This window comes from Artemia franciscana, chromosome 14, assembly GCF_032884065.1.
Source record: "Artemia franciscana chromosome 14, ASM3288406v1, whole genome shotgun sequence".
NCBI lineage: Eukaryota > Metazoa > Arthropoda > Branchiopoda > Anostraca > Artemiidae > Artemia > Artemia franciscana.
This window is the reverse complement of record NC_088876.1, coordinates 33,839,673-33,911,761: the sequence shown is the minus strand read 5'-3', so window position 1 is coordinate 33,911,761 and position 72,089 is coordinate 33,839,673. Positions and strand designations below refer to the sequence as shown.

The window sequence follows — 72,089 nt, the reverse complement described above, 5'->3', positions numbered from 1 at the left end:
GCCGCACGCATCCCTTAATATGTGCTTTACACTGTACCTCTGTCTCCCTCTTTCAATCAATCAATTAAAATTGATTGATTTCCCAAGACACCATAATCGCTGGCAGTTCAAGTTGATCGGTTTATCCAGGCACCATAATCTGCATTCATGAAGAAATTCATGTTTACCCTAGAGGCATAATTATTTATCTTTTCTTAGGAAGACAGCTATTCCAAATTTTTAATCAGATATATTTGGAAGGAGGACAGCTAAAAAGAGAATGGAAGGGGGACTGGTTTCCCTCTGATCACTTTTGAAAATATTTCAAACTAGACTCTAAACTTTAAACTTAGTGCCCCCAGGCATTCTCGAGATTCGCCTTTTTGTTAAACTGGATGCACATCGTATATTTTGATTTTGTTTAACATATCCCTCAACATTCCCCGAAGTTTCACCTTAGTACGCTCAGTCTTTCCCATCACACGCAGAATCAGTTATACCTTCCTTCCTAGATGATTTTAAGTTCTAAAATTTAAAATTGTTGCCTTGGGGTATAGGGGGTATTAGAGCCCCAGAGAATTGTCACCAGACCTTTTGACTGTTTTAAACAAAATTGATTTTTTTTTAATTTTGCTCACATGGAACTGAACAGGCAGCTCTTTCCTTACCTTAATTCGTACTTGTAGATAGGAGTTTGAAACTTCTACAGAGTAGTGTTTTCTGATAGGCTGAATCTGATGGTGTCATTTTCGTTGAGATTCTATGACTTTTAAGGTGTGTTTCTCCCTATTTTCTAAAATAAGGCAAATTTTTTCAGGTTCGTAACTTATGATGGGTAAGACTAAACTCGATGAAACTTATATATTTAAAACCAGCATAAAAATCAAATTCTTTTGAGGTATCTATTTGATTTATTCATTAGTATTTGGATCAAAATTTCATTTTGAGAGTTCCGGTTACTATTTAGCCGAGTCGCTCTTTACGAGTTCGTTACCACGAACTGTTTGATTTGATTTTACTGTAAATCACTTAGAATACAAGTTTGGAATTGTTTTTTCTTTTAGAATGAGATATTTTCTTTATTCTCCACCTTTTCTGTTTTTGCCATTATGTGGATTAAGTTCTTTTAGTTCTTGGACAATAATTTATGCTTGTTTGGTGTTATTTTTGCTTTTGTCTTACTGTGTTATTTGTTTTGTTGTTTTACTATTTGTTTTTGGACATATGAAGCAAATTCGGCTCTATCAGAGCTTTTCATAGCCTTTTGGAAATAAATCTTATCATCTCTTATCAAAATTGTGGAATACCCATCTCGTTTAAAATAGTCCAAAGAACATATAACAACCCAAAAATAAATTCAGCAGATATAAATTCCTTTATAATTAAAACTTGCAACGACCAGAAATCATAGGTAGACCCACAAGATGGATCTCATAAGGCTTTCCTAACTGTTGCAGGTTTAAATATTCTATTACTTCCAGCTCAAGCGCAAACGGAGAAAAAAGGCGCAGCAAATATAAAACTTGGCAATGCTATTGCTGATAAAATTATCAGTAATCAGCATCTTGCCTATTTTATAGGTAGGATTTACCAGTTTCTATTACTGGTCGGCGTAGACGAAAAAAAAATTAGCTAAGTTTACAGTAAATACCACTTCCCTGGCATGGTGCGGGATTGAACCTGAATACCGACAAATTCATCGGGCAACTTCATCCACTACACCACTACCAGGGTAAATGATATCATTATTTTAAGAGGTTGTGTTAATTCAAAGAATATTGCTTTGTTTATGAATTAGTTCATTTTTTCTTGTAGGTTTAAAGCTTTACATGGCTGCAAGCAGGGCGACCAAGCTCCTTTCCTTGGAAATTCATAAAAATAAATTTTTTGTCCATATTTGGTTTTTGTCCGCATATGTGTGTTAGTTTGTCCGACTAAGACGTCTGAAAAATAAAACTAAAAAAATAAAAAAAAGGAATAAAAGTAAGTTTTTTGTCCATATTTTGTATTTGTCTGCAAATGTATGTTTGTTTGTCCAAATATGACGTCTGAAAAATAAAGAAGAAAAAGAAATATAAAAATAAGTTGTTTGTCCATGTTTTGTGTTTGTCCGCATATGTGTGTTTGTTTCTCCGAATATGACATATGCAGAGTTCCCCTTTCAGGGAGTGAGAAGGTTGTTATACGAATATTTTCCAGGCGCCACTATGCTGCCACGCAGGCAGAGTTACCCTTTCAGGGAGTGAGATGTTTATTATTCAAATCTTTTCCAAGCATCAAAAGGCTGCCACAAAAACTGAATTCCCTTTTCAGGGATAGAGACGTTTTTTATTCGAATCTATTCCAGGCGCCACTGTGCTACCACAAAGGCAGAGTTCCCCTTTCAGGGATAAATATTTTTGTTAGTCGAATCTATTCGACTACCGATTTTCCCTTTCAGGGATAGAGAAGTTTTTATACGAATCTTTTCCAGGCGCCACTATGCTGCCACACTGGCAGAGTTACTCTTTCAGGGAGTGATACGTTTATTATTCAAATCTTTTCCAGGCACCACTATGCCGCCACAAAGACAGGGTTCTCTTTTCAGGAATAGAGACGTTTTTTATTCGAATCTATTCCAGGCGCCACTATGCTACCACAAAGGCAGAGTTCCCCTTTCAGGGATAAATATTTTTGTTAGTCGAATCTATTCGACTAACGAATCTATTCGACTACCGATTTTCCCTTTCAGGGATAGAGAAGTTTTTATACGAATCTTTTCCAGGCGCCACTATGCTGCCACACTGGCAGAGTTACTCTTTCAGGGAGTGATACGTTTATTATTCAAATCTTTTCCAAATATTTTAGTAAATATCAAATTATATATATCAAATTATTATCAAATATATATATCAATATATATATATCATATTATATATATCATATATATATATATATATACATATATATATATATATATATATATATATATATATATATATATATATATATATATATACATATATATATATATCATTATATATATCATATTATATATATATATATATATATTATCAATATATATATATCAATATATATCATATATATATATATATATATATATATATATATATATATATCAAATATCAAATTATTTAGTAAATATTTAGTAAATATCCAAATCTTTTCAAATATTATTCAAATTATTCGAAAAATAAACCTCCTTGGGGAGATAGTTTCCTTCCTTTGTAACAAAAATCCCATTGATTTTGTCTAATATTTTAAATATTAAATCTTCTATTTTGAAATATTAGTCTTTTACGTGTTACTTCTTTTCCACTGCTTGACTTTAAAAGTATAGTTTCTTGTTTTATATTCGATTCTTTTATCTATTCAGGCCTTTTTCGTTGCATTAAAAATCATTTTCACATCTCAAAACGCAAAAAAATGGGACACTCCGCATACAAAAGATTTCTCTCTGAGATTTTAGACTCACGACTACAAGTGGTGTCTTAAAGGTGGCGTCCATGAGGTCGGTCTATAGTGAAATAAATGTAGTGTCTGCAGTCGGATTGCGTGATTTTTATACTTTGATTTTATTTATAAGTATCGTAATGAGGGCCTTCTAGATTGTTTTGCAGGCATATTTTGTGAGAGGTCATATGTTCACCAACATGATACTTGGACGCGAGGAAATATTGAGGTTCCTCGACTTTCTTTAAGTAGGTCTTCTTTTTTTCTTGTTTATAGAGCTTCCAAGCCTTGGACATAACTTAGTAAAGATATCCAGGATAATGGTAATTTCAACCAGTTTAAATCTGGTTTACGTGTGGAGTTGCTCGGTAGGTATACTTTTGAAACAGATTAGTTATATTTTCAGTTTTTTTTTTTTTGACTAGGTTATTTTCTGAGAGTATGCGTAATGGCTTTCCTGTGTCTGTCGTCCGATGCGCTCTTCTTCTCTTTTGGTACATAACTTTTGTTTATTTAAAAGTAAGTAATTAATTAACATCCATAACTTTGCTTGCAATGTTTATTCATAGACTTTTTAACTTGGTCGTACAGTTACCTCAAATATTTAGTATCGCCCTAATTTTTCACAGTACAAAATTATCCCACTATTTTCTTTGAATAATTTAAATGAGTTTCTGTATCATTAAAAATTGCTTTTGTTTTATTTCAGTTTTGTTTTTAACTACGTAAAACTTGCGAATGTACAACATTCTTCGATGTCCCATTGTCTGTGCATATAAATAGATTGTCAGGTTCACCGACTCTTGAACATGCGACATAAAATTGTCCATGGGAAAAACAATCCGTATTCAGAACTATACCTGATTATTCTAATGATTGGCCTCTGAGCTTTGTTAATGGTGATTGCTAATCGAACATTCCCTGTGTCCCCGTCGTCATTTATATATCCCCCTGTGCCCCCGGCATCCCCCTTGTAGTTGTGTCCCAGTCTGTAATTTCTCTTTGAGCGTCACGGTCGTCATTTATATTCTCGGTGTCCCGGTCGTCATTTTGTGTCCCGATGCCCCGGTTTGTAATTTATCTTTGAGTGTCCCGGTCGTCATTTATATCTCCCGGTCGTTATTTGTGTCCCAGTGTCCCAGTCTGTAATTTCTCTTTGAGTGTCCCGGTCGTCATTTATATTACCTGTGTCCGCGTTTTTAGTTTCTTTTTATCCTTTATTTTTCAGTTTTTTTTCTTTTTTTTAGTTTTTTTTCTTTTTCAGTTTTTAGTTTTTTTAGTTTTTTTTATTCGTTTTTATTTATTTATTATTTTTTTTTAGTTTTTATCTTTTTTTTAGTTATTTTTCTTTTTTAGTTTTTAGTTTATTACCTTTTTTTATGTTTTTTAGTTTTTTAGCTTTTTTAGTTCTTATAGTATTTTCTTTTTAGTTTTTTTTGTAGTTTTGACCTTTTTTAGTTTTTTTTTCTTTTGTATTAATGCTAAAGCCAAGGTTCGAACTTGGAACCTCTCGGACCTGGAACCTGGAACATAACGCTTTACCAACTCAGCTACTTCGCCTTGAATACATTCGTTTCTGAATTGGTATACGATGAAATAATTCAGACGTCATATAATGACGTCACTCGACAGACAGACAGACAATCTATACTGACAGACAATCTTTTACAATCTATAGTTCTAGTCTGTAAAGTAACTTATCCCCTAAACAAGTAGGCTAAATACTGTAGATAAGATAGGCACAGTTGGATACATATGATCGATATGATGAGGGGGTTTACAATGTACAGTGTAGAGAGGATTTTCCAGTACTATGCTTTGTCTGTTTGACTTCCAACTAGCATGAGAGTATAGAAAGTTTGGTTTTCGGTCATAATTTTATAATTATTACGGTTCGTAATTACAAAGGCTAAAGTCTCACTCTGGTAATATAAAATAACGGAGACCTTAAATAGGGCCATTTGAAGAAAAATTTGAACTGCCACATCCCTTAATATGTGCTTTACACTGTACTTCTGTCTCCCTCTTTAAATCAATCAATTAAGATTGATTGATTTCCCAAGACACCATAATCGCTGGCAGTTCAAGTTGATCGGTTTATCCAGGCACCATAATCTGCATTCATGAAGAAATTCTCGGAGAATCTATATGTTATGAAATATATGAGAATTTATTTTTGGTTTCCGTGGATAGCCAACTTTACTAATAAAAAACTCTAAGTATTTCTATTAACTAACTCTTTCATCTGTAGTTCATATTTTTTTTTTTAATCGTTTTTTACAAATTTGAAAATTTTCTGTAATTTCGTCAGTATGTCTACACTTGCTATGTAGACAGAATGGAATTTTGGAAATAACTGTTGGTAGAATAAAAAGTCAGATCTAATTTGCTAATAGGCTGAGAGCTTCAGTTCCTTCCGTTTAGTATAGCTCTCAAGTGAATTTTTGCTGTTTAATCAATGCTGTAAGAATAATATGAAAAAACCTTCGTTTTCTTAAAGAGTTAAAGAGGCTGCGTCCCAAAGTCGAACCTTAAAACGTACAGGAATTAGAAAAGGCAGTTGGGGGGCTGCCGCCCCCCAAACCCCCCGCTTTTAAAGACTCTTTTGTACAGGTTTTTTGTTTTTTTGCTAACCCCCCGCTCTTGGCTTCGGAAAGGCCCTCTTTTAATTAAAAAATAATTGAAATGAATGAATAATGGAATAACTTCGAAAAATGTTAAACACAAGAGGACAGGAGAACCATTGCGCCGAAACTAGTAATTAGTAACAATGAAGTCCCCCCACAAAAAAAACCTGTCCAAAAGAGTCTTTAAAAGCGGGGGGTTTGGGGGGCGGCAGCCCCCCAACTGCCTTTTCTAATTCCTGTACGTTTTAAGGTTCGACTTTGGGACGCAGCCTCTTTAACTCTTTAAGAAAACGAAGTTTTTTTCATATTATTTCTGTACGTTTTTCTACAATCCATGGTGGATGTAATTTAATAATTCCTGTACTCCTCGTGGAGGAATTAGGAGAGGAAGTTGGGTGGCTGCCGCCCCCCAACCCCCCCCCCCGCTTTTAAATCATTGTATAAAATAGAAAAAAAATAGATAGAATGACCGAAATGTTTCTTTTGCTCATAAGAAGCTAATATTCTGTTATCTCTCAAATGATAAGCTGTCCAGGTGTTATCAAAATTTTTTTGATGTTGTGAAAAAAAAACCGCCCGTAAGGGACTTGAACCCTTGACCCGAGGATTAAAAGTCTCACGCTCTACCAACTGAGCTAATAACTTGCATGTGTGTAAATATAACTTCTCAATAGCTTTTAAAAATTTCAAATTAACATGGGCTCTTATGGAGAGAAATCCGTTAATTAAATAGCTAATGGGTGGTTTCTGGAAAACAGGGAAGGAGTTATCGGATCGAGCTGAAATTTCGCGGATAAGCTCCTGGGCCGTAGGGGACCTTAACTTGGGAATTTGGCCCGATCAGACAACGTTAAAAGGGGTGGGGGGGGGGGGGGTTGGAGGGTCGAAACTTTCGGGGGGTTAAGATTTTCCTACGAAACTTTCATGGGCACTTACTCGGAGAATTCCGCATCGAATGAGTCTTCGTACACCCAGATCCGATGTCGGATGTGACCTGTAGGCGTCTAGGAAAAAAAAATTAAATGAATTTTAAGTGGCTATGCGTGGTTTCTGGAAAACAGGGAAGGAGTTATCGGATCAAGCTGAAATTTCGCGGATAAGCTCCTGGGCCCTAGGGGACCTTAACTTGTGAATTTCAGCCCGATCGGACAACGTTAAAGGGGGGCTTGGGTTGACAGGTCGAAACTTTCGGCCAGATTTTCCCCATGAAGAAAAAGTTGGAGGGGGATGAAATTTTGCAGGTTTCTTAGTTGGAGCTCGGGCTACGAAATGCATCCCTCCCCATCCGTTTGCGACCACTGGAACCGAAGATCGCTTAACATTGTCGTGTGTCGCCTCTTTATAGAGGCACGAGTGTGCCTCCTTGATGTTAAATAAAGTTACTGTTTCTACATCACTTCATCTATCATTTATGATTCCTGGTCCATAGTTCCTCTGCTTTTGGATATCCTCCTTGTTTTATTTTTGCATTTTTTCTTGTTTTTTTTTCTCTTTTTGTTATGGATAATTGTTTATGGAAAACTCTTCCGAATGGGCATCAGTCTCTTAATTATTAGTAAAGTCGCTTTTCGAAAATTATCAAAAGTATTTTGCTAAAGATTACTTTGCTGTTGATTGGAGAGAATATGTAGAGTCCATGAATAGATGCTTTTAAAATATTTTCTAATACAGTATTCCATCTTTCTCAAGGAATTGATCAGAGAGCACTATCGTCGATTTGACTTGTCTATTTAATTAATACCAAAACCCTATTTTGAGCCATGGGCCTCAATACTAGGGGCTTGGCTATTGTGCCATGGGCCTGATTTTACTCGTATTGGATAGGATGGATTTTCCAGATTGCAAAATCAGGGGTTTAAGCTGAACTTTAAGTGGGGATAAATTCAGTTTCGCGAGGGCTTGATCATACGGTATGTCACGGCTTCAGAGTATAATCCTTGTTGCTCTTTTCTTGACGGACTCTACGTCACGCAATTGGTACGCCGTGCGGATAGCAATTGGGCCTCACACCGGGTACACGTACTCGAGCAACGGGCGAACATAACACCTGTAGGTATTGAGAAGACTGTCAGTATCACACCAAAAACGCCTCAACTTGTAAGTGTCTGAAGGCATGCATTAGCCTTGTGGACGGTAGAATTAATATGGGCACTGAAATTATACTCACCATTTAAAGTTACTCCTAAGATTTTCATTTCGTTCACAATTGAGAAAGGGAATAGAGGCATTCCGCTCTTATATTCCGCTTATGAGGTTGAAACGAATTATCTTCGACATGGCTACGTTGATGGTAAGGTCATGACTTGAGCATTCGGTCTTTATTTGATCAAATAACTGGTCTGAAAAGTGCTTTGTTATGATAATGTTTTTGACTAGATAATGCCCGTTTATTTTGACATCAGAACACAATGCCCCCTCCCTTCAACAGGAAAACTGAAAAGATCAAAAATTGCCTGAAAATAAGCTTTTCATATTTTATCGTGCTTCCCGGGAAAAATCCTCAGACAGGTTCAGTTTTTGAAGGTACAATTCTAGCTGCCTAACTACATGTTTACAATATGCTTTGCAGTCAGGCCTTTGTCGGGGAGGTGGTGTGTTTCCCGTCTTCGAATCTGCAAGTTTTTAGGATTTTTCTGTAATCTCGTAATTTGTCTCTAACATGGCTATTTTTAGCGTTTTTTTAAGGTTTGCCGGTCGCCCCTCAGAATCAAAATTTTGCGAACATTTGTAATTATAGTACATGATATCCATTTAAATGGTACTTCGTTGGTACCAGCTAGTCATAGTGTTACAACGAATATCGAGGGGCCCTAAAGGGTGGATAATCGGTTGTCGGGCAGTCTTTCTCCTTCTGTTTTCATTTTTTATTTGAAAAAAAAATATATTTTATATCTTATTTATTATGTATTGTATTTTATATATTATTTATTATATATCATTTATTATTTAATATTTATTATTTATTATTATTTTTTATAGTTTATATTTCTTATGTTTGGTTGGTATGTGTTTGTTTCTGTGTTTGTGCTGTTGCATTTGTGATTTCTTTTTTCATTATAAGGTGGATAATGAGGTTTCTAGGGTTTTTAATCTAATAGTTTTCTCTTAGAAATAATAGGAGGATTTATTTGCCAAAAATGAAAAGAAAAATCAGTCTTTAAAATTGTTGTTTTTAGCTAAACAATTTGGGATAAAACTAGATGGCTACATTGTTTATATTTTTGTAGTCTGTAAATTTCAGTTTTCTTTCTAAAACTAAAAAGCTAACTTCTTTTCTAACAGTTCAGTAGGTACAATTTGCAGCTATTTATAATTCTGTATTATATTACATAATAAAATTATGTGTTTTATATATTATTTATTATATATCATTTATTATTTAATATTTATTATTATTTTTTACAGTTTATATTTCTTATGTTTGGTTGGTATGTGTTTGTTTCTGTGTTTGTGCTGTTGCATTTGTGATTTCTTTTTTCATTATAAGGTGGATAATGAGGTTTCTAGGGTTTTCAATCTAATAGTTTTCCTTTAGAAATAATAGGAGGATTTATTTGCCAAGGTACAATTTGCAGCGATTTATAACTTTGTATATTTTATACAGTTAATATTTTGCAAATATTAATTATAAAGTTTTGCAATTGTACCATTTTGCTTTAGATTCAATATGAATCAAATTACGTTTATTTAAAATCTAATTTTGTTTTACCGTTCGGTTACTTGCACAGAAGCTTTTTTTTGTAAATACAAACAGTTTGTTAAGAGTCACTATAGTAACTAAATTTAAAAGAGTCACAAAACTTCTTTAATAGAAGTTTAACTTTTATAAAATAATGGTTCAAGAAAAAGAAATCATTGGTCGTCAGTACTTTATTTATAAGCCCTTGAAAATGTAAACCCTAAGTGGTTAGTATGTTGGGCTTGGAATCCCTCGTCTGAGGGGCACCGGCTCAATCCCTAGCGCGGCCGCCTATTTAGTAGGGGAAAGTAGCCAGCGGCGTGACTCTGTAATCTCAGCCAAAGTCGACCCAGTTATACATGGGTACGTGGAAAAATCTTGGAAGAGTGAGCAGGAATGGTGTGCGATTGAACAGGACGGCTGGCCCCCAGCCCCCATTGCAAATCCTTGCTGAAGGGCCACAATGTGGAGATCAGCACCACCGGTTTGGACCTTGAGGGTCAAGTGCCGTCATATTTGCTTACTTACTCATCTTGAAAGTGTACACCACATCTTTTTTCTACAAAAATCTGTTGATCATATAAATTTGTTGAACTGATTTTTCTCGCCAAAACTATTCAAAAAACTTTCTACCTTTTGCAATATTTTTGAATATGATTTAAAAGATATGAAATAAATCATAAAATATGAAATAAATCATAAAATAGGATGTAAAGAGTTTCACAAAATGTCTACATCATTTGAGATAAAAATAATTTCAAAATACAGATTTCTTTTTACAAACATTAATACAAACAAATAGTTCAAAAGTATCTCCATGGGAGAATTTTAACTTAGAAGCGGAATTTAGACTTAGAAGAGTTTCTTCTAAGTCTAAATTTAGACTTTGCAATCTGTGTGTTTCTCTATTTAGACTTTCTCCCCCCCCTGGCTGCGACCTTGAAACTGATGTAGCAACATTATTCCATACTAAATTGTTCTAATATTAAAATAGGCATGGTAGCACAGACAAAAGAAAATATCCTAAAATTAGGGTATTTTATTTACAATGACCCTTTTATTTAAAATGACCAATTTTTTTTATCAGCAAATATGAAACTTAAAACAAACAGAAAGTATTTCTTCGCAGCTTATGCAACATATATCTGAAATATGGGTACATATAAACCGGCTCCCAATATTTCCCTAAATTTGTAGAATTGTAAAAAGTTTTTAATTTTGAAATAAGCACAGAAGTAGAGAGAGAAAAAAACTTTTAAATTAGGGTATTTTATTTCCCTTTTTAAAAAAATGAAATTTTGAGAATATTTGTAATTATATTTTGCAATATAGGCACATGTTGATGTTGGTACCAGCTTCGAATCTGAAGTATATGTTTGAGGTCATAAACCATCTCAAAAAAAGAAACATTCAAAGACAAAGTGAAAAACATTTTGAAGTGGATAAATTTAGGTTTAAGATTTCTCATATAACGTAAAAATATTACACCATAGTTTGATGCATTGTTTTTTTTTTATAAATTTATCTTAACAAGTTGGTTGTAGCTGATGAAATATCTTTGTGACAAAAATGCTTTAGCATCATTCTTCAGTACTAAATTGTTTTAATATCGAAATAGGCACAGAAGTAGATAGGAAAAAATACTTTTAAATTAGGGTATTTTACTCACCTGATAATTTGCAGTTAAATGTTGCAATCTGTGTGTTTTGATGTTGCTCCAAATATGAAGTGTGTGTTTGATGGTATATGTTGACTCCAAGAGAAATTTAACTCCACACAGAAACAACTGAAACAAAATTTCAGATGAACAAAATTAGTTTGTGGATTTGCCATTTAATGCTAAAACATTATACAATTCGGTATCTTGGAGTCATTGTTGACCAGAATTTAAGCTGGAAAGCTCTTTATCACTAGCCTAAGGCTTAAGTTGGGAAGGAACGGTGGTGTAATGGATCGTCTTTTTTTTCCTTTTTATGCTTTAAAATCAATCTATTTTTATCTTGTTCATTCGTAAATTAATTATCGTTCAATTATTTATTTGGCCAACCGTCTGGGGCTACACGGAAAGCAGGTCGTCCTTGTCTGGGTTGGGAGGATGTCATAAATAAAGATTTAAAGGAAATGGGAACTTCCTGGGAGGGTGTAAAGAGGGAGGAGCGTGCGTAGCTGTGTTGGCCTCAGGCGGCTTGGTGCTGCAGTGAGTTATTATTATTATTAGTAGTAGTAGTAGTAGTAGTAGTGAAGTTACAAAATTAAGCAATGTGAATCCATAAGATGTTATTTTATTCCCCAGTTTCTCTTCCCTGTAAATCTCCAACTAAGTCTTTACAGCTATTTTAATATCATTCTGGCTAGACAAATTTTAGCTTTCCAATGTGTACTTTTCGTGTCTGTTATCTAAAGGAAATTAAATAATTTTTTCCAGGCCCTTCCTCAGTCCGGACATAGAATATTCGTTGTCCTTTAAGTAAGCTTCTTGTCTTTCATTGTCTCCGAACAGTATAGATTTTCACCTAGAAACATTATTACAAATTATTGGAACACATATGAATCTTTTTTTTGATCAGAGTCTATCACTACTAATTAAAAACTAAAATCAAAGTTCTGCTAATTAGTAAATATTAATCTGGGAGTAGCTCCCGGCCGTTCAGCTATCAGATCAATCATGACAATAATTTTAGTAAATGCTTTTTGGCATTTTTTTTGTGTGTGAGATAGTGAGAAGTGTGATGACATCTGTTTCTTCTGGTTTTGTTTGTTTATACCGTTTGTATTGTCGCCCGGCTTTCGAGCCAGTCTTTCTGCCGGGGATGTTATGTGAATAGTTTTTAATATGTAAAGTCAAAGAATAAAAAGAACTTGAAGTACACAGTGTATGACACTTCTTTTTTTTTATTTCTTGTAAGAAATTGATTTTAGCTGAAGAAATGTGTTTGTGATGAAAATGATGTAGCATCACTCTTCAGTACGAAATTGTTTTAATAACGAAACAGGCACAGAAGTATAGAGAGAGAGAGAGAAAAAAAAACCTTCTAAATTAGGGTTATTACCGGATAATTCGCTATTCAATTGTGACATCTATGTTTTGATGTTGCTACCAGCCTCAAAAATGAAGCGAGTCATTGATGGTATATTGTGCCTCCAAGAATAACACAGAAACAACAATTTCAGATGAATAAAACTTGTTCATAGATTTGCCATTTAATGCTAAAAGATTACATCATGTATGACTCATAACATTCTCATTAAATTACTCATTTAAATTTCTCATAACAAGTTGTTTTTAGCCGGGGAAATTGTGTTTGTGATGAAAATGGTGTAGCATCACTCTTTAGTACGAAATTGTTTTAATAGCAAACAAAGTAATATAGCAGGGTAAAGGGAAAAAATGGAGTCAGAATGTTTCACTAACTGTTTAAAACTGAGCTTTTAGAATATATATAATTAGATATTGTAATCTAGGCACTTGATGTGGGTTTATTGTCGAATCTAAAGATATTAGATACCTTACGCCATTGGTGCATGGGATGTGGGTACCCCCTCCCCCAAGATGTTTATCTGGCACCCTCATTCCGTATTTTTTCATTTAAAAAAAAAATTTGTCAATTTGGTAAATTTTGACGCCCTTAAGGTTTTGCTCTAGATCTGCCCTTGCCTTATGCTTTGTTTTTTTTGTGAATTTTTCTTGAGAAATTTGTAAAAGAAAATAATATAATAAACCTAAAGAGCTTTTTTTTTATGACACTTGCTAGTTGACCGAGTGCTATATTTTTTCTGTCATTGAGACAGCTCTTAGTCGTCTTATTAATTATCATATTGAGGTATTATATTGATGCTGTTTTTTTTTTCAGAAGAATTTAAATAACTGGGAGAATAAGCGTGGACCTCGTCCTTGGGAGCCAGAAAACCCAGTAACCCAGGAGCATCTTAAAAAAGGAGAAAAACTTGGTAAATCATATATGAGAGAAATAGGCATGCCATTGCCCAACCCTGAGGATATAGAGTAGTTAATGCCTTGTGGCGACACTATACTTCCGTTTGTAAACTTTACCGTTGAAGAGTTAGCATCCCTAACTAGTTTAGAAGGTTGGACTAATCTTAGAGTGCGCATTGTTGCCAGAATTTCTGTAAATGATCCGTTGGTGAACACGGGGATATTGTCAAGTGTGGGTGAGTCTGGTGAACCGTATGAATTGTTCTGTGATTTCCGGCTTTATAAACAGTTACCACCACTAGAAGAAACTTTGTTCATTTTTGGTGAAGCCTGTCTTGATTTGAGGAAGAGGGCTTTTGTTCTTGTTGTGGTAAAAGTTTTTTCTATTATCTTCTGTTGCTTCCTTTTACAATTTATGCTGCGTATTTGATATCTAATGGACATGGACGTATCCAAGGGGGGAAGAAGGACCAGGTTTTAACCTCCCTCTGGAATTTTCTTCTGACTTGTAAAAACATAAAAAAGGTATTCGAATATATTTCTGATAGGCTTTTTGAGCTTCTATTCTACCCCCCCCCCCACCAAAAATAACCCCCTGCCCCAAACAAAATTCTGGATGCTCCCTCGGTCATGGAGATACCTAATATCTCCTAATAAGTCGTCAAGAGTAGTCAAGAAGTAGTAGTCTAAGTAGTCAAGAGTAGTCTAAGTAGTCAAGAAGTGTCTTTAATCCTATGACGAAGTAATGACTAAGTAGTCAAGAAGTGTCGTTAAGCCTATGGCGAAGTAATGACTTAGTAGTCAAGAAGTGTCGTTAATCCTATGACAAAGTAATGACTAAGCAGTCAAGAAGTGTCGTTAATCCTATGATGAAGTAACGACTAAGTAGTCGAGAAGTGTCGTTAATCCGATTCAACATTACTTGAAGATCAGAAATTAATTCTCAAAAGGATTTGATACCATAAGGATTCAGCCTATCTCGTCCATTGTAAACTTTTTTGTTTGTGTGGCCAAACTATTTAGAATTGTTTGGGCGGTCTGGCCTTAAGGCCGTGATTAAGTGACCCGATGGAACTTGAAAATTCCATGTTAAAATTGAAGATTTATATTTAAATAGTACTCAAGTATTATATAGCTAAAAATACCGCTTTTAATATCAGGCTGTAGCTTCTTGAAGATGCTATAAATGTTTGCAAGGATTTTGCCCTATTTCCTCTAATTGCTTAGAAATTTTAGAAAATGTCTAGATCTTTTTCACAAGTGTACTCTATGAAGGATATTGCTTTTAGAAAAAAAATGATACTATCATGAGCAGAAGACAATAAGCTGTAAGATGATCGGAACCATTTTTCGATGTATTTTCCTGTTTTCGAACAGTCCCATATAATATTTTCAGCTACCTGAAATTTTTTGCCAGAAAGAATCGTTTCAGATCGCCCTAGGGACCAGATTGACAAGATGGTATAATTAACCTGCTATTTCTGCCAATGAATAAGTGCTATTTGAAGGGTTTTTGACAATCGACGGTCTCTAGAGAATTGAGAGACAGAAGGCTACCCTAACTTCAATTTTGAACCTCGATGTTTTCAAGTTCACTTAATCACGGCCTTAATTTGTAGAGCTTGCATAAGCGATTCGAATGAACGACAGAAAACTGGAAGACGACATTTACTTTCCCTGAAATCTTTGAAAAAACTTTATTCTTCTCTTGTTTTGTGCTGGAGATTAAAAAAAAAAACAAGTTTTTTTAAATGAAAGTAAGGAGCGACATTAAAACTTAAAACGAACAGAAATTACTCCATATATGAAAGGGGCTTTTCCTCTTCAACGCCCCGCTCTTTACGCTAAAGTTTGACTTTCTCTTAACTCTACTTCTTAAAACAGTAAAAACTTAATTTAGTTGTGACTGGCATTTCGGTTTCTATGTAAATCTAGCATGTACGTGGAATTTTTTTGTAGAATTGGGGAGGGTTTTTCAAAACAAGAAATATAGATATAACTTAAGAAATAGACAATTAATAGATTATAAGAAATCAATTAATAATTGATAAATTAATTATATAAATTAAATAATTATAAATAATTTATAAACTAATTAATTAATAAATTAAGAAATAAGAATATAGACAATGACAGGAGAATCGTAAAGGCTATGGGATTTTTTGAAAAAGTGATGAAACCTGACTTATCTAGACGTTTATCATAGAAGTTAGCTTAAAATCTTCTTTTTTATTAATACACACCATAAAGCAAAAAACTTACCACCGTAACTTTAATTTTTAACTTTAGCTGTTTTGGCTTCAATTTTTCTGGATACTATTAAGGCTTTTGACTGTGCTGATTCATGAGATTTTATTGGTTAAGCTTGAAAATGCTGGACTCCATTTCACAAGTCTGAAATTGATAGCTTCATTTCAAGAAAGAAGAACGCAAAGAGTACAACTAGGCACATCAAACAGTTCGTGGTAACGAACTGTAGTAAGGAGCGATCCGGCTCAATAGTAACCAAAACGTCTAAAAAATGGAATTTTGATATCAATAGCTACATCAAAAGAATCGCATTTTAATGCTGATTTTAAATATATAAGTTTCATCAAGTTTAGTCTTACCCATCAAAAGTTAAGAGCCTGAGAAAATTTGCCTTATATAGGAAAATAGGGGGAAACACCCCCTAAAAGTCATACGATCTAAACGAAAATGACACCGTCAGATTCAGCGTATCAGAGAACCCTACTGTAGAAGTTTCAAGCTCCTATCTACAAAAATGTGGAATTTTGTATTTTTTGCCAGAAGACAAATCACGGGTGCGTGTTTATTTGATTTTTTGTTTTTTTTTTTCTTTTCCCCAGGGGTCATCGTATCGACCAAGTGGTCCTAGAATGTCGCAAAAGGGCTCATTCTAACGGAAACGAAAAGTTCTCATTGCCTTTTTAAGTGACCAAAAAAATTGGAGGGCACCTAGGCCCCCTCCCACGCTCATTTTTTTCCCAAAGTCAACGGATCAAAATTCTGAGATAGCCATTTTGTTCAACATAGTCGAAAACCATAATAAATATGTCTTTGGGGATGACTTACTCCCCCACAGTCCCTGGGGGAGGGGCTGCAAGTTACGAACTTCGACCAGTGTTTACATATAATAATGGTTATTGGGAAGTGTACAGACGTTTTCAGGGGGATTTTTTTGGTTTTGGGGGTAGGGTTGGGGGAGGGGGCTATGTGGGAGGATCTTTCCTTGGAGAAATATGTCATGGGGGAAGAAAAATTCAATGAAAAGGGTGCTGAGCGCAGGACGAATCTGGTCACGTTAGAAAAAAACGTCAAATTCAGAGCTTAATATACAATGCTGGGTGTTCGGAGCCTCTCTATTATGGAGTATAATTTGAAAATAACACAACTATACGAGCGATAAAACATATATACCACAACCATAACTCAACTAACGAAAGAACTGCTAAGAGATAACACAACTGTAAAGCGAAAACAGGTGAAAACTAACGGGAAAATACACGAACTAAGAGGTGGAAGGGATCCAGAGAAAAAATACAATCCTTTTCCAATTTTGAGCCTAACTTCTGCAAAAGAGTAATAATGTCAGAAGCCCCGAAATACCGAATTATTTTCTTTTCAAACAGTTCGTGGTAACGAACTGTAGTAAGGAGCGACCCGGCTCAACAGTAGACGAAACTCTAAAAAACGGAATTTTGATGCTAAAATATACATCAAAAGAATCAGAGTTTCATGCTGATTTTAAATATGTACGTTTTATCAAATTTAGTCTTTGTCATCAAAAGTTACGAGCCTGAGAAAATTTGCCTTATTTTAGAAATAGGGGGAAACACCCGCTAAAAGTCACAAAATCTTAACGAAAATCACACAATGGCATTCGGCGTATCAGAGAACCCTGTAGTAAAATTTACAAGCTCCTATCTACAAAATTGTGGAATTTCGTATTTTTGCCAGAAGACAAATCATGGGTGCGTATTTATTTGCTTGTTTTTTTCCCCAGGGGTCATCGTATCAACCAAGTGGTCCTAGAATGTCGCAAGAGGGCTCATTCTGACGGAAATGAAAAGTTCTAGTGCCCTTTTTAAGTGACCAAAAAATTGGAGGGCACCTAGGCCCCCTCCCATGCTCATTTTTTCTCCAAAGTCAACAGATCAAAATTTTGAGATAGCCATTTTGTTCCGCATAGTCAAAAACCATAATAACTATGTCTTTGGGAATGACTTAATCCCCCAAAGTCCCCGGGGGAGGGACTGCAAGTTACAAACTTCGACCAGTGTTTACATATAATAATGGTTATTGGGAAGTGTACAGTCGGTTTCAGGGGATTTTTTTTTGGTTTTGGGGGTGGGGTTGAGGGGAGGGGGCTATGTGGGAGGATCTTTCCATGGAGAAATATGTCATGGGGGAACAGAAATTCAATGAAAAGGGCGCAGGATTTTCTAAAATTACTATAAAAAAACAATGAAAAAATAAACATGGAAAAGTTTTTTTTTCAATCGAAAGTAAAGAGTAGCATTGAAACTTAAAACGAACAGAAATTATTACGCATATGAGGGGTTCTAAAAATACTTTAGCATAACGAGCGAGGTATTTAGGAGGAGATAAATACCTCGCTCTTTATGCTATAGTATTTTTAGTAATTTCAACTATTTATTCTACGGCCTTTCTGATTCAGGGGTCATTCTTAAAGAATTGGGACAAAACTTACGATTTAGTGTAAAGAACGAGGTATTAACGAGGGTACACACTCTCTCATATACATAATAAAAATTAAAGAATATAAAAGTTTGTTACGTAAGATAATTCTTAAGTTACATATATTTTTTACTAATAGAAAAATTCGTTAAAAATAAAAATTTATAGTTGCCTTTTTATGTAACCGAAAAATTGCATGGCAACTAGGCCTCCTTTCCCATTCCTTATTTCTCAAAATCGTCTGATCAAAACTAAGAGAAAGCCATTTAGCCAAAAAAGAAATTAATATGCAAATTTCATTTTAATAATTTATGTGTGGAGAGCCAAAATCAAACATGCATTAATTCAAAAACGTTCAGAAATTACATAAAAAAACTAGTTTTTTTTAACTGAAAGTAAGGAGCGACATTAAAACTTAAAACGAACAGAAATTACTCCGTATATGAAATAGGTTGTCCCCTCCGCAATCCCTCGCTCTTTACGCCAAAGTTTGACTCTTTGCCACAATTCTGCTTTTTAATACAATTAAAAGCTTTAGCGTAAAGAGCGAGGGATTGCGGAGGGGACAACCCATTTCATATACGGAGTAATTTCTGTTCGTTTTAAGTTTTAATGTCGCTCCTTACTTTCAGTTAAAAAAAACTAGTTTTTTTATGTAATCCATAGAAAAAAAATGAAATTCTTGTTATGACCTAATTCCTGTAAACTACTTTTAAGAAAACGATAGGGTCTTTTTTGAATATACCTCACTTTGTTTTATCTTTTAAACATAAATTGGGAAAATAATTTGTTAATAAGAATGGAAAGACAAATATATATGAATATGTCTGGAGTATAGTAAAAAAAAAAAACCAACAACAAACAATTGTATGAGAAATTATCAGGATAATATTTATATTCTTTTGTTTTTTGGTGGGGGGGAGATCTTGAAGTTGGCAGCATTCCTCTGGATACATGCTTGACCATACCTGCACAATGTTATACTTGGGAGGGTGGCTGTCCTTTGCACATTAAGGACTAATATTTTTCGTGTGGGCTGTGGCATAATGCTTCTTTTAACAGTGTTTATATTTATTCGAATTGTTCTCAATACTTTCCTAAAACGAAAGGTTCTTTAGAGGATTGGCCTTCTCTATGACACAGGATATAATTTTTCTTATTCACCTGACTTTGCATATATTTCGCATCAGTCTTAAATATTTCTTGTGAAATGAACAAAATATACATCCCCCTGGAGAGTTTGAAATGTTGTCTTTAAAAAAGGTTCGATTGTTCTAATTTTAGTGCCAGTAGTTTTTTTTAAATTTATATCGGTTTTAATCATTGTCCCAATTTGAACATTGAAACAATCATAAGTTTGATCTCATCTTTTGTGTGCCATCTATTTTATTTAAAACGTTTTTCTTTTTTTTTTAATTGGAAGCTTCTGTGGTTATGCCTCTGAACACATGTTGTACACATTTTTTTAACGCAGGAGAAGTTATCGAAATTACCCCGTTAAAGACATTTCATTTAGGCTCCCCCTCATCATATTTTATTTGCAAAATAATTTTGTTGTTATTTATTTATTATATTTCTATTGTTCTGTTTTTCGTTGAAATTGGTAAAAAACCTTACCTTGTAAGCTCTGCTTTTGGTAAACTACGAACTGCTTTTCTTCTTGTTTTGCATTCATTTTTTTTCTTCATTTTTTTCATCATTCGATTTTCTTCATTTTTGTATTCATGTTTTTAGTCAATTATTGTACTGAAACTATTTCTAGGACCACAAATAGGACTGTGAATTGTTGAGAAGAAGCATCCACTTGAACCGAAAATTTATCCTGCTCATATCTTGAAAACTAGGAGTTGGTTTTATTTGATTTTTCTTTCATTTTCAGGGTTTAATCACCGCTTTTTTTATTTATTTATTTATTTTGGGGAATAGGCCATGACTTTAAACAAGACTTACGAATTTGAACTTTAAAAAGTATTCTCTGTAGGATATCTGAAAAATTGTAATGCTTCCCAAATATCAACTAGCCTCTAGAATTATAGCTTTTTTCATGTATTCTCGAAAGTTAAGCTTACTGTTATATTGATTTACGAATAAATCTATCAACATATGTCAGTATTTTCAAAATATTTGTGTAATTTACGAAATAAAAAATTTGGTAAGGATACGAAGCTCCTGAAGTTCTAAGAACTTGTCGTTTCGCTTTGCCCTATAATCCTGATTACTTTATTTCGATTTTGTATTTATTTCAACAGTAGCGGTTCCGTTCTCTCTTGAACCTGGGGCTAAATCTTGATTAGCCCCTCGCCCTCTCTCTCATATAGTTTTCAGGCTTAATTTTAACCAGAAGTTTCATTTATTAACAAAAATATTTTCGATTTATAAATTGATTTGTAAGTTTTTTAATTTTTTGTTGAAATTATTCAGCATTATTAATTAATAACTTATATATTATTTCCATTTATTAACTGCGCCCTATACTTTATTTTAATAGAAATAAAGCTTAAAAAATACAAATGGATTTAACGGTTATATTACTCATTACTAACTTTGCGCCCAGTTCAAGTGCCCCCTCTGTACCCCCCTAAATCGCCTCTGTACCTCAAGTATTATCTTTAAAAGAGTTTATTATTCAAATAGTTGAGGAAGATTGACTTTTAAACTATACTTCTTATTTGGCAAAATATGATTATAGCTGAATTTACGTTCTAATTTTTCATTCCGAAGGCATAGCACAATTACCCATTGTAAGGACTTGACAGATTTGATGGGTGTAATATTGAGAATAGGGTAAAAGTAAAGGAAAGAATGGTGGAAACGAACCACAACCTATATAGACACCAGTTGCGCAAACATTTTTTAAAAGCAACACATTGCTATCGTCGCGACATTAATTGGCGCTGCGTCAAAACCAGACACTCGCAGTTGGAAACTGGATTTCACAGCCTATATAGAACGCATGGACTGATAACAGATAGCCATATCTATTAACAAATGAAATAACATAATTTTTATACAATCCTAATAAGGATTGTATAATGATAGAATTAACGGTGGTCAGAACATAAGTTTTCGTTTTCGCTCCCAGAATAGAGCCAAGATCTTTTCGCGCTGATTGGCCGTGGGAGTGCCGGAGGTTAACGCCTAGTCTAAAGATGTGTGTTCAAATCCTTCCATAGGGAAGATACGACTAAAAGCAACTGGCGTCTATTATAGGCTGTGTTGCACAGCTTAGATACCAATACAGTTATGAAAACTCCTATCTTGCCCATGAGAAGCTTTCGGTACTGAGCTCTGAACTTGTCGCCTCCTCCAAGCCTGCGCTCTGACGCATAAATCATACTACAACACCATAGGCAGAAATGCAATTCTATATTGTTGCATACACAGCTTAGGTACCAATATTAGTATCTAAGCTGTGCTCCTGTACTGCCAGTTTCCTGTCTCCAGCCGCTAGCATCGCTACCGCGCACTGTGTCCCAAAAATAAATAGAGTTTTAAATAAGTGTATTGGTATGTAAGCTGTGTCGTGTTGTCAACTGACCATTCGGAATTGTAGGATTATGTCCATCTGACGATGCACCATAGAGAGCGGCTTTTGGAGAATCGAAGAATGGTGGGATAAGGGAAGATGAGTGTGGAAAGATAAGTATAGGCACATGGTGAAACAGTTTTTTTTTCATGTTTTCATTTGTTTGTCATTTTTATAAATCCATAGCCCATGTAGCTCTAAAATAGGATCTTTACTGATAGTCACGAAATCCTATTGTATTTGAGAAAAAAGATTCAACAAATTTTTCATCAAGACGAGAAAATATTTCGTATAATAACTTTATTTAACTTAAGATCATGCTAAGGCCTTTTTTGACATGTAGAACAAGAGGACCAGCAAGCTTCGGCCGATATATACTTTTTTTTCTAAAAAAGCTTCCTTCTTTCTTTCCGATCCCTAGATCAGAAAAAAAGTGCAGAAACTGAGTTTTAGTTTAAAAAAAGTATCTAAAAAAAAGCGAATTCAGGGAGGTAGAAACAGGATGGATATACAGCCCCCCAAAGTACAGATAATGCGGGGGTGGGAAAGAAGCTTTAGAAAGTCAATGAGGGAAAACGACTCCGTTTCCAAAAATTCAGATGTGCTTCGAAAGAGCATATTATTTTGCCGTTTCGATCATGAATCAAATTATTTTCTTATGCTAAATAATCTGACAAGCTCCCTTGCTTCCGACGAAATAGTCTAATAAAATATTTTTTGTTGCTTTTGCATTAAACAAGTATTTACTTCATGTGTATTATTTAATATAAAATCTTTTCTCTACATTTGAATAGCGTCTTGACATAAGACCATTTGTAACCATTTCAGTGTCATCAATTTCGTTTTCTTTTTTTAATGGGCTAATGAAAATAAATGATGTGAGAACAACGGTCTCAGCCAGCAAAGGCAATCATTTTATCGACTTGATTTTTAAGTTAAATATACGAACTATGTAATTCAAATCAGTCGGTAAATATAACCAGCCACTCAGTGAATCAATAACCCCCCCCCCCCCCCCGCCAAAAAAAGTTGAATAGTGGCGTCGCTGATCATGGGACAAGATGAGATTGTTCTTATCCGTTCCAAGATTGATTGTACAAGACTGGCAAAAGAGATCAATATTATCACTTGGCTCTTGAGCATTTGCGAGTTCTTGCATTGAATCGGTTGCAGCTATTCCCACATATGTCTGGTTTAAAGGCAGGTACTCACTTGAAAGGTAAGGATTCAGTTCGGTAAACAAACCAACACTGTGAATATAGTCTAGTTCCATGAAGTTAGACGCAACATCACTCACAAGTTTTCTGGCACTTGCCTTTAGGAAATGAAGAAGTGGAAGCCCAGATTGAACAACTGTGATAAGGCCATTGACAAGATAAGGTCATTGGCAATTACTTTTAAACCAGAAAAATCTTAATTTTTCTACAAATAAAACAGTAATGACCTTAAAATGAATGTATTTTTTACATTCGTAAAAAAGAATGTATTGAGAAGAGGGACAACCCCTTCATATACGGAATGATTTCTGTTTGATTTGAGTTTTAACGTTGCTCCTTACTTTCAAATAAAAAAAAACTTGAATTTTATTATTTAATTTCTGACCGTTTTAAAATGAGGCAGGTAAATCTGGCTCACCCTCTGTGGAAAATTTCACCTTCACATGAAACTCCTCCAATGAAATTTAATCGAACGTAAAATACACTCCACCCCCTTCCGTAAAATTCCCTCCAGACAGTTCCATTCTCACTGAAAATTCTATGAAATTTCTTGCGGACTATTCAGCCAGAAAAATTGTCCTTATCATACTTTCATTTGAAAAATATATTAATTTCTATTGTTTTCTTGATCTCTCCGGAAATCGACCCTTCCATGGAATTCTTTTCCCAGAAATCCAAACATGCTGAAAATACTTCCTGATAATTCCCCATTGTATATTCACTTGCAAAATTGAGTTGGCAAAGAGAAAGTAAGATAATTAAAAATGTTTTGTATAGGAATTATGTCAAATATCCCCATTGTAAATTTCCCCTACAAAGTCCACCCACTGTAAATTTCCCTTTTCACGTAAAATTCTCCCTATTGAAACCCACCCAAAGCATACCCCCCCCCAGAAAAAAAAATATTGTGTATACTTCTCAATAACAAATACTATACGTAAACAATGTAAAATTTTACAACTTTCAGACCTTTCCCCGCGTACAGGGGGGGTCATTTTATCCCTAAAGATATAGGGTACTTATGTATTAAAGCAACCCCGCTTAAGAAGTGAAGTTAGCTGAAATATACCAAAATATGATGAAAATATAATACATTACTAACAGTTATGGGAACTACAGAAGAAAATTATGGAAAGCAATGGAATTGTACTGTCAGCAAACCACGTATTGACACACAAACGGACTTTTTTCCCTAGATGGCCTAGTTGCACACGAAATAAGTTCGGACAAATACCATTTTTATTGCCCATTTATTACTTTTATTGTGTGAGCTCAAATATTAATACAAAATTTAAGTATTAATTAAAAAAGAATTACAGGTGCAATGTAAACACAATCTTTGTGTAATATTCTTTGTTTTATTGAGTATTTTCGCTTTTTTTTAAATTCATATTCTCAATGAGGTTAGATTTCAGCTTTTTTTATTTCTTATTTTATGAATAATGCAGATAATATTTAAACTGAATAGAGCTCTCCACGTAAAGAACGCATTTAGTCTTTCTAAAGACACTAATTTGCAAGTGAGAAGGCACAAACATTATTTTTATGGCCTGAAATTGTGTCATTTTGTACTTAAGTTTTAGAGCAAAATGGTTCAATTTTAAACCATAAATGAAAAAAAAAAACTTTTTTTCGGAGAATCCTAGCCAATAAGTGTAAAGGTACCATGTCCCCGTCTGCTTTCATATAAGCCGTCCCTCGTGCAAAAAAAAAAAGGAAAAAAAAGAATTCTAGGAATTATTTATCAAATTACAAGCAGCAAATGATATTCAAAGAAAAATAAAGCCACTTTTTCAAAGCATATACCATAGGCTACTTAATTTGTGTCAGTAAGTATTTTTGGTTATGAGGTCGAATTCTATCTTCTTTTTTTATCTTTTTTTAAAGTTACGATTTCCAGATCCATCATCTTATTAAATGAGTAGTAACTATATATGAGTAACTTTATCAACCTGATGTTATTTACGTGAAGAAATATTTTTCCAAAATTAAGGCTAAATATTTGTTGGATTTTTGTTGTTTCTCTTCACTTTCATCTAATGGCCATAGACATGTTTTTCGTCTTTGTATCAATTTCTTTATTTTTGTCATGGCTGACCAGTTCGGCTGTAGATCTTTTAAACGAATTTTCCTAAGTCTTCACCTATCTAGATTTTTTTTACACCAAAATAATGCATGCTAATTTTCGGGAAAAAAAACACATTACCGTTAATATTATTCAGTGACACTGTTGAAACTGATCTTTTGGTTGACTGAAATAACAGGCTTTATGAAAGTACACAGAGAAAGGAGATATACATACGCTAGAAATGCTTAGATGGCTTGGGCCCTTTCTGCAGATCAAGGATGAAAGATTGCTAAATATTGTCCTTGTCAACCAACCGTCTAGGGTCAAACAGAAAGCAGCTTGTCCCCGACCGCGGTGGGAGGATGACGTAAGGGAAATGGGAACGTCCTGAAAGGGTGACAAGAGGGAGGCTTTGAATAGAGTCGGAGGGTGGAGAAGCGTACGTAGCTGAGTTGGCCTCAGGTGGCTTGGCGCTGCAGTCAGTTGTTAGTAGTAGTATATGGTTGTGTAAATATCCATTTAAACAGTTTAAACAATCGGATTCCTTTTTGATCGGTACTGTTAAGACTCCAATTTTCCATTCGTCCTCTATCTTCACAATGATATGTTACACCTCATATTGAAAATGAACTTTGTCGTGGTATTGATAGCTTTCTTAGTTTTGAAGTTTTTTTTCTTTGTTTTAGTTTCATCGTTCTGCTGCTTATCTTGACATTCCCCTGTACGAGAAGGCACTTGAGCCTCGTTGACGTTATACGCCTTTGTTTGTGGCATCTCATCCGTCGTATGTTGAAGAAGAAGTAGTGGAGTTTTAGAGAAGAAATGTCTTTTGTGAAAGTTCGTTCGAAGAACAGACATTCACGACGATCAGAAGCTCCAGCGAGGTTTTACGTTAGTGAAGTCGACTTGCTTTGCAAAAATTCTTATGGTTTTTATGGTAATTCAGAATGGCGTGGATATTGCTCAAAATGTAAAGAGGCTGGTAATATTGGAAAAGCGCGTGCAAAACCTTTAGATTTTTTAGAGAAAACGAAAAGTAAAGTGTCAAGATCAGTGAGTGACATTGGTGAGAGTATGAAAACTACTTTACAATCAGCAGAATCGTCTTTGCCTCGTATTGATGAGCGTCGAAAGCTTGCAAGTCCTTCATTTGGTAAGAGTTCAGCAACTAAGCTTCTTAGGAAGAGTCCTTCTAAAGATCGTAGCTTGAGTCCAGAATCTCGAAGGGTTGTCGAAGTCATATCCGCCTCTTTAAAGACTCATGGTTCTCATATCGAATCTGAGGTTTTCTCCTTCTTGAAGCAGGCTTTTAGGAAAATTGAGCAATCTCTTAATGATGAACAAACACACAACGAAGATTTATCAAATATCTTCAAGGACATTTATCAAAGCTTCAAGGACAAATTAGAACATAATTTTAACCATTTTAGCTCTGATGATGTGGAGTCCTTAGCCGATAAGGTTGAACAGTACCTCTGTACAAGATTGTACCGTAAGCTTACTTATAATGGCTTCTCAGTCGAGGAAGATAAAGATTTGAGTTTGCAAAAGAAGACAAGGCAGATGAATTGGATAACTCCAGAAATGATTGATTGTGTTGTAAATGAGAAATTGGACTCCGTCCAAAAACTAATGGTACAAGCAATATCGAATCTTACAGAAATCGATTCAAAGAGGATTCCTCAGGACAAACTTGAGCTGATTGTAGACACCTGTAAATTATCATTTTAGATTGTTGGTGAGTCTGTTGAAAATTCGGATGACACTGCTGGGTCTGCGGATGATCTTTTACCAACGCTCATATATTAGCTTAGGGCTAATCCTCCCCGATTGTGGTCGAATATTATGTATATCACTCATTTTGCCAATCCTGCCCGATCTGAATCAGGTGAAAGTGGATATTATTTTACCAATTTCCGAATTGCTATTGAGTTTATAGAGAAAATGTCGGGGAAAGATCTGGATTTAACCGAAGAGCAGTTCAACTCCTATATGTCGGGTGATTTATTTCCATTAAATGCTCTAAGAAATGGTCACTATCAATCAGAAGGATTACAGGTAATGTATAACAATTTAAAAACGTTGGAAGATATGCAATTAAAGTGTGAAGAACTTGAAAGTGATACAGTACTTGTTGAAAAAGAGATTCAGGATTTCAACGAAAATATTGCCAAGGAAGTTAAATAGGTGCTAGCTCAGTATCCAATGAATTTGAAGGGACCGAATTTAGATTTTCTGGGCGATGCTCCCCAAGATTTACCCCCTCCTTTAGTTCCAACTGTAGTTGGTCCACATTCTTCAGGACTCAGTCAAGTGGATGAAGCATTTTTTGTTGGTGGAAAAAAAAATCCGGTGATACATTGTGAAGCAAATGAACCCTTTTAAGTAGATGCCTTTGGCATGAGTGCTCTAGAGTCAGTTATACCCAAGTTTCAGTAAAAAAAAAAAATTGCCGCGATGAAAATTCAACGGTTTCCTTAGGACTAAGTATTGTTAAATAGTCTTTTTGAAAACGAGTTAAAAATAAAATTCTAGAATGAAATACAGAGTGATTTATTAGAGAACTTTGGGTTATTTCTTTGTTCAGGCGAACCTGATGAATCTGAACAGTAGATACGTTAAATGTTAGCTGATTGAAGCTTTTCTCATTCTCTTTAAGATTTATATTCCCCTATCTTTTATGTCTTTTTATCTTTATGTTCTCTTACCTTTAAGGTTTGGTACATTTAATTGAGTTAATGTTCCCAGTACAATTTTCGGTATGTTATTTTTTTGGGTATCTTCTGTTTTAACATAAGACAATTTCACCATCATTCGATAGCTTTGCCTATCTGCGGGATAAGTATTTTGAATTAGCTTTGCAACGCTTTTAAGATTGAAAAATAGGTCAAAAAGTCGTTCAAAAATGTTGATAAATGTAGAAGCTTATCTCTTTTCTTAAGGAAGTTAACAAGAAGAAGAAGAATTAGGGTAGTAAATACATTTCAAGAATACTTGAAGATAAAAGAATCGAAGAATACTTGTCCAATTTAATTAGTGAATTGTCTTTTATTTATTTCTGGCTGTTTTTTTATTGTTTTTACTTTTTTTTCTTTTTTTTTTCTTGTTTCATACGCCAAGTAGAGCAGTATTCTGAAGACGAAGAAGTAAAGTAGTATTCTGAAATAGAAAAAAGTAGAGTAGTTTTCTGAAGAAGACAGTATGGTAGGATTCTGAAGAAGAATTAGAGCAGTATTCTGAAGAAGAGGTAGCGAAGTATTCAGAAAGTAAAAAGAAGAAAGTAGAATTGTGCAGTAGAAGAAGAAAATAAGAAATAGATTAATATTCTGAAGAATAATACGTAGAATAGTAGTCTGAATAAGAGAAGTAAAGTAGTATTCTGAAGAAGACTAAGTAGAGTAGTATTCTGGAGAAGAAAAAGTAGAGTAGTATTCTGAAGAGGAACAAGTAGAGTAGTATACTGAAGCAGAAGAAGTTAAGTAGTATTCAGAAGAAGACAGTTATGCTTAGAACACCAGAAAAATGGTCCACCTTGTTTGCATGATTTACGTTTTAATGACTGATTAGTGCTACGTTGACAAAGGTGACACAGAGGCAAAACTGCCTATAGATCATGCATCCAAAGCGAACTACTGTTATGCTTCAAGTCCGTTATTAAAAGGTTTGATGAGAGGTTTCGCTTTAAATTCGATGTGTTGGGCGATAATTTGATTAAATAATGTATTGATATTTTCAGATTATTTCAATATTTTACTAATGAGATATACATTTATTAAGAAAAGAAAACAAACATTATTCGCCATTCGCCTGCCAAGAAAGGCAATAAGCTTGTAAGGGCAAGCGAGGTTATCACCCTCAGCTAATTAAAACCACATTCATATCACACTATTCAATACAAAAGAAACTCGACTGATGAAGGAAGAAAGGAAAAAAGAGAAAGAGGAAAAAGACAAGAAGAAGACAGAAAAAAATTAAATTGAAAAAAAAATTAAAATATTTACTTAAATTAAATATTTATTAAATTAAAAAAATTACATTTGTTATAATGATTTCGATATCTCCGATCATTTTTTTATGAAACTTGGTGCTTGCCAAGTGACACTTAACGATCGCAATTTCTGTCGTTCTATCGGTCTGTCTGTCTGTCGTGGTTTTGCTAGTTTGGGCACTTCCAGATAAGTTTTGACGATGAAATTTGGCAGGCGTATCATGGACCAGACAAGATTAAATTAGAAATAGTCTTTTCCCCGATTCAACCATCTGGGGGAGTGGGGGGACGGTTAATTCGAAAAAATTAGAAAAAAATGAGGTGCTTTTAACTTACGAACTGGTGATCGGATCTCAGTGAAATTTGATATTTAGAAGAATATCATGTCTTAGAGCTCTTAATTTAAATCCTGACTGGATCCGGTGACATTGGGGGGAGTTGGGGGGCGACCTAAAATCTTGGAAAACGCTTAGAGTGGAGGGATCGGGATGAAGCTTGGTGGGAAAAATAATCATAAGTCCGAGATACGTGTTTGACATAACTGGAATGGATCTGCTCTCTTTGGGGGAGTTGGGGTGGGGGTGGTTGTTGTTAATTTGGAAAAATTAGAAAAAATAAGGTATTTTTAATTTTCGAACGAATGATTGGATCTTGACGAAGTTTGATATTTAGAAGGATATCATAACTCAGACCTCTTCATTTAGAACCCGACTGGATCCAGTGTAATTGAGGGGACTAGAAATTCCAGACAACGCTTAGAGTGGAGAGATCGGAATGAAACTTGGTGGGAAGAATAAGCACATGTCCAAGATACGTGATTGACTTAACAGAATCGGATCCGCTCTCTTTCGGGAATTTGGGGGGGGGGGCCTAATTTGATAATTCAGAAAAATTTTAAATTACGAACGGTGATCGGATCCTAATACAATTCGATTTTTGGAAGGACCTTGTGTCTCAGAGCTCTTATTTTAAATCCTGATCGGATCCGATGACATTGGGGGGAGTTGGAGGAAGAAATCGGAAATCTTGAAAAATGCTTAGAGTGAAGACATCGTGATGATGCTTGGTATTTTTAACTTCTGAAGGGGTGATCAGATCTTAATGAAATTTAACATCTAAAAGTGTCCTGTGCTTCAGTGCTCTTATTTAAAATCCCAATCAGATCTGGTATCCGTGGGGGGAGTTGGAGCAGGAAATCAGATATTTTGGAAAACGTGAAAACTTATCTTCAGAATTGGTGATAGGATCTTAATGAAACTTGATATATAGAAAGATCTTGTGTCTCAGATACTCTATTTTTAATTTGAATCGGACCCGGGGATATAGGTGGGTGGAGGGGGAAACGGAAATCTTGGAAAACACTTATAGTGAAGAGATCAGGATGAAACTTGATGGGAAAAATAAGCACAAGTTCTAGATACATTATTGACATAACCGGACTGGATCCGCTCTCTTTGGGGGATTTCCAGTGCTTTGGTGATTTCGGGGCTTCTGGATGTGCTAGGACAATAAAAATTGGTAGTCGTGTCAGGTACCTGGACAAATTGACTTGATAACAGTCGTTTCCCCGATTCGACCATCTATGGGTCTGGAGAGAGAGGAAAAATTGAAAAAAATAAGGTATTTTTAACTTATGAATGGGCGATCGGATCTAAAAGAAATTTGACATGTAGAAGAACATCGTGTCTTAGAGCTCTTCTTAAATCCCACCGTGTCCAGTGATACTTGGGGGAGTTGGAGGGGGAAACGGGAAATCTTGGAAAACGCTTAGAGTGGAGAATTTGGGATGAAACTTGGTGGAAAAAATAAGCACAAGTCTTGGATATGTGATTGATATAACCGGAGTGAATCCACTTTCTTTGGGGGGGCTGGGGTGAATCCACTTTCTTTGGGGGGGGTGTTAATTATGAAAAATCGAGGTATTTTTAACTTACGAATGGGTGACCAGATCTGTTCACATTAGGTGGAGTTGGAGGGGGAAACCGGAAATCTTGGAAAACGCTTGGAGCGGGGAAATTGGGATGAAACTTGGTGGGTAGAATGAGCAAATGTAGATACGTGGTTAATGTAACCAGACTGGATCTGCTCTCTTTCGGGGAGTTATGAGGGGGGGGTCCCGTGCTTTGGAGAGTTCGGTGCTTCTGGACGTGCTAGGACGATAAAATTGGTAGGCGTGTCAAGTTCCTGCACAAATTTACTTGATAAAGTCGTTTTCCCCAATTCGACCTTCTGGGGGGCTGAAGGGAGAGGAAAATTAGAAAATTGAGGTATTTTTGACGTATGAATGGGTGATCGAATCTTAATGAATTTCGATATTTAGAAGGACCTCGTGTTTCAGAGCTCTTATTTTAACTCCTGTCCGGTATTAAGCCTCTGATTTTCCATTTAAATCAATCTATTGATTTTTAGAATTTTGCAATAGCTCATTCCATATGAGCTCTTGGTTCTTGGCTCTTCCGACCTCGTCACAAGTGCCATATGAGCTCTTAGCTCTTGCTTGTTCTTCAAGGTGTCATTCCATCTTAGGAAACTCCTTCCAAGGTGGAACCAAGATTTTAATCATTCTAACGAATATACTTTTTTCAAACAGTTCGCGTAACAAACTGTAATTAAAGAACGACTCTGCACAATGGTAACCGAAACTCAAAAACAGACGTCTAATATTAATAGATGCATGAAAAAATCGACTTTTTTGTCGATTAAATAAAAAAACGAAGTTTTTTGACTGAAAGTAAGGAGCAAGATTAAAACTTCGAACCAACAGAAATTATTCCGTATATGAAGGGTTGCCCCCTCTTCAGCACCTCCCCTTTCTCAAACTCATATTAATTCATAATAGTAACTTATTTCTAACCTCAGAGCTGCAATATTTAAGAAACAAATTTACCACTGTATCAGCACCTGGAGCTTTATGATTTTTTAATTCTTTTAGTACTGTCGCTAATTCTTCCTCACAAAACAAATCTTCCTAAACTTATGATAAGGTATCATAAACTTTTTAGGTTTCTTCTATATGTTTTCCTGCAACTCTTATCTCGGTTTAGCACATTCTCAAAATGTTCTGCCCATCTCTCTTTAACTCTTCCCTTATCACTAATTGTGTACCCATCCTCGTCTTTAACTGGGACAGGTCAGATTGACTGTTCTCTCTTAATCGCATCTTCCAGATCTTCGACAATTTTATCCATGACTTTCATTTCACAACTCTTTCGCTCATATTTTAATGCTTTTTTCCTTATGTTTTCCTATGATCTATCACTCAGATAGTTCTTGTACAAACCCTTTCTCACTATTAAACATAAAACCTAACTTTCAGCAGTCCTAACTTTCTTCCCTAAGATACCAAAAGCAACTTCATAAATTGTTTTCCCAATATCATTCCGATTCAAATCAAATTCTATATAACCTTATGTCATGCTTCCTATCCATGGGATATGAGTTGAAAATCCTGACGAGCTCAGTTTGAATCGTCTAAATTCGTCCGTCAAAATGTCGATATGATAGTCATTTTTAACGTCAAAACATTCCAAGCTCAAATTTTCTTTTTCTTTAAATCAGTGAAATTATTTTGGCCTCAGGAAAAGCATTGTTCCTGGATGCCAATGCAGGATGGGGACCTACACATCTTCTCAAGTCTACACCGAAGCGCTTAACCCGGGTTAGAACCTGACAGCAAGACGTCCCTGAGACTTCGAGTATGAAGGGAGACTTTGCGCATTGCTGGGATTATAATTGTCACAACATGGTTTTCAGCATTTGGCGATACTCTTTTATCAATAAGAGTCAAAATCCTGCTCAGACACTCTCAAGCCTATTAATTTCTGCTCATTGTATATCCATTCCTGCATATATATATATATATATATATATATATATATATATATATATATATATATATATATATATATACATACATATTTATATATATACTAGCTGTTGGGGTGGCGCTTCGCAACCCCCCCCCCCCCCGCGCGTAAGTCGTACGTGCAATTTTAGTTATGTCCTTGTGTCCCACCTGTGAATATAAATATACAAATATATAAATATATATATATATATATATATATATATATATATATATATATATATATATATATATATATATATATATATATATATATATATATATATATACATATTTATATATATACTAGCTATTGGGGTGGCGCTTCGCGCCACCCCAACACCTAGTTGGTGGGGGCGCTTCGCAACCCCCCCCCCCCCGCGCGTAAGTCGTACGCGCAATTTTAGTTATGTCCTTGTGTCCCACCTGTGATATATATATATATATATATATATATATATATATATATATATATATATATATATATATATATATATATATATATATATATATATATATATATATATATATATATATATATATATATATATATATATATATATATATATATATATATATATATATATATATATATATATATATATATATATATATATATATATATATATATATATATTTCTTTCTTTTTTTCCTAGCACCCGATTTCAGCTTATTCCTAGAAAGTTGTAAGGGTCTAACCTTTGTGGTTCTTACGGAAAGTATGGAACTTAGGCCGGATTGATGAATATGACTTTGCAATTTGGAAAATTTCGTAGAACTCTTGCCTGGGGCCAAAAGTATATTGTTTCTAACCAATTCTGTTCGTGATTTCAGCTGAATTTATCATTCCGATTTTGCACTTGGAATTGCGATAGAGAAATGGTATTAGATGTGTCTCATAAACTTTAGAAGTTTTCGCATGCTAAAGAAACTAGAGTTTATCTTTTGCTCCTTACTAAGTGATGACGTTAGAAACTTGGCATACGGCAAAATTCAACTTTTGAACTAAGACAGATAATATTTTTTTTCGACATCAGTCGATAGCTCTAGATGAGCTGATCAAAGTATATGTCATCCATTTTTTGGTAGAAAAATTCCCTCATGAGATACATCAGTTTGAAAGTTTAAAGGGTTGACAACATCAGTGGTAAGGTATACACTGAAAAAAAATAGGCCGATATAAAAATGGTATCAGATGTGTCTCTTAAACTTTAAAAGTTTTTTCATAATTAAAGAAATTTGAGTTTATCCTTTGCTCCTTTCTAAGTGATGACGTTAGAATCTAGGCATAGGGCAAAAAAGTCAACTTTTGAACTAAAACAGATCGATTTTTTTATGGCACTTGGTATTAACCAAGTGACATATAGCAATCAAAACTTGAAAAATTAGGTATTTTTAACTTACGAAGGAGTGATTGGATCGTAATGAAATTTGATGTTTGGAAGGATATCGTGTTTCAAAGCTCTTATTTTAAATCCCGACTGGATCTGGTGACATTGCGGGGAGTTGGTGGGAGGGGGGGGGCTAAAATCTTTGAAAACGCCTAGAGTGATGGGATTGGGATGAAGCTTGATGGGAAAAATAATCACAAGTCCTAGATATATGATTGACGTAACTTAAACAGATCTGCTCTCTTTGGGGGAGGGTTAATTCTGAAAAATTAGAAAAAAAGAGGTTTTTGACTAACGAAGGAGTAATTAGATTTTAATGAAATTTGATGTTTGGAAGGAAATCGTGTCGCAGAGCTCTTATTTTAAATCCTGACTGGATCTGGTGAAATTGGAGGAGTTGGGGGGGGACCTAAAATTTTGGAAAACGCTTAGAGTGGATGGATCGGAATGGAACAGGGTGGGAAAAATAAGCACAACTCCTAGATACGTGATTGAAATAACCGGAACGGATCCGCTCTCTTTGGGGGAATTGGGGGGGGGGGAGGGTTAATTCTAAAACGTTAAAAAAAATGTGTTATTTTAACTTACGAAGAAATGATCGGATCTTCATGAAATTTTGTAAATACTTAGCTCTTGTTTCAATTTGCTATTTTTGGGGAGGTTTCTGCTTAAAAATGAAAGCTTCTGAAACTTTTTAACTTTGGAAAAACTAAATATGGCATAAATACCTTAAAGTTATTTCCAAACTTCAATATTATTATACTACTTCTGGGAAATGGCGTAAATAAAAAGTGAAATGTGGTTTTGGAAGCATCATCTTATGATAATATAATAGATACTAATTTAATAGTATAATATAATAGTAACTATATCTTATAATAGTAATAAAATATAATATAGGTAATATAATAGTAACTACTTTTATACGCAATGTTGGATCTTTTATGTGTCCCAGTGTTAGCAATCCCACCTCCTATAAGGTAATATTATTTTAAGTGTAGTCTAATATTAATATACCCTTCCCTCTCTCTTCACTATTAATTTTTGCTAAAGCCATGTCCATAATATTTTATAGTGAAACTAAATGTTTAAAACCTTGATTTCCCAACTTATTCGTACTACAGCAAATCCCCCTCCGAAAATAGTTTTTATGAGAAATATTTAGTATCGCCCTAATTTTTCACAGTACAAAATTATCCCACTATTTTCTTTGAATAATTTAAATGAGTTTCTGTATCATTAAAAATTGCTTTTGTGTTATTTTAGTTTTGTTTTTAACTACGTAAAACTTGAGAATGTACAACATTCTTCGATGTCCCATTGTCTGTACATATAAATAGATTGTCAGGTTCATCGACTCTTGAACATGCGACATAAAATTGTCCATGGGAAAAACAGTCCGTATTCAGATCTATACCTGATTATTCTAATGATTGGCCCCTGAGCTTTGTTGATGGTGATTGCTAATCGAACATTCCCTGTGCCCCGTCGTCATTTATATATCCCCCTGTGCCCCCGGCATCCCCCTTGTAGTTGTGTCCCAGTCTGTAATTTCTCTTTGAGCGTCACGGTCGTCATTTATATTCTCGGTGTCTCGGTCGTCATTTTGTGTCCCGATGTCCTGGTCTGTAATTTATCTTTGAGTGTCCCGGTCGTCATTTATATCTCCCGGTCGTTATTTGTGTCCCAGTCTGTAATTTCTCTTTGAGTGTCCTGGTCGTCATTTATATTCCCTGTGTCCGCGTTTTTAGTTTTCTTTTTCTCCTTTATTTCTCAGGTTTTTTCCTTTTTTTAGTTTTTTTTTCTTTTTCAGTTTTTAGTTTCTTTAGTTTTTTTTTGTTTAGTTTTTCCCTTTTTTAGTTATTTTTCTTTTTTAGTTATTAGTTTATTACCTTTTTTATGTTTTTTAGTTTTTTAGCTTTTTTAGTTTTTATACTATTTTCTTTTAGTTTTTTTTTGTAGTTTTTACCTTTTTTAGTTTTTTTTTCTTCTTTTGTATTAATGCTAAAGCCAAGGTTCGAACCTGGAACCTCTCGGACCTGGAACCTGGTACATAACGCTTTACCAACTCAGCTACTTCGCCTTGAATACATTCGTTTCTGAATTGGTATACGATGAAATAATTCAGACGTCATATAATGACGTCACTCGACAGAGAGACAGACAACTTATTATATATATATATATAGATATGCGGTGAAAAAACATGCGATTAATTTAGCATCTTTATTCATTTATTTTTAACAATATGCAATTTTGCTGTGTAAAGTAACTTTAGTTTAGTGAGTCTACCCTGAGTATAGCCTATAATCTATCACCAACCCCTACTTTATAGGGATTGGTGACAACCCTCAGTAAAGGGTTGACTATGAACCCCTTACAGGTCAGCTCCTTGAGATGGATCATCAGTCTCTTTTACAATTTATAGTTCTAGTTTGTAAAGTAACTTATCCCCTAAACAAGTAGGCTAAATACTGTAGATAAGATAGGCACAGTTGGATACATATGATCGATATGATGAGGGGGGCTTACAATGTGTAGTGTAGAGAGGATTTGCCAGTACTATGCTTTGTCTGTTTGACTGCCAACTAGCATGAGAGTATAGAAAGTTTGGTTTTCGGTCATAATTTTATAATTATTACGGTTCGTAATTGCAAAGGCTAAAGTCTCACTCTGGTAATATAAAATAACGAAGACCTTAAATAGGGCCATTTGAAGAAAAATTTGAAGTGCCGCACGCATCCCTTAATATGTGCTTTACACTGTACCTCTGTCTCCCTCTTTCAATCAATCAATTAAAATTGATTGATTTCCCAAGACACCATAATCGCTGGCAGTTCAAGTTGATCGGTTTATCCAGGCACCATAATCTGCATTCATGAAGAAATTCTTGTTTACCCTAGAGGCATGATTATTTATCTTTTCTTAGGAAGACAGCTATTCCAAATTTTTAATCAGATATATTTGGAAGGAGGACAGCTAAAAAGAGAATGGAAGGGGGACTGGTTTCCCTCTGATCACTTTTGAAAATATTTCAAACTAGACTCTAAACTTTAAACTTAGTGCCCCCAGGCATTCTCGAGATTCGCCTTTTTGTTAAACTGGATGCACATCGTATATTTTGATTTTGTTTAACATATCCCTCAACATTCCCCGAAGTTTCACCTTAATGCGCTCAGTCTTTCCCATCACACGCAGAATCAGTTATACCTTCCTTCCTAGATGATTTTTAAATTCTAAAATTTAAAATTGTTGCCTTGGGGTATAGGGGGTATTAGAGCCCCAGAGAATTGTCACCAGACCTTTTGACTGTTTTAAACAAAGTTGATTTTTTTTTAATTTTGCTCACATGGGACTGAACAGGCAGCTCTTTCCTTACCTTAATTCGTACTTGTAGATAGGAGTTTGAAACTTCTACAGAGTAGTGTTTTCTGATAGGCTGAATCTGATGGTGTCATTTTCGTTGATATTCTATGACTTTTAAGGTGTATTTCTCCCTATTTTCTAAAATAAGGCAAATTTTTTCAGGTTCGTAACTTTTGATGGGTAAGACTAAACTCGATGAAACTTATATATTTAAAACCAGCATAAAAATCAAATTCTTTTGAGGTATCTATTTGATTTATTTATTAGTATTTGGATCAAAATTTCATTTTGAGAGTTCCGGTTACTATTTAGCCGAGTCGCTCTTTACGAGTTCGTTACCACGAACTGTTTGATTTGATTTTACTGTAAATCACTTAGAATACAAGTTTGGAATTGTTTTTTCTTTTAGAATGAGATATTTTCTTTATTCTCCACCTTTTCTGTTTTTGCCATTATGTGGATTAAGTTCTTTTAGTTCTTGGACCATAATTTATGCTTGTTTGGTGTTATTTTTGCTTTTGTCTTACTGTGTTATTTGTTTTGTTGTTTTACTATTTGTTTTTGGACATATGAAGCAAATTCGGCTCTATCAGAGCTTTTCATAGCCTTTTGGAAATAAATCTTATCATCTCTTATCAAAATTGTGGAATACCCATTTCGTTTAAAATAGTCCAAAGAACATATAACAACCCAAAAATAAATTCAGCAGATATAAATTCCTTTATAATTAAAACTTGCAACGACCAGAAATCATAGGTAGACCCACAAGATGGATCTCATAAGGCTTTCCTAACTGTTGCAGGTTTAAATATTCTATTACTTCCAGCTCAAGCGCAAACGGAGAAAAAAGGTGCAACAAATATAAAACTTGGCGATGCTATTGCTGATAAAATTATCAGTAATCAGCATCTTGCCTATTTTATAGGTAGAATTTACCAGTTTCTATTACTGGTCGACGTAGACGAAAAAAAATTGAATTAGGCGCATAATGTACACTTTTCCCTGGCATGGTGCGGGATTGAACCTGAGCACCGTCGAATTCATCGGGCAACTTCATCCACTACACCACTACCAGGGTAAATGATATCATTATTTTAAGAGGTTGTGTTAATTCAAAGAATATTGCTTTGTTTATGAATTAGTTCATTTTTTCTTGTAGGTTTAAAGTTTTACATGGCTGCAAGCAGGGCGACCAAGCTCCTTCCCTTGAAAATTCATAAAAATAAATTTTTTGTCCATATTTGGTTTTTGTCCGCATATGTGTGTTTGTTTGTCCGACTAAGACGTCTGAAAAATAAAACTAAAAAAATAAAAAAAAGAATAAAACTAAGTTTTTTGTCCATATTTTGTATTTGTCTGCAAATGTATGTTTGTTCGTCCAAATATGACGTCTGAACAATAAAGAAGAAAAAGAAATATAAAAATAAGTTGTTTGTCCATGTTTTGTGTTTGTCCGCATATGTGTGTTTGTTTCTCCGAATATGACATATGCAGAGTTCCCCTTTCAGGGAGTGAGAAGGTTGTTATACGAATATTTTCCAGACGCCACTATGCTGCCACGCAGGCAGAGTTACCCTTTCAGGGAGTGAGATGTTTATTATTCAAATCTTTTCCAAGCATCACAAGGCTGCCACAAAAACTGAATTCCCTTTTCAGGGATAGAGACTTTTTTTATTCGAATCTATTCCAGGCGCCACTGTGCTACCACAAAGGCAGAGTTCCCCTTTCAGGGATGAATATTTTTGTTAGTCGAATCTATTCGACTAACGAATCTATTCGACTACCGATTTTCCCTTTCAGGGATAGAGAAGTTTTTATACGAATCTTTTCCAGGCGCCACTATGCTGCCACACTGGCAGAGTTACTCTTTCAGGGAGTGATACGTTTATTATTCAAATCTTTTCCAGGCACCACTATGCCGCCACAAAGACAGGGTTCCCCTTTCAGGGAATGAGACTTTTATTATTCAAATCTTTTCCAAGCACCACTCTGCTGCCACAAAGAAAGAATTCCCTTTTCAGGGATAAAGACGTTTGTTCTCTTCAAGGCGCCATTATGCTGCTACAAAGGCAGAATTCTTCTTTCAGGGATAGATGTTTGTTATTCGAATCTTTTCCAGGTGCCACTATGCCGCCACAAAGGCAGAATTCCCCTTTCAGGGATAGAGACGTTTGTTATTCAAATCTTTTTTAGGCGCCACAATGCTGCCACGCAGGCAGAGTACCCCTTTCAGGAAGTGAGACGTCTATCATTCAAATCTTTTCCAGGCCCCACTATGCCGCCACAAAGGCAGGGTTCCCCTTTCAGGGAATGAGACTTTTATTATTCAAATCTTTTCCAAGCACCACTCTGCTGCCACACAGAAAGAATTCCCCTTTCAGGGATAAAGACGTTTGTTCTTTTCAAAGCGCCATTATGCTGCTACAAAGGCAGAATTCCTCTTTCAGGGATAGATGTTTGTTATTCGAATCTTTTCCAGTGCCACTATGCCGCCACAAAGGCAGAATTCCCCTTTCAGGGATAGAGACGTTTGTTATTCAAATCTTTTTCAGGCGCCTCAATGCTACCACGCAGGCAGAGTTTCCCTTTCAGGAAGTGAGACGTTTGTTATTCAAATCTTTTCCAGGTGCCACTATGCCGCCACAAAGGCAGAATTCCCTTTTCAGGGATAGAGACGTTTGTTATTCGAATCTTTTCAAGACACCACTATGCTGCCACAGAGGCAGAGTTCTCCTTTCAGGGAGAGAAACGTTTGTTATTCAAAAACTTTCCAGGCACAACTATGCTGCCACAAAGACGGAATTCCCCTTTCAGGGATATAGGCGTTTTTAATTCGAATCTTTTCAAGGCACCAGTATGCTGCCACAGAGGCAGAATTCCCCTTTCACCGATAGATATTTCTGTTGGTCGAATCTTTTCCAGGTGCCACTATGCCACCAAAAAAGGCAGAGTTTCCCTTTCAGGGATAGAGACGTTTGTTATTCGAATCTATTCCAGCCGCCACTATGCTGTCACATAGGCAGAGTTCCCCTTTCAGGAATGGAGACGTTTGTTATTCAAATCTTTTTCAGGCGCCACAATGCTGCCACGCAGACAGAGTTCCCCTTTCAGGGAGTGAGACGTTTGTTATTCAAATCTGTTCCAGGTGCCACTATGCCGCCACAAAGGCAGAATTACCTTTACAGGGATAGAGACGTTTGTTATTCGAATCTTTTCAAGACACCACTATGCTGCCACAGAGGCAGAATTCCCCTTTCAGGGAAAAATATTTTTATTGGTCGAATCTATTCCAGCCACCACTATGCTGCCACACAGGCAGAGTTCCCCTTTCAGGGAAAGAGACGTTTGTTATTCAAATCTTTTCCAGGCACCACTATGCTGCCACAAAGACAGAGTTTCCCTTTCAGGGATAGATACGTTTGTTATTCGAATCTTTTCCAGGCACCACTATGCTGCCACACAGGCAGAGTCCCCCTTTCAGGGAGGGAAACGTTTGTTATTCAAATACTTTCCAGGCACAACTATGCTGCCACAAACACGGAATTCCTGTTTCAGGGATATAGGCGTTTTTTATTCGAAGCTTTTCAAGACGCCACTATGCTGCCACAGAGGCAGAATTCCCCGTTCAGCAATAGATATTTTTGTCGGTCGAATCTTTTCCAGGCGCCACTATGCCACCACAAAGGCAGAGTTTCCCTTTCAGGGATAGAGACATTTGTTATTCGAATCTATTCCAGCCGCCACTATGCTGTCACACAGGCAGAGTTTCCCTTTCAGGGAGTGAGACGTTTGTTATTCAAATCTTTTCAAGGAACAACTATGCTGCCACAAAGACGGAATTCCTCTTTCAGGGATTGAGACGTTTGTTATTCGAATCTCTTCAAGGCGCCACTATGCTACCACAGTGGCAGAATTCCCCTTTAAGGTATAAATAATTTTGTTAGTCGAATCTATTCCAGGCTAACACTATGCTGCCACACAGGCAGAGTTCCCCTTTCAAGGAAAGAGACATTTGTTATTCAAATCTTTTCCAGGCACAACTATGCTGCCACAAAGACAGATTTTCCCTTTCAGAGATAGAGAAGTTTTTATACGAATCTTTTCCTGGCACCACTATGCTGCCACACAGGCAGAGTTACCCTTTCAGGGAGTGAGACGTTTATTATTCAAATCTTTTCCAGGCACCACTATGCTGCCACAAAGACAGAGTTTCCCTTTCAGGGATAGAGACGTTTATTATTCGAATCTATTCCAGCCACCACTAAGCTGCCACACAGGCAGAGATCCCCATACAGGAAGTGAGACGCTTGTTATTCAAATCTTTTCCAGGCACCACTATGCTGCCACAAACAAAGAAATCCCCTGTCAGGGATAGAGACGTTTGTTCTTTTCAAGGCGCCATTATGCTGCTACAAAGGCAGAATTCCAGTTTCAGGGATAGATATATTTGTTATTCGAATCTTTTCCGGGCGCCACTATGCCACCACAAAGGCAGAGTTCCCCTTTTGTAGGAATTGAGACGTTTGTTATTTAAATCTTTTCCAGGAACCACTATGCTGCCAAAAATACAGAATTCCCCTTTCAGGGATAAAGACGTTTCCTTAAGCTGACTTCCCTTATGCACTAGAACTTCAGATTTCCAATTCTATGAGTCCCCTCCGAAGTTTATATGACCATCCTTCTAATAAACCATATATGTCCCGAGGGTGTAACTTACGACCCTTGCTCTAAGGGTTGGGGGGAGGGGTTCATCCTGAAGGACATAATTTCTGGACCATTTAACTACGCTGAACAAAATGGCTATCTCAAAATTTTGATTGGATGTGTGTGAGGAAATGGCAGGCATGGGAGGGGAGTAAGCCACCGTCAAATCACTTCTTCCTATTGGAAATGGCACTAGCGCTTTTAATTCCCAATTGAATGAGCCCTATTTGAAGTTTCTACGAAAAAATGGCCATCGCAAAATTCCTCTCAGATGTATTGTGGGAAAATACAAGATGGGGGAAAGGGAGATTCATTCCCCCCCCCCCAATCACTATGAACCTTGAAAAGCGCACTAGAGCTTCTGAATACCAATCTAATAAGCCCTTTTCGAAGTTCCTACGAACACCCTTTCTATAGAAACTTTATATTCCCCAGGGCATAACTTACAATACTTACCCTGAGGGCTCTGGGGGGGGGGGATATCATCCTCAAAGACGTAATCTCCGGACCTTTCAGATACGTTGAACAAAATGGCCTTCTAAAGCTTTGACTGCATATGTTTGGGGATATGGTAGGCGTGAGAGAGGGTTTGTTGCCCTCGACTCACTATTGACTATTAAAATGCGCACTAGCCCTTTCAATTTCCATTCGAACGAGTAGTTTTCAATTAGCTGTTGATGGGCTGTTGAAAGTGCTTATGTGCTTATATGTGTGGGAGTTTATATGGCTGACACACAAAGTTTTCAATATCCCGCTGAATTTTCAAAGTATGTAGCTACTCGATAATTTTAAACATATTTGATATTTTGGAACTTAAACTTGATTGTAACTTGGCCGTATTTCAGTCAAAACTGTACTGTTTCGTCATGAAATGGCCAGAAAAGTCACATTGCTATGGCAATTTTGTTCTTTTTTTTATTTAAAGGGCACTAAAAAAAATAAATTTTTTGATGATACGTCTTCCAAATTTCTGGGAATATTTGTTCAAAGCAACCCCATCCCCCATTCCCTCGAGAAAAAGACAAAACAAAAAAATAAAGACGTGTCTGTGATCTGCATCTAAAAAATGCAAAATTTCAGTAGCAATCTAATATAAACTAATTTATATCGCCCTCTAAATCCACTTCAGTAAATATGTGTGATACACCTTAAAAGTTCTGCTCCTCAACTCAAAACTATAAACTACCTCCCACCCGAAAAAAGAATACATAATACAATAATTGCATAATAATTGCAGAATACAATTCTTGTGGGACCAAAATAAATGAGAACGCCTAAGCAATACACATAATTACGTCCGTCAAGATGTTTGAAGTTTTGGAATATTTTTTTGTTTTTATCTATATCTTTTCCAATATGTTTTTGAGAGCAACAGCAAATTTTGATCATCTCTCCTAGAGCTAGCTTGCAACGGCAAGCATAGAAAGGTTACAAAACTGAATTTAATCTTAAAAATAAACATGAATTAGCCAAACTTTGTGTTTATTTTAGACCTAGAAAACTGAAACTCTAAATTTTGCACATTCATTGTTTCACCATCTCGAATTGAAGCTAAATGTCCAAAAAAAAATTTATATTTAAACGGGTTCCAAAAAGGCAATTCTGATCATACCAGCGACTAATCGAACAGGATGTGAAGATAGGTATGTTGATATCCCGTTATGTTTACATTTATTTAAGTGTCTCCATGCATAAATTAGAAATTCCTCAGACTGAATGGAAGGGGAAGGGTATTTTATGCAATAAGTGGATTTGCTCGAATTTAGGGAATATTAAAGATTAAATGCTATGTAACAAAGTAGAAGAAACGATTTTGAGAACTATTTACTTGAATCTTTTTCTTCTAAAGCTAGACCGCTGTTCTAACCAACTGGATATGCAATACACTTTCGTTGCTATTTCTGCTAGATGTTCTGTGAATATTTAAAACAACTTTTAAGTTTTTTTGCTCTAAAAACCTGAAATTATTGTCTGAAGCAGCCATTTTATGCTTGACTGACTGTTGTTCAAAGCTGCAACGGCATCACCTGTTTCCCTTTCTTCGTTTCTATTAATGACATAGAAAAAGATAACAAAATTGCCCAAGGCGTAACAATATTTAAAGAAAATACTCTACAGCAGAAATTAATGTCCCACATCAACTAATTAAGGCTGAATTTTTAAGAAAAAATTACAGAGTTCAAGAATCATTTACATGTTTATAATGATGGATCTCTAGTAAGGAACAAACACGCCACAGCAGCAATAATCCCACTCACCTCTCTGACCATTCAAACGCCTGATCCACTTGACTCCTCAGCTTGGAGGGCTTAATTGGCAGCAATAGTTGAATTGGTGAAGGCAGTTGAAATTATACCTTCGTATTTACATAAAGTTGCAATATTTTTGGATTCTCAGACTGCTTTTAAGCTAATAGGAACTTTAAACTGGAACGCAAAGGTCACTGATTTGCAGGAGATAAGAGAGCTACTCGATTCTTTATCCAAGGTTGGGGTAGCAGTGGCTTTCCAGCATATCTTGAGTCATTTAGGTATCCACTACAATGAAAAAGACGACAGTCTTGCTGTAGAAACAGCATAGTCTATCAACCCGGAATTTGCTAAAAAAAAATTCAATCGCACTTAGAGGTGCAATTAGAAACTGTCCCCCTTACGGAAAGCCATCTCATGCTCTCGTTCCAATTTTCAAGAACCTGAAACAATCGAACCTACTTGAAAATAAAAAGCTTAGTAGTAATACTGAGACAAGAAGAACAAAGATGAAAGCAACATAGTGACCCAAATTGTAGATTTTGCAACTTGACTGAGAAAAACCTTGCAACAATTTTTCTTCAAATGCACGGCAAGTACTCCTAGAATTTGTAAACTGTAAGCCATATTACAAAATTATGAACTTCCACCATACTTTAACCTAATTGAGGATGCACCTTCCATTAAAAAGGTGTTTTACAGAGAGACAACTGATATCTCAAAAAATTTAGATTTGATTTGAGGGATTTAATTTGTATTTGCTACGTCTATTGTAAAATCTGCAGAAGAGAGCTTGATCTAGTAGGAAGAGCCGCATCCGTACAAGCAAGCCTGTAGGCCGTAAACTACGGGAAACAAGCAGCTCCAGTTCTTTCACTTTCCGTATGCCAGTTAAATTATGTATTATGCCTTAAATGGTATTTGAATGTTGTTATATGTATTTTGTGCAATGTATTATAAATGTGAAAAAATGCAGTAGGAAGCCGAGAAGAGCCCACCTAGGATTTTAGGTGCCATTTTTAAGAAGAAGGAGAAATGATTGGTCCAGAAAAACTGGACTTTCAAATTCCAGAATGATATCTTCAGCCCTGAAACTACAAGCAGCCTTGTAGGTTTTATGATTAGCTAAGACTGTTTCAGAGAAGGTCTGTTGCAAATTATAAGCAATAATAACAAATAAGATTTAATGTATCTGAAGAATCATTACCACAAATTTATTATTGTTGGTATTTAATCAGACATTTTGTAAGATTTTTTCAGAACCTAACCAAAATAAAGTAATTGTTTTCCGTCATATCGTCTGAAACTATGCTTAAGGCAGCCCCAAGCGACAATTTTTCTGTTAAATATCTTGAAGCCAAAAAAGAATTTCTTTGCGTGAATTTAGAATACATATCGAAATTGCTAAGTCCGGGTGTTGGTTTCAACAAAGGGCGTTTTGGTCTTTTTTTTGGCTTATTTGACGTATTTCTTATTGTAGCATCCTGCTGGGCATGCTTGCTTATTAGTTTAGTGTTGCTTTATTATGTGCTTATATTGTTGTAGCATTCTGCTGAGATTGCTTGCTTATCAGCTTAGTGTTGCTTTTGTTATGTGCTTATGTTGTTATATTTACAGGTGCTTGGGTCTTAATAAAGAGCTAAATCAACTTGAGACATAGGAACTCTACATGGTGTCAGAAGTGGGATCTTGAACAGCAAAGATGGATGGAGTTGCCCCTCCAGCAATCAACTGGGAATCTGAAAATCTTGATGAAGAATGGTCAAAGTTTGAAGAACATGCAAGACTTATGTTTCTAGGCCCTCTCTCTGGTAAATTGGAGAAGATTCAGTGTGCCTATCTACTTATATGGATTGGCGAAAAAGGAAGAGACATCTTTAAAACTTTTGACATTGAAGCAGACGATTCAAATAAAATCGAGCCTTACCTTCTGAAATTTCGTGAGTATGCTGCTCCAAAGAAGAACAAAGTATTTGCCAGATATATCTTCCAGAAACGTGACCAGCGTGATGGAGAGACACTTGAGAAATACATCACAGAGCTGAAGTTGCTAGTCAAGCCATGTGAATACCATGATCCAAAAGAGATGACCAGAGACAAAATCGTCTGTGGAATCAGAAATCCAAGAATACGAGAGAAACTTCTAGCTGACGGCAACAGCCTAACACTTGAAAGAGCAGTAGAAGTTTGTAGGATCTATGAGACGACCCAAGCACAGCTGAAATCATTTGACAACAATTCCCACCATCCCCCAATCAAACAGGAAGTGGATGTAGAATACCGGAAACAACCAAAACCAGCAGACGCAAGATCAAGAACAAAAGGCACAGAGTGCTACTTCTGTGGAGGAATCTATGGCCCTGGACACAGCTGTCCTGCCAAAGGGAAAACATGCTCAAAGTGCAGAAAATTAAACCACTTTGCAAAAGTATGCCGCAGCAAAGTCGTGAATGCTATCGAAAATGACGAACAGAGCCAAATAGCAGAAACTGCTGAAGAAGATGAAATACTGCTATATGCTGTACAGCAAGATGGGAGTAAGGATGAGGCGTTTGTTCTACTGAAGATCAACAATCAGACTACTGTAAGCTTCAAAATTGATACCGGTGCTCAGGCAAACATCATACCAAAACACTACTTTGATCTCCTTGCTCCAAAACCACTCATACAACCAACAAAGCAAAAACTCACCAGTTACTGTGGCTCAACAATCCCAACAGCCGGAACCTGCCTCCTGTCATGCAGCTATAATGGAGCTCCTGAATAGAAACATAGGTTTTTCATAGCTGGAGGAAATTCTGTTCCTATCCTTGGATTCAAGTCTAGCAAAAACATGAACCTGGTGAAACTTGTCCTGAATATAGATGCCTTAGATGACAGCAAATCAACGCCAGATTTGGAGCCACTCCTTGAACAGTACAAAGAGCTGTTCTCTGGCATTGGGAAAATACAAGGCAAGTGCGAGATTCACCTCAAGGAAGGAGCTGTGCCGACAGCATATCCTGCCAGAAAAGTGCCTATTGCAATGCGTGAGAAATTGAAACAAGAGCTGAACAGATTGGAAAGCTTGAGGATAATAGAAAAGGTGGAAGAGCCTACGGAATGGGTCAACTCGATGGTGCTAGTTGAAAAGAAGGATGGCGGTGTGAGACTTTGTATTGATCCAGTAGACCTGAACAAAGCCATCAAGCGCCCTCATTACCCAATCCCGACTTTTGAAGATGCCATTTCTGATTTGAGCGGTGCGAAATATTTCTCAAAGCTTGATGCCACCTCAGGGTACTGGTCGCTTGTGCTCTCAAAATCAGCTTCAGACCTCACGACCTTTAATACAATTTATGGCAGATACCGTTGGAGGAGATATCCCTTTGGGCTGATATCTGCCCAGGATGAGTTCCAGCGGAAGATGGAAGAGATATTTCAAGGTCTGAAAGGTCTTAAAATACTTGTCGATGACCTACTTATCTATGGAGCCACACGAGAAGAGCACAACAGAAGACTTGCGGAAGTGCTCGAAAGAGCAAGACAGAAGGGGGTAAAATTTAATAGATCAAAGTGCCAGATTGCAGTCCAGTCAGTCTGCTACTTCGGCCACATCATCAGCAATGCTGGCATCAAACCAGACCCCGAGAAACTCCGTGCCATCAATGAGATGCCTACTCCAAAATCGAAGGAGGAACTCCAGACTCTCCTTGGAATGCTAAACTTTCTCTCAAGGTACATCCCAAACCTGGCAACACAGAACCAACCATTAAGGGATCTGATTAAAGCTAACGAGTTCGAATGGAAAGAGCTCCACACTACTTGTCTCAACCAGCTCAAAGAGTCCATAGTAACCAACCTGGCTTTCTTTGACAGCTCCAGCCCAACCCTTGAGCTCGAAGTTGACGCCTCAAAACATGGACTAGGGGCACAAATATCCGCGAATGGCAAAATCTTTGCTTACGCATCAAGATCACTGAGTAAATCCGAACAGAACTACTCACAGCTAGAAAAGGAACTCTTTGCCATAGTCTATGGTTGCCGGCATTACCACCACTATCTATACGGAAGGAAAGTACAAGTCATCACGGATCATCGACCACTCGAATCTATACTAATCAAACCCCTCCATACAGCACCACCAAGGATTCAACGCCTGATGATGTACATACAGCCGTATGACTTGACTTTCAAGTACCGAGCCGGTACGGAAATCCCTGTTGCAGATGCACTCTCAAGACTACATCTTCCAGACATTGATGAAGAATTACACAAAGAGATCGAAATCTTTGTACATTCGTTTGTAAAATCCATACCCGCCACGGGCAGCAGACTGGAGGAGATCAAACAGGAGACCTTGACAGATCACGAACTCCAAGCACTGAAGAGGGTCATCTTGGAGGGATGGCCTGACAACAAGAGACAATGCCCAAACAGCATAGTCCAATACTGGAGTATTCGCCAAGATCTCTCAACACATGATGACCTGATCTTCAAAGGTTCAAGAATTGTCATTCCTACCAGTCTACGAGACAACGTCTTAAAGGGACTACATTCCGCTCATTTGGGCACTGAAAAAACCAAGCAAAGAGCCCGAATGATCATTTACTGGCCAGGTATCGGAAAAGACATTGAACGGTTTATCCAAAGATGTGATGCCTGCACTCACACAATGTCAAACAATCAAAAAGAGCCAATGATTCCCACGCCGATCCCGTCACTGCCATGGCAGCACGTGGGATGTGATTTGTTTGAATGGAATGGGAAGCAGTATGCAATAACAGTCGACTATTACAGCCGCTATTTTGAGGTGGACAACCTAACCTCCACCACCACTTCTCATGTGGTAACAAAACTCAAAGGACACTTTGCTCGCCATGGAATACCAGCAATTCTCACTTCTGATAACGGGCCACAGTTCAGTTCCAGCGAATTTAGGCTATTCACAGAAAACTGGGGCATTGAACATCAAACGTCTAGCCCTTATCACCCCACAGCAAACGGGCTCGTCGAGAAATGCGTGCAAACCTGTAAGAGAATCTTGAACAAGTCCAAGATCAGTGGACAGGACCCATACATCAGTATCCTAAAATACCGGAACACTCCCGAAGACGGTATGGCAGCACCAGCCCAGCTGCTCATGAGCCGACAGCTGCGATCAGTCCTCCCTGTCACGCAGAAGCATCTAGAGAAGAACATCGTGTCCAAAGCAAGCTTTCAGAAACACAGAGAGAAATCAAGAGTGCGACAGAAGGAGTACTACGACAGGACCGCTAAATCCTTACCCAAAATTCAGGTAGGGTCAAGAGTGAGTGTCCAAATGACACCCAGCAGTCCTTGGAAGAGAGGAACCATTGTCGAAGTGTGCCCGCAGCCGCGATCCTACACAATTGCTACTGACGACGGATCAACGCTCTGACGCAACAGGGTCAGACTCTCCCATAGGAATTCAGACGAAGCAATCCACTCAAAACAAGACTACCAAAATGTAGAATTTACCCAACCGTCCGAGTTGGTACCCAAAGTCAGCCCGGTTGAGCGTCCAGCCTCACCCAGCCTGGCAGCCCCCCCCCCCTGAACACAATGGAAATATTGTCAATGTCCCTACTAGCGCTGTAACACAGCAACAAACAAAACCAGTCCCGGACAGAGGCGGAGTGACGCAAACAAGATCGGGTAGAACAATAATCAAACCCACCAGGTTAAACTTATAGAGACAATAGCACGCTCAGAAGAAGGAAGATGTAGCATCCTGCTGGGCATGCTTGCTTATTAGTTTAGTGTTGCTTTATTATGTGCTTATATTGTTGTAGCATTCTGCTGAGATTGCTTGCTTATCAGCTTAGTGTTGCTTTTGTTATGTGCTTATGTTGTTATATTTACAGGTGCTTGGGTCTTAATAAAGAGCTAAATCAACTTGAGACATAGGAACTCTACACTTATTCATAATACACATAACATCCCCTCCTGAAAAAAGGTCTTGCATACATACCTGAATCTAAGAATGTTGCAAATTTATAAATCAAGGGTAATTTGTAAATTATTTCAAGGGCCAGAGCAAAACGCTATGATTGTTTCAAAAACAAAAACAACAAAAAATTCGAACTTTAGCCTCATATTTAGAAACATTGAAAAATGTTTTTTTTTATAATGTGGGATAACAAGTACCTCAAAAAGGGCTTCCTCTTCAAAATCAGAAATCAATTTTAATAGTTCACTAAGCCTTTTCACAATTATATCTTGCCCTAGTCCTGAATGCAAGAATTGGTTTTCACAGAAACATCTTCATCTAATGTAATCTTCATTTAAATTTACTAACTAATTTACTAACTGCTCTGGAGCAGTTCTCTCCATTGAAACGCTCGTTGGCCCTGGAAACCCTTGAAATATGATTCGCTTGATTTTTTTCTTCTGTCTACGGTACAGTTCAGTACGGTACTGTACGGTACTTCGGTTCGGTACGGTACGGTACTGTCTACGGTACGGTACAGCTAAGGAACTTACCCTACAGAGAACCATTTGTAAAGGCCTACTTAGCTAATGTGAAGTAGGATAAAGAACGTGAGAAGCTTATAACTTTACTTAAAAGGGAGTGAAAGGTAGCGCTCTAAATAGATTGGCATGGGAAGGGAGCATACGGGGATGAGTAGACATTGAAAAGACATGGTGCTGCATCAACTTTTCAAAAGCTGTAATACTAACCGACAAGTTTCCCATTCTCTTTGGCTCACGCAGCCCACTACCTATTAATATTTCTAGCGATTTTTCAAATTTCCTAGCCAAAAAATCTCTAAATCAGCACCTAAATCACTAGATTACTAAAACAAATCACTAAAATAATCAAAAAATCACAGAAATCTGGTATTTTTTCTAGCCAGGGCAGCAGTCCTGCCACCAATACATAACATTAAAATCAAACTATAGATGGTAATGATCCGAATTTAAATTTAAAAACAGTATACATGACTACTCTAGGCCTATCCAAGGATTTTTTTGTCACAGGAGAGAGTGAGAATGTCCTCAAATTAGCTAGAAAAAGTATTAAATTTTTACTTTATCAAAGAAATCCAGATTATGAGGTTCTTTCTATTTTAGAAGCTATCTTAGGAATTCATATCAATTCTTAGGAGCTACTTGAATGATAGTAGCCTACCAGAAATTATTCCATACCTTAGGCCAGGAAAAAAGGAGAAACAGAAATTATTCCATACCTTAGGCCAGGAAAAAAGGAGAAACAAGTCTATTTTATTCAATTCCCAATTCACTGGTCTTTTAAAGTGTGATAATCAATACTATTGTAATTGCAAGTAGTATTCTACAATAGTGACACTACTAAAGAAAACTTATTAATAAAATAAGTTTAACCTAGAACCATTAGATTTCTAATTCAGTGCTCTTTTCAAAATTCATACTCATACTTGCAACAGTGCAATCCACCCCCCTGACGCTCTCAGATATATGAAATATAAAAAAAATTGCATGCTGACCAACTTTCTGTATAGCACAAGTGCAAATCCCCTTATTGTCTTCTTTCAGCTAGGAGTGCTATACATGGTTGGAAACAATATAGCAAATTACTTCACTGCAAAATTGATATAATTTTGAGGGTTTCTAGCTTGTTAATGAATCCTACAATTTTTTTCACTATATGACTATTAAGACCAATGAAAATTACTTATTAGTCTAGCATTTTTGTACTATTGGCTGCTATAGGGTGTTTTGGGCCTTTTAAGAAGTCAAATATAATTTCCCTCAGAAGTAATTATTAAATTGTGAAAGAGTATATAAAAACCCATGAAATGATGTATTTGCTATCATCCTAGCTAAATTTTTTTTTCATCTACAAATTCACCCATATCCCCCCTTCTAGATTTCTTTATGTTCCCATTTAGAGCCATGTTGATGCTGGCTGGATCAAACTGCTGCCCCCTGCTCCAAATCAAATAATCAGCAGTGTCAGGGCTCAAAACCCTGTTCTTCTTGATACAAGATTTCTGGTCTATTGTGCTAACCACTTGGCTAATATAGTCATGTGATCAATGCAAAACTTACAAAAATATTTAAATGCTTAGACTTGCCATGGCTGTTTGGTAAATTTTGTATATATATATATATATATATATATATATATATATATATATATATATATATATATATATATATATATATATATATATATATATATATATGTGTGTGTGTGTGTGTTTGTGTGTATATATGTATAGGCCTATATACATATACACAATTTGGGGTACATTTTTGGACATTAGGAGGGTAGGAATAAAATTCTTCTCAGACACAAATGGAAATTATTTTTTGATTCTGAATAAAATTCTGGTTCCAAAGATATATCAGTGTCTTAGCTATTCAATTAATGTAGTGACTTAATCTGAAAACTTATTGTCTACTTTGTAATAATGCAGTATATTTCTTTGATAATAAACTACCTCAGCACCAGGGCCTCCCCTTTTAGGGAGATTACCCTATTTTAGTGAGAAATCACTTCTTTTAGGGACACTTATTTTTAGGGAAGTATAGGGTACAGTAAGGATTTTAAGAACACAAAACATAGTCTGTTGAAAAGTGGCTTCAGTTACCAATATTGAAAAATTGGGTAGAGGAAAGAGTGTCAAACAAGTCAAAGAAAAATAATTAAGTCCTGCATAGTAGGCTCAGTATGAAGTATAAATACTGTGGGAAATCAGAGTTGACCTGGCATGCTCTGACCAAGCAGCATATATAAGCAAGCAATGAAATTGAGGCAAAGGTTGGCAGTGGTAGTGGCAAACATTTTGCAACAAAATCTTCTTTGGTACCACACCACCAGTTGATTCAGTTCTTTAGAACTTTAGGGTTTCATTTGAGAGATGCCCAAGCTGAAGACCTGTCAGTTGATTATTATTGGATAAAGAAATTTAGTCTGAAGACTTGTAGTGGCAAAATCAAGTACCCAGAATTGTGGAAGTGCATATTGCTGATCTGCTGTTTACCTTTTAGCAATGTACCAGCTGAGCCATTGTTTAGTCTCCTGAAACTAATCAAAACAGACCTCCGAAATAGAATTGAGAATATCACACTAGTTTCACTTATTCAAGTCAATTACTGGTTGAAAAACAAAGATAAAACTTCATCAACTGTCAGCATACAAAAAGCTGTAGCTGGCTTCAAGAAGAAGACAAACGCTTGTGCTGGAGATGACACTTAATTAAAGTGTTTTATGTGTTCTTGGCAGTGCAAAAGATGTTATATATATAGGGAATTTCAGGGACAATTGATATAAAAATCAGAAAAATTGAAATCAAAAAGTGGAAGCACTGCCCAGCACCTGGTTAGTCCGGAACCTTAATGTCAGTTTAGTGTGAAGTCACTTCTAGAGGAAATGTGCTAATGAAATAGATGTAGAATGAAGGTCTATTACCATTAGGTTCCTTATTTCATGATCTGTCCAAATATGGGGGCATCTCTGACTATACATCCCAACCTACCTTATGGTGGCAGATATAGTCCTAGGAATATGTAAGAAATAGAATAGGTAAAATGCTATTTTAGGGCCATTTTGCCATCTTTGAAAGTGGTTGAGCTAGGTGAATAAAAGTCCCATGAAAGCATCCAGAGCCTTAATGATCTCTTGAGATGATGTTTTGAAGCCTCTTGATCCTCTTTCCCACCCTCTAGAGGTTACTGACCTTTGATGACAAATAACAAATTGCATATTACACAAATTAATCCTTGCAAAATAGGTCTTCTGCTGAAATGAAGCACAAGAAAAGCACTTTTGTTCTCTTACCTTTGCTCAATTTGCTCAAGTATGATTTTGAAACATGGGTGGTCCAAAAAATGGACAAGTATTTGTTTAGATGTTTTCCAGAGGAATTGTCTATGAACTCTTTTGGGTACCCATTTGACTGACCAAATTTCAGTGAGAAAGCTGCACAAAAGCTATGGTTTTATCCTGCTTTCTACAGCTATGATGAGGGATAGGTTGAGATGACTAGGACACATTCTGAAGATGAAGGATAAACCACTATCCTTTTAAACTAGCCATCTAGGGCCTAACAAAAAGTAGGTTTTCCTCAAATAGGGTGAGAGGAGGTCCTAAGGAAGGATTTAATGGACATTAGAACTTATTGGGAAGATGTAAATAGGGAGGCTCTGAACAAACTGGGATGGACAAGGGGTGTTTATAGCTGTGGCTATGTTGGCCTAAATTGGCTTGTTGCTACAGTGAGTTGTTGTTAGTAGTAGTAGTAGTAGTAGAATATTTAGGACAGTCATAGGGGTGGGTGCCCTATAAAAAAACAAAAAAAGCATACTATGAGGAATCAAAGTGTACTATTTTGTTTTGTTAGCATGTTTCCTTTGAAATTGGCCAACAACTAAAATGATACTTTAATCCAGGACAAATACTTTGATTTAAAAGTATCTTTCATCACCATGAACAGAAGCTCCTAATCTTAGGTGTGATGTTGATAGTCTAGTTTTAGATGGCTGTTACTAGGCTGTTTATGATTGTACCATTTAATTTCTTATTTTATGTTATTTACAAATCTTGTAGTTGCTTTTCTGACAATGCACCTTGTCTCCTTTTCCACATGTTTGAGAATCCTTTTTATTTTCTAAAGTTTGTAACTTTACAAAGGGTAGCTTCTTAACCTATGGTCATTTACATGGGTTAAACTTGCTTTGTTTTGTATACCCCCAGCATTTTATGTAGACTTTGCTTATCATTTAAGCAGCTGTCTTGGAGTCAGTCTTAAAAAATACATAAACAATAGTTTTTATTAATCTTGTTTGGGTCAGTAATTTTTCCAGAAATGCATTTTAATTCTTGAAAATGCAGGTCCTAAGAACATACCCTAGCTCTCAAATAGGATAAATTCTTCTAGTCAGATTTTATATTCACTCTGATATTGAAATAGTGATCAATAAGGTTTGCTACTGCGCCCAAACTCCTTAACATCTGTGACCATGTTCTCAATAATACAATGCTGGTGTAGCCATTTGCAATTCATTCTTCTGGAAATTTTCTTTTAGCTGTTGACTCTGCTGATGATGTAGCACCAGTCATATTAGTCTTGGTGAAGGCACAGCTGAACTAGAAACGTTGGTGTCCACTGCAGAAAGTTTCGGTTTTAAAGTGAATTGGTCTAAAAGCAAAATAATGCCTTTGGACAATGCATAATGCATACCCATGACGTCTATAGAATTGTGTAGTTAGAATGTTGAAATAGTCAAGCAGTTCATCTTTCTTGGTTTAAGAGTCTCCTAAAATGGAAATGTAGATGTAGAGTTATTAGTAAGGGTGGAAAGGTGAGTACAGTCTTCTAGGAACAATATTATGAAAAGTAAGATCAATTGTCCCATCAAAGCACGAATCTACTCAGCTTTGGTAGCTAGTCTTATGCTTAGCTTGTCAGTGGCTTGTGCCTTGCTGCAGATGACCAAAAAGGATTTTTCCAGGAGTAAACATATTTGCAAAATCAAACATGGTAGCCTAACAAGGAATGGGAATTGTACATTTTGTACTGCTTTAATTCCTTAACGCTTTCTGAGCAGCTCAAGTCTCACTTGTTGCATTGCTAGGACCGTTTAGTTTTCTAGTCTTCTGAAACATCTACCCAACTCATGTTCAAATCTAGCCTAACCTTAAATGGCCAGTAACGCTAAATAGGAAAATCATGCACAAGATTGATGGAAGTCATCCACAGTGAAGTTACTATCTAAAGAATCGACCCCACTTAGGTTCCAAACCTAGATCTTAACAGACATCTGCAGAGATGAAGAATAGTGCTGATGGCTGGTTCTCTCTAAGCTGGGGAAGTGACTGGATAAGAGCTTTAAGTCAAGTGATACTGGCTTTGAAGGCAATTAAGGGCCAATATCCTGAAAGTCTTATTTTAGCATGCAATTGCCCATAGTGCACAACCATCCCTAACATATAGCAAAACATATTTTTTTTAATGTCATATTTTAATAGTTGGTGCCTTAACTAGAGCCTTCAGAGTGTGAAACAAAGAGGCTATCAAAACTGCTGTTCAGTGCCATATATTTTTTGTTTTATTTATCATGTTGAGTTCACATGATGAAACTATTGAGTAATTTCCTCAGTTGGAGTTTTTTGTTTTCTGCTGTCAGAACTTAGCTTAAGAGGAGGTCTGATTGTGCTAAAAATAATAATTATCAAGACTAGTAGCATATCAGTGTTATTTCTTGTGCTGCAAATCTCGAAAAAATATTAATATTCTGAGGATTAAAGGCCATTTTTGTTGACTCTATGGAAGTAATCTTTCAGATTATCCAAAATTAAATTATTTTTGTATATATTCCAACTATTGTGACTCCTATCAAATCCTTGTTGGATTTAGAACTGAAGCACCACTCCCAAATGTGTTGGGTCAGATCTCAAAATTGTCTTTGTTGAAACATTCATTCTTGATATTGTAAAATAGAAATCTAGTAATTGATATGCCAAAATTTATTTATTTTGAAGGTGTTTAAATGAACTTACCTTTGCCTGTCGATTCGCCACCTGCGATTCATCTACACGAATGTGTTACCTGAGCCAGGACACAAGAAGAACACATCCATCTTCATTGTCAGATGATCCTTGTTTTGAGTATCTCGAGAACACGTTTTTAAGCCCAGAAGAAATATGCGAAGGAACTCCAATGTTTCTCAAAGAGTTGAAGCCATCTTTGACTGGTCCTTTGGATTTAGAATCATTGCAAGATGTCAGTTTAGAAGAATGTCAACAACAATGTTTTAATGCTGAGAGGTGATGTTGCCAACATTCATTTTCTATCTACATTTTATGTATTATCTTAGTTTTCTTTCTAACTATGTTTCTTTCTACATAGCTTTACGTTTAAAAATCTTGAATTGAAGAACTTTTAATGTGGGTAGATTTTCAGTAAGAAGTCTAATATCAGCTGTATTTGTTGTGGGTGGAATCCAGGAGCGCAGCTACAGTATTTTATTGTGGGGGGGGGCAAGCGGGGTTGCTATTGAAGTAGGCACTATTCAAGCAGTAGCAAAGAAAAGAAACTATATAATAAATACGGTTCTTGGGGGATTTAAAAACATTCAGCAATACATCATAAAAAATGCACACACATTAAACAGTAATTAATACATGTGCTGGTGCTTGGATTGTAGAACAAATGTCACCAATGAGCTGCTGGAGACGACAGTGGTACAGCATAAACAAGCTTTTGGGTGGGCAAATGTGAATGGTGTATACACATGACTTTTTCAGCCAGATTCACCACTAATACTGCAGCACACATCCCCCTCCCCTTCAATTAAAAATTGCCAGGGACGCCAATTGCAAGGAAAATTGACTCCTGGAGTTGGAAAATTACCTTCCCCTTTATATCTTTGTTTAAAAAACTAGTTTGCATGCTTATATGTGCGCACAAAATTTCTAAATCATGAGAAAAATATTCATATTTTATTTAAATTCCGTTTATTCTATTCCCAGCAGACATTTTGCCCAGCATGCTGATTCAGAGATGAATGTCCTGCAAGTAACGGTCGCGTTGTGTGAAATGTGACTAATTTTGGTCATAATTCTTAGTACATTTATGTAAATTTTGTTTTAAATCTCGTTAAAAGAAATATTTAGAAGAGCAAAAATAGCGAAAAGCCATCCTAGTGTTATTCATAGAGGTATTTCTACATTTATGGATTAGTATGCGAATCCAAAACGTAAGGAATAAGATGTTCTCATTGCTTGTTAGTTGTTCGTTATAAGATGTTTTCATCGCTAGTTAGGGAAATTATATTTACTGCATATCTACCTTATTTTTCAATAATTTCATTTCTGTCCTATTGACAGATTTAGAGGTTGTTTTCATTTCACACCTTTGAAATTTTAAAACTAGAGAATCTAATCTTGAACTGTTAGATTTTAAGAATTTAAAACACCCTAAATATCAGGGGGAAAATTGACCTGAGTAAGTGTGGCGAAACAGGAAGAATGGAAAATTGTTGAAAAATACATTCTTGATATTGTAAAATAGAAATCTAGTAATTCATATGCCAAAATTTATTTATTTTGAAGGTGTGTAAATGAACTTTACCTGTCGATTCGCCACCTACGATTCATCTACACGAATGTGTTACCTGAGCCAGGACACAAGAAGAACACATCAATCTTCACTGTCAGATTATCCTGGCTTTGAATATCTCGAGAACACGTGTCTAAGCCCAGAAGAAATATGCAAAGGAACTCCAATGTTTCTCAAAGAGTTGAAGCCATCCTTGACTGGTCCTTTGGATGTAGAATCATTGCAAGATGTCAGTTTACAAGAATGTCAACAACAATGTTTTAATACTGAGAGGTGATGTTGTCAACTTTCATCTTCTATCTACATTTTATGTATTATCTTTGTTTTCTTTCTAACTATGTTTCGTTCTACATAGCTTTACGTTTAAAAATCTTGAACTGAAGAAATTTTAATGCGGGTAAATTTTCAGTAATAAGTCTAATATTAGCTGTATATGTTGTGGGTGGAATCCAGGAGCGCAACTACAGTATTTTATTGTGAGGGGGGTGGGCAAGCAGAGGCGCCATTTGCGGGGGGGGGGCGAATGCCCACCCCTGATTTTCCAGGGGGCCCAAGCTTCCACCGCAAAGGGCTCTTTGTCGGCCATAATAATTACGCTATTTGCTATTAACTATTGTAAACTTTGAAAGTAGGTTAGATACATAATTAAGTTCTCAAGTTATGTCAAATGACCGTATTCTAGATAATTATATTAATATTATAGATTTTGAATATTTGCAGTAATTCCTCTAAGTTGACAGATCAAAGTAGGTCAGTTCCTGGCAAATGTCTCATTGTTTGTTTCCTTGTTTTATTGAATATAAGCTACCCTTTTCAATTACTCGAGTCTGTTCTTATTCTGTTACTGTCCTCGTCGTTTGTGATCTTGTCAATTCAATATCTTATTTCTTTTTTGTTAGGTTACAGATTTAGGTTGACAGATTTAGAGGTTGTTTTCATTTCCACCTTTGAAATTTTAAAACTAGAGAATCTAATCTTGAACTGTTAGATTTTAAGAATTTAAAACACCTTAAATATCAGGGGAAAAAATTGACCTGAGTAAGTATGGCGAAACAGGAAGAATAGAAAAATTTTCACTTTGCCATTAACAAGGATATCATTTTAATTTGATGTTAATGTCTCAAAGGCAGCATATTTGGAAAAATATTAATGTGGAATGTATGATGAAATTTAATAGAACAAATTTTTTCCGTTTTCTTTAAGTTAAAGAGCATTTGGATAAATTAAAAAAAATAATTTGCTCAAATTAAAGACCGAATTTGACTCTTCAAATTAGCAACGGTTTTAAAGCTGCTGAATAAATTATAGCTTTTTTTTTCAAATCATTGGGGGGGGGGGAACTGCCCCCTCCCTCTCTTAGCAACGGGGGCAACTGCCCCCTCCCCCTCTTAGCAACGTCAACGTCTGTAATTTCTCTTTGATAGTCCCGGTCGTGATTTATATTTTCGGTGTCCCGGTCGTCATTTTTGTCCCGGTCTGTAATTTATCTTTGAGTCTCCCGGTCGTCATTTATATCTCCCGGTCGTTATTTGTGTCCCAGTCTGTAATTTCTCTTTGAGTGTCCCGGTCGTCATTTATATTCCCTGTGTCCCGGTTTTTAGTTTTTTTTTCTCCTTTATTTTTCATTTTTTTCCCCTTTTTTTTAGTTTTTTTCTCTTTCAGTTTTTAGTTTTTTTTATTAGTTTTTAGTTGTTTTTTTTTCTTTTTAGTTTTTACCTTTTTTTTTAGTTGTTTTTAGTTTTTTTTTCTTTTTTAGTTTTTAGTTTATTACCTTTTTTTATGTTTTTTAGTTTTTTTTAGTTTTTTTAGTATTTTCTTTTTAGTTTTTTTTTTGTAGTTTTTACCTTTTTTAGTTTTTTTTCTTGTTTTCTATTAATGCTAAAGACAAGGTTCGAACCTGGAACCAATCGGACCTGGAACCTGGAACATAACGCTTTACCAACTCAGCTACTTCGCCTTGAATACATTCGTTTCTGAATTGGTGTACGATGAAATAATTCAGACGTCATAAAATGACGTCGCTCGTCACACAGAAACACAACTTATTTTTATATATATAGATATGCGGTGAAAAAATCATGCGATTAATTTAGCATCTTTATTCATTTATTTTTAACAATATGTAATTTTGCTGTGTTAAGTAACTTTAGTTTAGTGAGTCTACCCTGAGTATAGCCTATAATATATCACCAACCCCTACTTTATAGGGATTGGTGACAACCCTCAGTAAAGGGTTGTCTATGAACCCCTTACAGGTCAGCTCCTTGAGATGGATCATCAGTCTCTTTTACAATCTATAGTTCTAGTCTGTAAAGTGACTTATCCCCTAAACAAGTAGGCTAAATACTGTAGATAAGATAGGCACAGTTGGATACATATGATCGATATGATGAGGGGGGCTTACAATGTACAGTGTAGAGAGGATTTGCCAGTACTATGCTTTGTCTGTTTGACTGCCAACTAGCATGATAGTATAGAAAGTTTGGTTTTTGGTTATAATTTTATAATTATTACGGTTTGTAATTTCAAAGGCTAAAGTCTCACACTGGTAATATAAAATAACGGAGACCTTAAATAGGGCCATTTGAAGAAAAATTTGAACTGCCACATCCCTTAATATGTGCTTTATACTGTACCTCTGTCTCCCTCTTTCAATCAATCAATTAAAATTGATTGATTTCCAAAGATACCATAATCGCTGGCAGTTCAAGTTGATCGGTTTATCCAGGCACATCTATATGTTATGAAATATATGAGAATTTATTTTTGGTTTCCGTGGATAGCCAACTTTACTAATAAAAAACTCTAAGTATTTCTATTCATTAACTCTTTCATGCGTAGTTAATATTTTTTTTGTGAATTGTTTTTTACAAATTTGAAAATTTTCTGTAATTTTTTCATTTGTAATTTTTTTTATTTTAATTTTTTTTTTGGAAATTGTAGGATCTGGAACGAAACAGTCACGGCAAGGTGAAGAAGGACCCAAGAAAAGGAATGTTCTGACAGTCTTTCAGCAATACAGAAACTCACGGCTCAACCTGGACTACCAAACAGAAATTACTGAAAGGACGTTAGCAGAATGCTTCGATGAATCTTTGCGTCAGGTAAATTTTTTATTTGTAAATGGTAAAGTGATTGCGTGGAGGGAAACTGTTACAGGCTATGGGCAGATATGCTCTTGACAAGCCTGTATTAAAATAAATATGGGAAGAAGCATTAGAAAGGGGTTAAACAATTCCTGGGTTATATCATGCACAGTTGATGCAGCTCTCTCCGGAAACGGCTTCCATGGTAATATTAGACACAAAGACCCTGTGTTTGGTTTTACCAAACTTTTGCAACTGTATAAAACTATAAGTGTAGACAGTATGAATAATATGCAATATTATATTTGAATCCACTCATAAAGAATGAAAACTCTGAAATAGTGAAAAAAATTAAAAAAGAAAGAATACAATACACAACTATCTAAGCCATTTTCAAAGGGGTAGTGGAGGGTTTTCCACACTGAGGTGAACAGCTCTAAAATTGGACCACATAATCCGGAGACTAGCTCATTATCTGACATACAGAGTCTCGTTATTTTGAAGATCCGGACACAACCTTTAAAATTTAAAATTTTTCCTCTTTAAAATTTAATGATCAGGACTTGCATGTTCTTAGGTCACGGTTGGCAGGTCGTTCGTGGAGTATTTCTGAAAATGGGTCTGACATAGATTCTTTGTTTAATTCGTTTTATGATTCTTTGAAAGAAGTTATCTTTGATACATGTATTGCACCCCAGTCGAATCCAGCATCGAAAAGAACAACCCCTTTGAATCCTTGGATGACCCCTGGACTCCTTAAAAGTTGGAGGAAGAAAAATTATCTTTGGAAGGCTTACAGATGCTCTAAGCCATTTTCGCGTGATTCTCGGCTTCAACTTTTCAAAGCTTATAGAAGAGTTTACAATTCGCTTTGCCGAAGGGCTAAATCGTTATTTTATCATAGAAAGTTCTCTGCGTGCGGTAAAGACATTAGGAAGACATGGCAAGTAATCAATTCTGTTATCAGGCCATTTTTTCTGCCTCCATATGTCCCTTCAAGTGTTGTGATTGACGGGAAAAATGTAGAGGGTTAGCTAAAAGTTCAAGATGCGTTTACTTCCTATTTTGCTAGTATTGGCAAAACTACAGCCTCTTCTGTAAGTCCTTCTTCTTCTCTACCTGATTTTAGGTCTTATCTAGGACCACCTTGTCCTAAATCAATGGCATTGGAACCTGTCTCTGAAGCTGAAATAGCCAGAATTGTCAATTGTTTGAGGGGTTCTTCATCTTCTGGCCCAGACCGTATTCCGACTAAGGTTGTCAAGTTCATTCTTCCTGTCATTGTTTGTGCCCTCACGATACTTGTCAATCTTTCTTTTGAAAATGGTGTCTTCCCAAGTACTCTAAAGCGTGCTCGTGTTATCATCCTTTTTAAAGGTGGATCAAGGAATGATCCTGCAAATTATCGTCCCATATCTCTTTTATCAGTGTTTAGTAAAATTTTTGAAAAAGCTATGCTTTCTCGACTTCTTGATTTTCTTAATTCTAAACACTTTTTTCATGATTTTCAGTTTGGTTTTAGGGCGAAACATTCAACTGAGCATGCATGTGCAACTCTCTTGAATTATTTAAATTCAGCTCTTGACTCTGGTTTGATACCTGCTGCTCTTTTTCTTGATGTTCGAAAAGCATTTGACTCATTAACACGCAAGATTCTTCTTCTGAAAATGTCCCATATTGGTATAAGAGGGAATGCTTATTCATGGTTTCTGTCATATTTATCTGGTTGAGTCATCTTGGTTCATCCGGACTTTTCTAATCCTTCTGGAATAGAGTCTGGTGGTCCACAAGGATCTGTCATTGGGCCGATACTCTTTTTAATCTACGTCAATGACCTTATTAATGCGGTTAAAAATTTATAACCTACCATTTGCTGTCGTCTTTGTCAACCAGTATCTGTCACTAGCTGTGACAAGAGTTTGTCCTTACCGGATACACTTATTGCTTTTGCTGATGACAGTACTCTTGGCACAACTGGTAGAACTGAGTCTGATCTTCGTTCAAGGATGATAGCCCTTTTTGAAAGAGTTATCCAGTGGTTTGATGTAAATTATCTTGCCTTAAATGTCGAAAAGTCATGTTTTCTCATTTTCTCCAGAGTCTCAAAGGCTTGCCCTGATTTAAGTGAAATAAATTTATCAAGAGGTTCTCTAAGTAGACCTAAGGATCGTTATGTTCGATTCCTAGGCATCTTGCTTGACGAAAATCTTTCGTTCAAGCATCATATTGACCTGATTAAAATGAAAGTCTCCAGGAGTCTCGGAATCCTTAGAAAGCTCAAATATATATTTCCAGGGTCGATTCTTAGACTCTTGTTCTGCAGCCTAGTTCAGTCTTATGTTTCATATTGTTCTGTTATTTGGATGTCAACTTTTCCCTCGTCTCTGAAGCCACTTTCAAAACTTTATGATAAAGCAAGGACTCTTACTCAGGAAGCTAACCGTTTTTCACTTAAACCCTTGCTTGATTTGAAATCTCTCTATTTTCTTTCTTGTTCTTCTTTCGTTTTTTTACAGTTGCACGGCCATCTTCCTGCTGTCCTATGTAATAATATATTTTTTGTTTCTGATCAATCGACTTATCATCTCCGCACTTCCAACAATTTACTGGTTCTTCACACACCGTCAGTGAGGTCTGACTTCAACCCTCTGACAGCTTGCAACAGGATCTGGAACACGCTCCCAGAGTTCGTACGACACTGCCACTCGTTTGGTATATTCAAAAATTATGTTAGAGATTTTCTAGCTAGTAAATAATTTTGTTTGTTTGTTGTTTTTTTTTTGTCTCTTTATTTTTTAATCCGGTTTCCCTTGGAGTTGATGTCTCTGGATTGAGTTGGATATTTAATTGAGTTGGTTAAATCATGTGCTACCCCCTGCCTAGCTTGTCATTTTTTGGAGACTATTATGGTGGGCGCTCAATTTTGTTTTTTGGTTTTTGTTTATATGTTTTTGTTGTTGGTATTTTTTCTCCCCTGTTCTTTCTCGGCCATGGAGCCTTATGGGGGATATTGTCTTGAAGTAATTTTTTGTTTATGGATTTTAATGTTAAATAAAGAACTCAGAACTCAGAACCCGGTATCACTTACGCAACGTGGTAATTCCTAAGAATATGTGAAGTCATCATACGCTACGTTAAGACGATGTAAATCGTAAAACTTTGGTTTGGAATTAAGAGACAATCTAAAAATACTAGTTCAAACAAAGCAAAAAAAAGTTGTTGGCACCAGTTGAGCAATGACTTAGCCAGTGATGCATGAGATTGTCTCTGAAATAAACTTATAGCTCCCTCCACAATAATTGGTGTCCCAGTCATTGAACTCTTTTTCAATTCCATTTTGACATTTTCACAAATGCTCTCCTACTGTATAAAAATGATTATGTTCAAGCCCTGTTCCTCTTATTCGTCAGTATGTCTAAACTTGCTATATAGACAGAATGGAATTTTGGAAATAACTATTGCTAGAATAAAAAGTCAGATCTAATTTGCTAATAGGCTGAGAGCTTCAGTTCCTTCCGTTTAGTATAGATCTCATGTTAATTTTTGCTGTTTAATCAATGCTGTAAGAATGTTAAATAAAGTTACTGTTTCTACATCACTTCATCTATCATTTAAGATTCCTGGTCCATAGTTCCTCTGCTTTCAGATAACCTCCCTGTTTTATTTTTGCATTTTTTCTTGTTTTTTTTTCTCTTTTTGTTATGGATAATTGTTTATGGAAAACTCTTCCGAATGGGCATCAGTCTCTTCATTATTCTTCATTATTAGTAAAGTCGCTTTTCGAAAATTATCAAAAGTATTTTGCTAAAGATTACTTTGCTGTTGATTGGAGAGAATATGTAGAGTCCATGAATAGATGCTTTTAAAATATTTTCTTATACAGTATTCCATCTTTCTCAAGGAAATGATCAGAGAGTTCTCAAGGAAATGATCAGAGTATTCCATCTTTCTCAGGGAATTGATCAGAGAGCACTATCGTCGATTTGACTTGTCTCTTTAATTAATACCAAATCCCTATTTTGAGCCATGGGCCTCAATACTAGAGGCTTGGCTATTGTGCCACGGGCCTGATTTTGCTCGTATTGGATAGGATGGATTTTCCAGATTGCAAAATCAGGGGTTTAAGCGGAACTTTAAGTGGGGATAAATTCAGTTTCGCGAGGGCTTGATCATACGGTATGTCACGGCTTCAGAGTATAATCCTTGTTGCTCTTTTCTTGACGGACTCTACGTCACGCAATTGGTACGCCGTGCGGATAGCAATTGGGCCTCACACCGGGTACACGTACTCGAGCAACGGGCGAACATAACACCTGTAGGTATTGAGAAGACTGTCAGTATCACACCAAAAACGCCTCAACTTGTAAGTGTCTGAAGGCATGCATTAGCCTTTTGGACGGTAGAATTAATATGGGCACTGAAATTATAGTCACCATTTAAAGTTACTCCTAAGATTTTCATTTCGTTCACAATTGAGAAAGGGAATAGAGGCATATCAATATTCCGCTTAAGAGGGTTGAAACGAATTATCTTCGACATGGCTACGTTGATGGTAAGGTCATGACTTGAGCATTCGGTCTTTAGTTGATCAAATAAGTGGTCTGAAAAGTGCTTTGTTATGATAATGTTTTTGACTAGATAATGCTCGTTTATTTTGACATCAGAACACAATGCCCCCTCCCTTCAACAGGAAAACTGAAAAGATCAAAAATTGCCTGAAAATAAGCTTTTCATATTTTATCGTGCTTCCCGGGAAAAATCCTCAGACAGGTTCAGTTTTTGAAGGTACAATTCTAGCTGCCTAACTACATGTTTACAATATGCTTTGCAGTCAGGCCTTTGTCGGGGAGGTGGTGTGTTTCCCGTCTTCGAATCTGCAAGTTTTTAGGATTTTTCTGTAATCTCGTAATTTGTCTCTAACATGGCTATTTTTAGCGTTTTTTTAAGGTTTGCCGGTCGCCCCTCAGAATCAAAATTTTGCGAACATTTGTATTTATAGTACATGATATCCATTTAAATGGTACTTCGTTGGTACCAGCTAGTTATAGTGTTACCACGAATATCAAGGGGCCCTAAAGGGTGGATAATCGGTTGTCGGGCAGTCTTTCTCCTTCTGTTTTCATTTTTTATTTGAAAAAAAAATATATTTTATATCTTATTTATTATGTATTGTATTTTATATATTATTTATTATATATCATTTAATATTTATTATTTATTATTATTTTTATAGTTTATATTTCTTATGTTTGGTTGGTATGTGTTTGTTTCTGTGTTAGTGCTGTTGCATTTGTGATTTCTTTTTTCATTATAAGGTGGATAATGAGGTTTCTAGGGTTTCAATCTAATAGTTTTCCTTTAGAAATAATAGGAGGATTTATTTGCCAAGGTACAATTTGCAGCGATTTGTAACTTTGTATATTTTATACAGTTAATATTTTGCAAATATTAATTATAAAGTTTTGCAATTGTACCATTTTGCTTTAGATTCAATATGAATCAAATTACGTTTATTTAAAATCTAATTTTGTTTTACCGTTTGGTTACTTGCACAGAACTTTTTTTTTGTAAATACAATCAGTTTGTTAAGAGTCACTATAGTAACTAAATTTAAAAGAGTCACAAAACTCCTTTAATAGAAGTTTAACTTTTATAAATAATGGTTCAAGAAAAAGAAATCATTGGTCGTCAGTACTTTATTTATAAGCCCTTGAAAATGTAAACCCTAAGTGGTTAGTATGTTGGGCTTGGAATCCCTCGTCTGAGGGGCACCGGCTCAATCCCTAGCGCGGCCGCCTATTTAGTAGGGGAAAGTAGCCTGCGGCGTGACTCTGTAATCTCAGCCAAAGTCGACCCAGTTATACATGGGTACGTGGAAAAATCTTGGAAGAGTGAGCAGGAATGGTGTGCGATTGAACAGGACGGCTGGCCCCCAGCCCCCATTGCAAATCCTTGCTGAAGGGCCACAATGTGGAGATCAGCACCACCGGTTTGGACCTTGAGGGTCAAGTGCCGTCATATTTGCTTACTGACTCATCTTGAAAGTGTACACCACATCTTTTTTCTACAAAAATCTGTTGATCATATAAATTTGTTGAACTGATTTTTCTCGCCAAAACTATTCAAAAAACTTTCTACCTTTTGCAATATTTTTGAATATGATTTAAAAGATATGAAATAAATCATAAAATATGAAATAAATCATAAAATAGGATTTAAAGAGTTTCACAAAATGTCTACATCATTTGAGACAAAAATAATTTCAAAATACAGATTTCTTTTTACAAACATTAATACAAACAAATAGTTCAAAAGTATCTCCATGGGAGAATTTTAACTTAGAAGCGGAATTTAGACTTAGAAGAGTTTCTTCTAAGTCTAAATTTAGACTTTGCAATCTGTGTGTTTCTCTATTTAGACTTTCTCCCCCCTGGCTGCGACCTTGAAACTGATGTAGCAACATTATTCCATACTAAATTGTTCTAATATTAAAGTAGGCATGGTAGCACAGACAAAAGAAAATATCCTAAAATTAGGGTATTTTATTTACAATGACCCTTTTACTTAAAATGACCAATTTTTTTATCAGCAAATATGAAACTTAAAACAAACAGAAAGTATTTCTTCGCAGTTTATGCAACACATATCTGAAATATGGGTACATATAAACCGGCTCCCAATATTTCCCTAAATTTGTAGAATTGTAAAAAGTTTTTAATTTTGAAATAAGCACATAAGTAGAGAGAGAAAAAAACTTTTAAATTAGGGTATTTTATTTCCCTTTTTTAAAAAATGAAATTTTGAGAATATTTGTAATTATATTTTGCAATATAGGCACATGTTGATGTTGGTACCAGCTTCGAATCTGAAGTATATGTTTGAGGTCATAAACCATCTCAAAAAAAAGAAACATTCAAAGACAAAGTGAAAAACATTTTGAAGTGGATAAATTTAGGTTTAAGATTAAATCTCCAACTAAGTCTTTACAGCTATTTTAATATCATTCTGGCTAGACAAATTTTAGCTTTCCAATCTGTACTTTTCGTGTCTGTTATCTAAAGGAAATTAAATAGTCTTTTCCAGGCCCTTCCTCAGTCCGGACATAGAATACTCGTTGTCCTTTAAGTAAGCTTCTTGTCTTTCATTGTCTCCGAACAGTATAGATTTTCACCTAGAAACATTATTACAAATTATTGGAACACATATGAATCTTTTTTTTGATCAGAGTCTATCACTACTAATTAAAAACTAAAATCAAAGTTCTGCTAATTAGTAAATATTAATCTGGGAGTAGCTCCCGGCCGTTCAGCTATCAGATCAATCATGACAATAATTTTAGTAAATGCTTTTTGGCATTTTTTTTTTTGTGTGTGAGATAGTGAGAAGTGTGATGACATCTATTTCTTCTGGTTTTGTTTGTTTATACCGTTTGTATTGTCGCCCGGATTTCGAGCCAGTCTTTCTGCCGGGGATGTTATGTGAATACTTTTTAATATGTAAAGTCAAAGAATAAAAAGAACTTGAAGTACACAGTGTATGACACTTCTTTTTTTTTATTTCTTGTAAGAAGTTGATTTTAGCTGAAGAAATGTGTTTGTGATGAAAATGATGTAGCATCACTCTTCAGTACGAAATTGTTTTAATAACGAAACAGGCACAGAAGTATAGAGAGAGAGAGAGAGGGAAAAAAAACCTTCTAAGTTAGGGTTATTACCGGATAATTCGCTATTCAATTGTGACATCTATGTTTTGATGTTGCTACCAGCCTCAAAAATGAAGCGAGTCATCGATGGTATATTGTGCCTCCAAGAATAACACAGAAACAACAATTTCAGATGAATAAAACTTGTTCATAGATTTGCCATTTAATGCTAAAAGATTACATCATGTATGACTCATAACATTCTCATTAAATTACTCATTTAAATTTCTCATAACAAGTTGTTTTTACCCGGGGAAATTGTGTTTGTGATGAAAATGGTGTAGCATCACTCTTTAGTACGAAATTGTTTTAATAGCAAACAAAGTAATATAGCAGGGTAAAGGGAAAAAATGGAGTCAGAATGTTTCACTAACTCTTTAAAACTGAGCTTTTAGAATATATATAATTAGATATTGTAATCTAGGCACTTGATGTGGGTTTATTGTCGAATCTAAAGATATTAGATACCTTACGCCATTGGTGCATGGGATGTGGGTACCCCCTCCCCCAAGATGTTTATCTGGCACCCTCAATCCGTATTTTTTCATTAAAAAAAAAATTTGTCAATTTGGTAAATTTTGACGCCCTTAAGATTTTGCTCTAGATCTGCCCTTCCTAAAAGAAAATAATATAATAAACCTAAAGAGCTTTTTTTTAATGGCACTTGCTAGTTGACCGAGTGCTATATTTTTTCTGTCATTGAGACAGCTCTTAGTCGTCTTATTAATTATCATATTGAGGTATTATATTGATGCTGTTTTTTTTTCAGAAGAATTTAAATAACTGGGAGAATAAGTGTGGACCTCGTCCTTGGGAGCCAGAAAACCCAGTAACCCAGGAGCATCTTAAAAAAGGAGAAAAACTTGGTAAATCATATATGAGAGAAATAGGCATGCCATTGCCCAACCCTGAGGATTTAGACTAGTTAATGCCTTGTGGCGACACTATACTTCCGTTTGTAAACTTCACCGTTGAAGAGTTAGCATCCCTAACTAGTTTAGAAGGTTGGACTAATCTTAGAGTGCGCATTGTTGCCAGAATTTCTGTATATGATCCGTTGGTGAACACGGGGATATTGTCAAGTGTGGGTGAGTCTGGTGGACCGTATGAATTGTTCTGTGATTTCCGGCTTTATAAACAGTTACCACCACTAGAAGAAACTTTGTTCATTTTTGGTGAAGCCTGTCTTGATTTGAGGAAGAGGGCTTTTGTTCTTGTTGTGGTAAAAGTTTTTTTTATTAACTTCTGTATCTTCCTTTTACAATTTATGCTGCATATTTGATATCAAATGGACATGGACGTATCCAAGGGGGGAAGAAGGACCAGGTTTTAACCTCCCTCTGGAATTTTCTTCTGACTTGTAAAAGCATAAAAAAGGTATTCGAATATATTTTTGATAGGCTTTTTGAGCTTCTATTCTACCCCCCCCCCCCACCAAAAATAACCCCCTGCCCCAAACAAAATTCTGGATGCTCCCTCGGTCATGGAGATACCTAATATCTCCTAATAAGTCTTGTACATTTATTAACACAAAGCAATATCTTACTGACCTTTAAAAGCTGTCTAAAATGGTAAAAAAAAATGATGTACTCCACCCCCGCCCCTTATCTATTCTCTAGGACAAAAACCATATAAATGGCGTTTCAAAAGGACCTCAAACGCTAACAAAATAAAGTAAAGTGCAAAGTAAAATAAAGCAAAGTACGCCATGATGAACCTAAAAATGAACTTTTCCAAGGCTTACCATTGATGCCTTCTTCAATTATCATTGTTTTTTTAAGATCCATCATATATCCATGAAATGGCAAACCGAAGTTAACTTGTAGGCACTACTTGTTTGATACCTTTAAAAAAAGAAATGGTGAATGGTATTTAAATATGCTTACCACTGCTGCCTTCTCCAATTATCATGTTATTTTGGAATCCATCATGTATCTATTTAATGGCATACCTAAGTAGGCTCAGGGGCATTACGTGTTTGATACCTCAAAAAAGAATTTTCAAGAAAGATATTTAAATATTAGAGGACTGAATGACGAATATATTGGTATGTCTTATGTGTCTCTAAGACTTGGAATTTCTAAGTGGAGTGGAATGGATTTCCAACTTGGAATTCAAGGTGAAATTTCCTTGCGGTTTTCTTTCTTTATATCAAAATGGTGATTAATTCAAAAATGCATGGAAGATAGGTAAACTAGATGAAAATCCTATGGTGGCGCAGTGGATTTGCTCTCTGCTTGTTAATATGGCATCCAATGTTTGAATCCAATACACTGCAGGGTCGAAGAAAGGTGTGTCGTTAATCCTATGACGAAGTAATGACTAAGTAGTCAAGAAGTGTCGTTAATCTTATGACGAAGTAATGACTAAGTAGTCAAGAAGTGTCTTTAATCCTATGACGAAGTAATGACCTAGTAGTCAAGAAGTGTCGTTAAGCCTATGGCGAAGTAATGACTTAGTAGTCAAGAAGTGTCGTTAATCCTATGACAAAGTAATGACTAAGCAGTCAAGAAGTGTCGTTAAT

The 72,089-nt window shown here is 35.8% G+C and overlaps 2 protein-coding genes, 1 long non-coding RNA gene and 1 pseudogene across 9 annotated transcripts in view; all 4 read left to right on the top strand.

Annotated features, from left to right (window-relative positions):
• Nucleotides 1-2,063, top strand: part of LOC136035625 (uncharacterized) — a 13,433-nt gene extending 11,370 nt beyond the window's left edge. Inside the window, exon 2 of the long non-coding RNA XR_010619486.1 lies at nt 1,795-2,063. This is a non-coding gene — a long non-coding RNA (uncharacterized LOC136035625). The remainder of the gene's footprint in view (nt 1-1,794) is intronic.
• Nucleotides 2,064-4,309: 2,246 nt separating this feature from the next.
• On the top strand, nt 4,310-27,748 carry LOC136035623 (rab5 GDP/GTP exchange factor-like; annotated as a pseudogene).
• Nucleotides 27,749-43,967: 16,219 nt separating this feature from the next.
• Nucleotides 43,968-70,829, top strand: LOC136035624 (uncharacterized). 7 transcript variants are annotated; one of them, XM_065717513.1, is made up of 5 exons: nt 43,968-44,120; nt 57,199-57,483; nt 58,771-59,050; nt 61,721-61,881; nt 70,335-70,829. In XM_065717513.1, the coding sequence occupies exons 3-5, from the start codon at nt 59,005-59,007 to the stop codon at nt 70,488-70,490; spliced, it is 363 nt and encodes a 120-aa protein (XP_065573585.1). In that variant the 5' UTR covers nt 43,968-44,120; nt 57,199-57,483; nt 58,771-59,004; the 3' UTR covers nt 70,491-70,829. The 7 variants fall into 7 exon arrangements, 6 of the variants coding, with proteins under 6 accessions (XP_065573585.1, XP_065573584.1, XP_065573587.1 ...); XR_010619485.1 differs by lacking the exon at nt 43,968-44,120 and adding an exon at nt 51,639-51,746 and having other exon boundaries at nt 58,771-58,957; XM_065717512.1 differs by lacking the exon at nt 43,968-44,120 and adding an exon at nt 51,640-51,746.
• On the top strand, nt 46,429-47,493 carry LOC136035782 (uncharacterized). Its single transcript, XM_065717756.1, has one exon. The coding sequence runs from the start codon at nt 46,429-46,431 to the stop codon at nt 47,491-47,493; it is 1,065 nt and encodes a 354-aa protein (XP_065573828.1).
• Nucleotides 70,830-72,089: the final 1,260 nt, after the last annotated feature.

Coding starts and splice junctions, on each gene's coding strand:
- LOC136035624 (XM_065717509.1), top strand. CDS start 51,671: ATGACTACTCTAGGCCTATCCAAGGATTTTTTTGTCACAGGAGAGAGT. Junction 51,747..61,720: donor CCTCAAATTAGCTAGAAAAA/GTATTAAATTTT, acceptor TGGAAATTGTAG/GATCTGGAACGAAACAGTCA. Junction 61,882..70,334: donor TCGATGAATCTTTGCGTCAG/GTAAATTTTTTA, acceptor TTTTTTTTTCAG/AAGAATTTAAATAACTGGGA.
- LOC136035782 (XM_065717756.1), top strand. CDS start 46,429: ATGGATGGAGTTGCCCCTCCAGCAATCAACTGGGAATCTGAAAATCTT.